This window comes from Paramormyrops kingsleyae, chromosome 14 (assembly GCF_048594095.1).
Source record: "Paramormyrops kingsleyae isolate MSU_618 chromosome 14, PKINGS_0.4, whole genome shotgun sequence".
NCBI lineage: Eukaryota > Metazoa > Chordata > Actinopteri > Osteoglossiformes > Mormyridae > Paramormyrops > Paramormyrops kingsleyae.
In genome coordinates this window covers 8,880,909-8,952,122 of record NC_132810.1, presented here as the reverse complement: position 1 = coordinate 8,952,122, position 71,214 = coordinate 8,880,909, and the positions used below count along the sequence as shown (strand labels likewise).

Sequence of the window (71,214 nt, the reverse complement as noted above, 5' to 3'; positions counted from 1 at the left end):
TTTATTCACACAGGACTTCTAGTAAAGAAGCCAATTATTATTCATAATTGTGCAGTATGATCGCAGGGAAATCGCTGGCCACCTGATACACAGACACAGTTAAACAAACATACAGGACAATCTCAGCTCCTCAAGGTACCCCCCCCCCCCAAGGTGTACCCACCTCACTTAGGAGACGTGAGTCATCAAGCTGCAGACCAATTAATGTTATTGGGTGGTCAGTGAAAGCTGAGACGAAAACTAATTAATATTTTCAGGCCCAGTTTACATCGAGGCGGAGACGGAGCAGAATCCCGGGAGAGTGGAACAAAATCTCAAGCCCAAATTCAATTCATTAGAAAAGCTCCCGTGGGTGGGGTTTAATTACTGTGTTTGTTAACCCTTTCAGTGTTTGGCTGTGCCTTGGCTGGCTGGTCTCCTCAGTGCCAGGGCGATTATGTGACTGGCAGTGGATTAATGACTGTTGTTAAAATCGGCCAGTATTAAGCCGGCGTGTGTCCCGTATTGATTACTCCTATTTGGCCTGTGGAATGAATAGCAGTTCATTGTCCAAAAGAATAGCTTTGGGCGGCTTAGCGGGGCACCTGAGCAGGGAAGTGCATCGATAACTGCGAATGGATACCCTGATACAAAGAGGTACATTCTCCATGTGTTTGGACTGATTGAAAAACCCAAAGACCAAAACACTAAGTTGGAACGGGTATGCAAATGATTATGCACTGCTACCTTCTATATTTTAAACTATTTGTGGCACTGTTTATACCCCCTCTAGTTCTTATAATTATAAGATTTGCCCCAGTCATTTCAGTGTAATTGCAAGCCACAAATGTGAAAGGGATTTGAGGGTGATTGTAAGCACAACAACCACCCCCAGGGGCCCAGGAAGCAGGAAAAGAATCAAAACTCATTTATTACTCAGAAAACTGAACATATCATCCTGTTCCAAAATCTCAGGCAGTCAAAGGAAATTATGTTTAAAGGACCTTCATGTTGGTGTAAAACTGTGATATTATGTCTGTCAAAGCATGTTAGCTTAACCATTTCAAAATGTGTCCTAAAGTCATCCCGGTATTTGCAACTATCCAATAAACTCGTCTTTGTCGATTCGACCACATTAAGCGAGCTGATGGGTCTAGAAGCAGTGTTCTTCTAGCATTCAGCAAGATACCAGTAACTTTTTTGGAGAACAGAAGAAATTCTTGTTGTTTTTACTGTGTTACTGTTCATTTACATATATTCTAATGTTTTTTCTGAGCAAAAATTTACTTACTATCCTGATAAACAGTTTTAAACATCTTTTCACTGCTGATGACTTTTGCTCAAATTTAGACGTCGAGAATAATCAGCGACGGCATATTTAAATGTGTAATATCACTTCTCAAACATGTTTAATATGTCTGAATAACAAACAGGAAAGTAGCGACAGGCTATCGCCACGGTAACATGCTGTGTGACAGGTTTAACGAACCTGACTAGCGCCTTGCAGGTTCTGTTAAAAAAAGCCTCAGTGCCTCTCTGTTTGGTGGCAGCCAGACACAGTGTGGTTAATCTTCATGGCGGATTGTTTTTAGAGACCCAGTCCGAGGGCAGAGCTGTCAGACAGCTACCTGTCAGCGCCGTCTGACAGGCCAACGCACCGGCCGAGGGCCCATGTCCTCATGTCCTCCAATCAGCTCTTGAAATTCGTCCCAGGCGCCGTTTCCCTGGCCCTCAGGAGACCCCAACGATAAGTAGGCTTGGTTTCCCAGCAACCCAGGCTCTTTTTAATGATATCCCACCAGTGTCCTGCAGGCTGGGCCCAGACCAATCAATCAGCACACAGAGGCAATGGAATACTGTTGCACCTACAGATGCAACACATATGCCGTTAATAATGTAAAATTTATGTTGCTGGGCTGACATTAGAAGGTAAAAAAAGATTGAGGGCATGAAGATCAAATTCTGAATCTATACACCTGAGATTGAGTTTGCTTGAGTAAGTGTTCGTTGCTGTTGTACAAGCCTTATGTAGAGAGTTGTATAACAACCCCACGATTGGTCACGTTACCCATGACATTTCACTGGCCGAGTTGCTGGGCCCAGATAAACAGAGTTTTAGAGGTCCAGTCAGGAATGTGTGTGCCAGTGTATTGTCAGAAGACCTTGGCATCAAAAATGGCCATCACTCTCTCCAAGTCATGGAGTCCCACACCAATGTCCATAATCTCTTGACAGCCCATTTATTTCCAAGACTGATCTCTCCTACCAAGACGTCTGCAGGCTCACCCACGTGCATATTTATGAAGGTCGTTTTTGTGGATGAAATTTCAGAACCGCAGCACAGCGCTTCCTGTCGGGTCCGGATTCCTGCAAACGGTATGAATGAGAACGGCATGTACATGGGAGAGCACAAGCGGTCCATACAGATGGCAATATATAGCACAGCCTGATAAAATCTGCCTTCCAGAAAATCTGATGTTTCCAGATGGCTTGAAGGCCAGCTTTTCTCTGGAGAATTTTTTTTCCCTCTTGGTCACCATTTGAATACCAGATCCAGCTTTTGTTTATCCTCCTGGTTTGCACGTGTTTATTTAGTACTTCACATATCCCAAGAATTCTTTTCCCTACAGCATTCAGGAGCAGAGTGTTTGTCATATGAATCACCTGCTCGTCGGCCATCCTATTAGAATCCCTAACTAGGGACATGCAGTGATTTCATTTAATGTAACATGGCAGTAACTTGACAACAAAAGTGGCCTGTACCACGACAGTCACCTGACAGCCAAAGTGGCCTATACCACGACAGTCACCTGATAGTCAAAGTGGCCTATACCACGACAGTCACCTGACAGCCAAAGTGGCCTGTACCACGACAGTCACCTGATAGTCAAAGTGGCCTGTACCACGACAGTCACCTGACAGCCAAAGTGGCCTATACCACGACAGTCACCTGACAGCCAAAGTGGCCTATACCACGACAGTCACCTGACAGCCAAAGTGGCCTGTACCACGACAGTCACCTGACAGCCAAAGTGGCCTATACCACGACAGTCACCTGATAGTCAAAGTGGCCTATACCACGACAGTCACCTGATAGTCAAAGAGTCCTGTACCACGACAATCACCTGACAGCCAAAGTGGCCTGTACCACGACAGTCACCTGACAGTCAAAGTGGCCTGTACCACGACAGTCACCTGACAGCCAAAGTGGCCTGTACCACGACAGTCACCTGACAGCCAAAGTGGCCTGTACCACGACAGTCACCTGACAGCCAAAGTGGCCTGTACCACGACAGTCACCTGACAGTCAAAGTGGCCTGTACCACGACAGTCACCTGACAGCCAAAGTGGCCTGTACCACGACAGTCACCTGACAGCCAAAGTGGCCTGTACCACGACAGTCACCTGATAGTCAAAGTGGCCTGTACCATGACAGTCACCTGACAGCCAAAGTGGCCTATACCACGACAGTCACCTGATAGTCAAAGTGGCCTGTACCACGACAGTCACCTGACAGCCAAAGTGGCCTGTACCACGACAGTCATCTGACAGCCAAAGTGGCCTATACCACGACAGTCACCTGATAGTCAAAGTGGCCTGTACCACGACAGTCACCTGACAGTCAAAGTGGCCTGTACCGCGACAGTCACCTGACAGCCAAAGTGGCCTGTACCACGACAGTCACCTGACAGCCAAAGTGGCCTGTACCATGACAGTCACCTGATAGTCAAAGTGGCCTGTACCACGACAGTCACCTGATAGTCAAAGTGGCCTGTACCACGACAGTCACCTGACAGCCAAAGTGGCCTGTACCACGACAGTCACCTGATAGTCAAAGTGGCCTGTACCATGACAGTCACCTGACAGCCAAAGTGGCCTGTACCACGACAGTCACCTGACAGCCAAAGTGGCCTATACCACGACAGTCACCTGATAGTCAAAGTGGCCTATACCACGACAGTCACCTGATAGTCAAAGTGGCCTGTACCACGACAGTCACCTGATAGTCAAAGTGGCCTGTACCACGACAGTCACGTGATAGTCAAAGTGGCCTATACCACGACAGTCACCTGACAGCCAAAGTGGCCTGTACCACGACAGTCACCTGACAGCCAAAGTGGCCTATACCACGACAGTCACCTGATAGTCAAAGTGGCCTATACCACGACAGTCACCTGATAGTCAAAGTGGCCTATACCACGACAGTCACCTGACAGCCAAAGTGGCCTGTACCACGACAGTCACCTGATAGTCAAAGTGGCCTGTACCATGACAGTCACCTGATAGCCAAAGTGGCCTGTACCGCGACAATTACGTGACACCCCCCCTCCAGTCCCCAGTTGACTGGCATCCCCTCACCATCTCAGGGGGAAAGCTGTTGTAAAATCAGTTGTCCTGTCGTCTACCTGCAGGTCCTCAGTGTGGTGTTCCTGGAAGGTGGGAGACCTCATTAAAGACAGAGCCCCCCTCCCTGCTTCAAGGCAATTCACTTCAGAGGCACATCTCTCCCCACAGGGGGGGAAAGGGGTATCAGAACCTTGCTTTGGGTCTCCATGTGGATCTGAAGAGAAAACACCTATGAAAGGATTAAGAAGAGAACAGCGTGAACACTTCTACAAGCCAGCCACACCTCCCGAAATAAACCAGGACCTGCGCAGATGAGAGTCAGCAAAGCAGGGGTCCTGGATTATTACTAACACATCACTTAAACTGGCAAAAAGGAGCCATCATTCCCTGCAGTGAGACACCTGCAGCGTGGATCAGTTTTACATCTCCAATGTGAAATATGCCATTGTACATCTGTTACATGTATCAGAGTTCATTTTCTAGCCATCTTTAATCTAGGAAATTTGAAGAAAGACACCTCAACAATTTGGAGATTAATCCAACAATTAATAATACAGTTTATTTTTGTTGAAGTTGCATTTAGTTGTGAAACGTATGTAGCTATTCGAAATTTGTCTGTGTTATCCTTATTTATGAATATAACCTGGTATCTCAACCCCATACCAGATAGGTGGTTATGGAAAAACGATAGATAGATACATTGAATGGATGGATGGATGGTTATTGGTAATTTTATGCAAATTCAGTTTTTTCTTCTTTTTTTTTTTTACCAGCTAACATTACCACAGCACAAGCGCCAATATGTAACACTGTGAGGGTGACAAAATATTCTATTATTAAGAGATCACTTCAAAGATATACAGATTGTTTTTTTAAAAAGTATGGAATGGTCAAGTATTATGATGTCACACCTTGTAGGGAATTTAAGCAAAGGTGACCCAGATGTTACAACAATAGTTCAACTCAATTAAACCACACTGCCTCCCTGTTTCTGATTCCCTGTCTGGAAGGTCTGTGCAAAATTTGGCTAAAGGTTCCCATGGGAACTGGCATCTCCTCTGTGGTTTACCTGTGTCGTTTCCTCAGTGCTGTCCGCAAGCCCCCCCACCCCACAACCCAGCTCCCAGGGAATTTCTCTTTTAAAGCCTGTTGGAAATGAGAAAGCATGGCTTCGCAAAAAGGAGAAGAACCTTGAAATTTTAAGGTGGGTGTTTAAAAATGGATTTGAAGATTCCGTGAATCTGGCATGTGGGCCTTTTAGTGTAGGAATGGCGCGTATTGATTTGACAGGTAGTGAAGGACTGGACTGGTAGTTGCCACTGCAGTGGGGCGTGAGACAGTGGTGCACTAATGGTTAGGGAAGCACACTTGTGATCAAAAGGCTGCTGGTTTAACTCCCTGACTAACAAGGTACCACGACTGCTCCCCAGGGGCTAAATAATAGCTGCCCACAGCTGTGTCATGATTTCACATATGGGTTAAATGCAGAGGACACATTTCATTGTTGTGCGGTGTGGTGTGTCAAGGATGACAATTAGTCACTATTGAATTTATTTGTTTAGAAGAGTCTGTGAAGCAGATAATGCATCACAAGCATACAGCTGTCAAGCAGCCCGCTACTTATTAATGCAGGTAGGCTGAACTTCCAGTGAATGGGCAGGAGCTGGAACAAGCTAGCATCTGAGCATCTGAGCTAACTGTATGTCACAAAATATCATAAAAACCAAAAAGTAGAATTGTTAAAATAAAAAAAAACATGATGTGGACCAGGTTTCCATGTGACAAATGCAGAAATACAAGAGCATCCAGTTTTGACATGAATTTGTAACCAAGGGACAGTAGATAAAGACAGAGTGGATGGTTGAATTTCTGAAAAGATTAGCCTGGAGGTGCTTGTTGAAGGTTGAGAGGAACTCTGATGACTGAATGTGAATGGGTAGCTCATTTCACCACCAAGGAACCACACTCAAAAAACAACTGTAGTCATACTTATTTTCACATGGTGACTAAAGACAGAATGAATGTAGGTCCTGATGAGCAACTCAGTGGAGGTGGGTACTGTTCTGTTAACGGTTCTGAAAGCCAGCGTGAGAACTTGAATTTGATGAAAGCGCCTATAGAGAATCAATGAAGAGAGACAAGGAGAGCTGCAACAGGAGAGCATTTTAGCCAATTAGATACCAGACATGTAGCCTCATTTTGAATCTTCTGCAATGGATTAAAAGAACAAGCTGTTGCCCCTCTTAGTGAAGAGCTGCAGTAGTCTAGTAGCCAGATGAAAAATGTCAGGATCGTTCTGTACATCATTTTCCTGTTTGCCCAGTAGGTGTCGCTGGCCATGCTGTTTGGTCTGTTCTCAGTGTGTCCCCCTGCTTCCTAGGCTGCTATGAACCAAACAAGTCCTCTGTTGTGTGTTAGAGGCTGGCTAGAGGCTAGGATTTTGTTCTATGTTTTTGTGCCCTTAGATTCTGTTTTCCCTGAGTTTATTATGTCCTTGTGTTCATGTATTTCAGTTTCGGTCTTTGTTTATACCTTTGCTCCTGGCTTTACTTCACCTGTGTCCCGTTTAGTTATTATGTTTTGTTTTGCCTGAGTTCCCAGTATCTTCTAATGTTTGTATCTGTAGTGTTGTTAATTACCCTCTCCTGTGTTTTGTTACTCCAGTCTTCAATGTTTTGTTAATTGATTATGTCTCGCACTTATCCCTTGTCTATCCCACATTGTTTTGTTTTTAAGTACCTGCACTTATTCTGCTGCTCAGTCGGCCATTGTGTTCGCTCCTGTTCTGCTGTGTGTGCTGCATTGTATTTGTATTTGTTCCTGCATGGTCCTTGTCTTTGTTTTATGATCCTGTCATGTCAAGACCTGTTGGATTCAGTTTTTCCTTGTGTTTAAATGTAACCCCTTTAGTTCTTATTTTGTCTTTTGCTTTTGTTTTGACCTCTTGTGTTCCCTTTTGTTTTTATTAGTCAGTCCATTTTCATTAAAGCCCCTTGTTGCCGTCAAGCTGCACCATGAATCGTCCCTCTCATCAGGATGTGGCATAGCAGAAAAGTGCCTGGACTATGAACTAAGCTGAATATTCTAACAAATAAACCCTGGTCTTCCTGATGTTATATGCATAGAAGACTAGGAGCTGCTGTATGGTCAGTAAAGCATAGCTAGTTCTATTATTGCCCCTCAGTTCCTGGCAGACCTTGATGGAGACATTGTTCATGATCCAAGCTGTACAGTGATGTTGCAGTGACTGATAGGGCCGGCAGGGAAGTCAGAGAGCATATGGCTGAGATGCAGCTCTTGTGGCTCTCAGGACATCCACAACAGCCAGGAGGGCTGCCTCGGTGGAGTGTTCAGCTGTGAAAACAGGCTGGAGAGGGTCCAAGAGGTTGTTAATTTTGAGAATGTCAGGAACTTGATTGAGGATGCTTAAGCGCAGTTGGTAATTTATGTTCTGATTATGTTAGGCTCTGTTTGTGGGGAGCAGCTTGCAGACTTCGGGGTAAATGTGGTGATGCTAGTCTGTGCTGGAAGTGGGGGGGGGGGTACATGTGAGTGGTGGGTGCAGAGAACTGGCTGCCAGTTGACTTGGACGAAAGTCATCAGCAGGGTGGTGGGTGGAGTAGGAGGTGGACGAGTCGGTGGAGCACTTTATGTGTATCTGGGCTGGTGGTGATCTTGTCATGGCAGCAGCTGGTTTCAGCAGCAGTGATAGTGGAAAGAACATAAAAGTTGCCCACAGAAAGCACTGGAGACCAGGGATGAGAAGGTTCTGTAAAGGTGGGACAGAGAGTGTCAGGACGCCAGGTTGAAATGTACCAGGTATATATACCCCAAGCCATATGCATACATGCTTTATAAAATGATGCCTGATTTCAGTTATTTTCAAACTATTTGAATATTTGGGTATAATGCCCTAGTATGTCAAACATTTATGTGTAATATACATTATCAAGGGCCAAGCCAGGGAGCCGGACCTTCCCTGCCCTGCAGATTGTTGTCCTTTAGTAGTACTGAGCTGCCACATGTTGTTTGTAACCTTACTGTCGCTCTTGTTTTTGGGCTGTGCTTAATTATCAGCTATGACCGCTAAAATTATAGATCAAACCCAGATAAACTCCAATTATTCCTCTAACACAGTATTTCTGAGCTGGGTCCTCAGGGACCCGCAGACAGAACACGTTTTTGAGCAAAATCTTGGCAGGGAGCTGGATAGGTGCAAAAACACGGACCGTCGGTGGGTTCCCAAGCATGTAGAGTTTCTCTCACTTTTCTCCTCCTGCGATTGATCGTGAAACGCCGTTCCAGTTCACCCCAGATCCACGATCAGTGGGCGGCCACATTGACCCTTGGAAGAGGGATATGAGCCACACCCCCGCAGCCCACCTCATCTTCCAGTGACATATCCCTCCCTTTGAGGAACATTCAGATACTTATTCCACCTTCACAAAAACCCAGATTGGATAATTATAGGAGCACAGAGCTGGAGCGTCTTTGTGCTGAGATTCGCATTGACTTATTGACTAGATTCTTCTCCGTCACCCTGGGGCACCAACACCATCAAGCTGAAAACCCACGCTGCATCGTCACCTGCTATGCACTGGAGAAGTAACGGCGTGCTGTGACCACCGGGGGGCTGTTTAGGATTACATGCCGAAGCCCATGACTTTAAAAATGAATATGGGGTAGTTGTCTCTGATCATGGTGCATTTAAAATGCAATCCTGTGTACCGAGTGGATTTCACTGCGGGCATTAAACTTTAAATGTGTGTCATTAGGCCGCCGGCGAAGCCTTCTATTATTTACGAGCGAAACACGGGTTCTAGTTTTCCGCTGGGGAAGTGCCGGCCACACCACGTCGGGGGGGGGGAGTCATTCTGATTTCATTTCCTGAGTAAATACCAATCCCCTCCCTTTTTTCCATGCAAATATAGAGAAGGTAGGAGGGTTATCATGTATTAATTTACCATTTACTGGTGAGTGACCACTCCCACTCAGTTACCCCCCCCCCCCCCCCACCCCAGTTGTCCATATAGAGGAATCCAACAGCTCTTCTTTTGTTTTGTTTTCCTCTTATGGAAATAGAGACTGCCTTTGGCTATCTGCAATGTTGCATGCAGGATAAGGACATTGGGCTCACCTTCTAGAACCTTCCGGAAAAAGGCACCGGAATCTACACAGAGATCGCATCCAACATATTAGGAACTCAAACGCCAGCAAGCCCTCTGAGCAGCTCAGCTGGAGTCTCACAGCACACCTGTCGGGAGGTGCGTGCTCTCTTTCCCAGCGCATTTCCTCGCGGAGTGCACCATGACAAATTGGCGTTACACGTGTTTGTCAGGAGGGGGTCTGGCAGGGGGGTGGTTTTGCGTCACCTTGGGCACCTGTTAGGCACCTGTGCCAGCTTCTCGCTGACTGCTGGGCTCCAACTGACACCTGGATGGTCTCCAAGTTACAGGCTTTGTCATCATCCTGTCATCATGACGTCTTCGCCCGACACGGACCTGACCCCATGCCGATGTGTTCCCACACGGTCGTCACGTGGGTGCCATCAAAGACCACTAAACCAACAAGCCCGTCCCCCACCAGCTGTGGCTCCCGACACTGCAACAGCTGTCGACTCTACGGATGAATCCTGGATGAACACTGCGTCAGCATATCGGAGCGACCTGGAGCCCTCTGAGACACATTATCATACAGATTGGGCTGAAGGTGAGCATCACACCTGGGGAAAAAGAGAGATAAGGTGGGGGATCGGTGAGCCTCAGCGATCTGTCAGGGCTGATGTGATTGGTGGTGCCTTCAGTGAGGCAACGCGTCAAGGACGAGCACTGCTCTTCCTGTTCGGAAAACGTATAACGTATCCCCCGCAGGCCCAACCCCGAGCTCCTGCAGGCTTCTCAGCGCGCCAGTCGGACAGCCTTCCACGCTAAGAAATACAGTGCGAACGATTCCTGTCATGCAGATGTTTTGTTTGTTTGTTTGTTTTGCTTTTTGTTTTAATGTCGGCAAGCAGTGGCGGAAAAACTGTACACTGGGCCCTGGGACAAATGCCACCCCCCCCCCCCCCCCTTCAAAATTCACACCTAGGGCCTGCCTACGCCAGTTGCAGAAATATCATACCCATCATGCACTGCAGTAGATAGCAAATTCCACAAACATGCTTTTTTTTTATTAAACACACACCTTGACAACATAGTTTACAAAACATTGCAAACTATTACATTTCAAAATACATAAAAATGCGAGATATAAAAGTAGCATGTCACCAGTCCTTATGACATTTACAACAACACAAAGGTTTATTTTCTGCATATATGTGAGATTTGCAATCAGTGAGGGGCCCTCGATATCGTTGGGGGAAGCAGGCCCTGGCAGCTGCCACGCCCACCAGTCCGACTCGTTGGCAAGATAAAAAAGTCTACTTTACTTGTAGTCCACTAGAGGGCACTCTGCCAAATTTGTAAGCATTCAAGTAAATTTATACTCAAATGACAGGACAGACATAATCAGAGTGTGTGGCGCACATGCATCAGCCATCATAACTGAAAGGTCAGCCTTAACTCAGGATAGGCAGTCGAAACTGCCTTCATGTAAAACTGGCAGGCGAAATGACCTGGAAAATTGCTTTCGGCCTTTTTCCATAGTTTGTCATTTCTAGAGCTCGGAGCCTCTCATGACGGAGCGGCTGAGAGACACTGCTGGTACTCTTCAGATCAGATCGATCAGATTATCTGAGCGGCCCGGAATATTACAGTATGGATCGGCGCGATGCCACGATTACATTCATACTTTGACTCTCCTGCAGGCATCGACGATGTGGAGCTGGTGTGCTGAGGGAACAGGAATGGGAGAATTTCCTCCGACGGAAAGCCGGCACGTAGCAGAAGTACATCCTCGCGAGCTTTTGGGACGATGATGAAGTCTGCTGTTACTGGCCCAGATCCCCTCACAGCACCCAAGCAGAACATTCTCCTGACAGTAATCTCCTGCACCTATTGGGCCTCAGGCTCCAGCAAATGGAGAGAGTGCTTTCAAGGACATTGCTTGGGGACGCATCATTACAGAGTTTAGCAGCTGCCACTCGGACTCAAATCAAACGTCCTGGGGGCGTGCCACGTTGAGGGAATGTACCCCCCTCCCCCGATAGAAACGTCCTCTGCAGATGCTTATTGACACATGGGCCTCACTGTCGTTTGGTGGTACTCTGTAGCACAGAAAATCGACTCATCGTTCCACCTGAAACAGTTGAATTGTGTGCCTGCCCTGCCCTGCTGTGAATTATGGGAGCTCTCAAAATTGCACTTTTTTTTCTGAAGATGTTAGGTTTGTTATGCTTAAGTTTGTTGCACCAGCAGGTTAGCCATCCCTTTCCTATAGAACATCTTTCACCCCAGCACCCTTTTCTAGAAAAAAAAAATCTTTTTAGAACTTTCCAAAACAAGGACAGAGGAGTTTTATGTCATCATGCTAGTGGTTTACACAAGCACAATGAAATTATCTAGCAGCCTCTGTAATAACATACATACAGACACACATACATCCATGCATACCAATTGAATGAGTATTAAATAAATAATATAGGTACTGTGAACATAAGGAGTAAATATCTGTGGGTGCCGGGGATGAGAGATTTATGTTTTTCAGTGATCCTATCACAATAAAGTATCGATGCAGTCCTGTCCCTTTAAGAAACTCCACCTATGGTTCACGAATGCTGCTGTCTAGCAAGTGGAAACTGATGGCGATGATTTGGGTCCCTGTCATCAAAATGAAGATACTGCAGATTCGCGGTTCTCTGCAAAGAGGTAGGTGGAGCCAGCAGCTGCATTAGTGCCAGAACCCGCTCCAGGGAGCTTTATCCTAGTGATGGTCAAATAAAGCTTCATGAACCAACTGCTGTATTTTCTGACTGCACTAGATGGAGCTCTCTGTTTAAAAAAAAAAAAAAGTGCTCAAAGCATCCCCCAAAGCAAGCCAACAGCACCATCTAGTGGGGTCAAAGAATACAGCAAACGGTTCATGAAGATTCATTTGACCATCACTACTTCATGCTACTGCACCATCCAGTGTCAATCAGCTAATTGATCCGTCTGTCCCTATTTAGACATATTCTTCAACCCACACCCTGTTTCTGCCATGAATGTGTAGCCTGTCCCCTTTTCTGTTCACAGACACAAGCGGTGCTTTTATGTAATTCCTCCAGATCTATGGAGGGAGAGTAGGAAATGTCATTATTTATAAACTGGGGGCGGGGGGCAGGATTGAGGTGAATCTGCCAGCGCAGTGGCTGGCTTCCTGTCAGGCAGGTGCAGTGCAGGCAGTGAGGAGCTTTCAGGCGCAGCTTTGGCAATCCCACATAAATTCACGGTAAACAGTGCAGCATTCATGAAGATATCTCTCAGAAGGGGCAAGTATTACCCTGTTACAGTACAAAACAAAAAATCTTTTGGATAATGCATGCAGGAGATGACACTGTAAGTTATGGTATATAAAATTATGTTCAGTTCAGGATTATAGGTGCAGGACAGGAAAACAGAATGCAGCACATCATTTCTTGGGACAAGGAGGTTAAGTTCCCATTAATCGCCATGGCGATCACATCTATGCTAGTGCCCCCAGTAAAAGACTCAGACGGGCACTGCAGGTGTTATTAGCGTTGGCCTCCATAATTAACTCAGACTGATTTCACTTTATCTGGGAATTGAATCTCTACGTTCTAACCCTCGACCCTGGTGAGGAAATGCTTCAGTAAATCAGACAGCGCCCGCTGGCCGCGAGTCCTTTAGACACGGCGGTATCACCGGCGTAAGTAGCCGCGACAATCTTCTTGGCACGCAGCCGTAGATGTCAGCGTGCTGTGGGGCTGCTGTCTTCCACATGGCCTGAATCATCCACCCCTGAATCACGAAGCATGCTTGTCACTTGTGTGGGGGGGGTGAACCGCTTCTGCTTCTTAAACGGTCCCCCTTCCTTTCCGTCAGAATCAGAACCAGCGTCTCTGTCCGCGAGAATCACAACTTTTTATTTTGCCAGAGGATGAAGGGGCAGGGGACAGCTGTGGGTTTGCGGTCCTCCGTTGCCAACAGCAGCAGACGGTTCAAGTGCAGCAAAAGTGTCACTAGCAGATCGCAGCCCGAGCATTTCCCTGAATGTAACTCCTACCTGGGGTATTTAGAGACATCTTGTCCAGCTCAGCAATTATTGTTGACAGTCTGACATCAGCCAATGCGGCTGCTACTGAAAAGTCATGTGACCCAAAGACCCAAAAACGGTTTGCTAACAAAGCCAAATAACCCATTTTTGCATGGCTGCCTCCAGATGCTCCCCAGTGGCCCCGCACCCTTCTTTCCATGACCGTGCAAGTAATGAGAAAGTCGACCTGAGTACATGATGCATTAAGGTGGCGATTGCATTAAGTGCGATTAGAAGTTAGGTTTCTTGCGCGTCTCTCTTTTCATTACACGCCGGCCGAATCAATCTTCTTGCCCGTCCTTCTCCTGGGGGAAAAAAACATCCACCTCCAGACGAAAGGCTGGCAGACTCGCGAAGGACAGAGGCCCGTTAACGCACCACTCCACCCGTGGGGTGATTTCTGTCCCTCGGGATGGATGGCAACTTGAGGCAGAGTTTCAGATGGAGATACAGGCTCATCGGATGTGCGCGATGAATCATTGAGAGTGAAATCCATGGATTTGCTCACGTCTGAGTCACAGAGTGTGCCTATCTCGAATACCTTTGAGCTCGTCTGCAGGAGAGGTAAATGATGCGTGGAAATGGGCTAGGTGTAAAAAATGAATAAAAACATGGATGAACACTCGTCCTGAATTGAAGACTGTCACCAAACTCCCATCGACGCCCAGTTAAGCTGGTGTGACCCTGATCTTATTTATCGAGGGCAGTAGGATCCAGATATGAGATGTTTATTCCATGAGCCTCTCTGGTCTCCAGGTTTTCCTCCAGGATCTTTGAGAATGCTTTGAAAAAGTTTTGTTGAATCAAGCTATCTATATTTATGTTAATATGGCAAACATATAAATATGTAATAGCACAAATGAATTCTTCACGATTGTTTCTCACCTGGACATTATAGGGGTCACTCTGTCTCCAACCCAGCGTATACCTTGGCATGCAACCCTCCCCACTTCCACCCCCCCCCCCCCAAATATGCCTCCCCATCCCACCCACCAACAGCTGAGTTGTAGGGTGTCTGCAACGATCAGTATTTGTAATCAATTGCTCGACCTGGGAGGGGAGCGAATCTCACCCCTCCTCTGAGCCCACGTGTGGGATATTACGGGGAGAAGACACAAGTGAGCTAATTGGTGCCACTGGGGTCTGGGCTTTGAGTGACAGGTCCGCCCCCTCACTCGACTGTACTCCCCAGGTAATGAAATGTAGAAATTGAACTGCTTTATATTCATTGTGCTTGACCCTCTGTGTCGGCGATAAAATGAGGGAACGAATTTAGAGGCCCGTCCAGCAGGGGGTGCCAGCACACGGACAGAAAATGGAGTCACAAGACGATAATCACTTCCGCGTCTGCGAAAACGAAAAATTACAATTATTACCGGAAAGGCACGCACAAACTGTATGATATCCTCCGCAAGAAATGGCTGAATGTGTGCTTGAGGGGGTGTGTCTATGTGTGGCATGGTGGGTACCTGCCAGACACCCTGGCAATGTGTCACTGCGGGGCCACTCCCACCCCTCAGGTCAGCCAATCACAGAGCGTCGTGCTACATATCCCGCCCATGCATCCCCCATCTATATAGATTCACATGCAGGCAAGTGACAGCGCGCTCCACCCCAGGTCAGTTCTTTTATCCACCTCATCCGATTCCGCTTTGCTCCATCTTGCCTGTTCTTGAATCGCTTACACGCCGATGGGGCCGTTAATGAGTCACTGTGGGCAGCCCGGGTGCAGCCCAAACTGTCCGCCTCCAAAACAAACCCGTTCCGGACTCCGCGGTGGGGATTTAGCGATGATTCTAAAACTGCTGTTGATGCTCGGCTTGTCACTCAGGGACTTTTGCTGTGGGCAGAGTGAGTGTTTCCAGTCTTCCCGTTACCTGTGTAAACTACAGCTAGGAAATTGATACATTTAACCACCGATTTTGTTAGCATTTACAATTCAGGATGTACTTTGTCCATGAGCCTGGAGGAAACAGGCTTCTTATGACGCCAAACAGCGGCCGCTGCTGCTATAGCCCATAACCCACCACCTCGCCCCCCCACCATCTCGCCCCCCACCCTCTGCTATCTTCATGCCAAAGGTTTAGATACAGTAATCTGGCAAAATAATCCCAGAAGGGAGTTGGAAAGTAGCACTAACATTGATTACCAGGGTTGGTATTCTAGCAAAAAAAGCGTAAATATCAAGCCTATCCGAAGGCTATATGTGGAATAATGGTCTTAATAATGTATCTACTCTCTTAGAATGAGGTCTATCCATTAAGAGGCAACGTGTTCCCAGATCACAGCAGAATGGAGGCCTTCTTTAAAAAGGCATGAAGCATCCAGGGAACATATTCCAGATGCAAAACAAACAGCCTTATAGTTATTAATCAACATGTGACCGTTTTTACTGACGCAGGAAATGGGTGATCATCTCTACTCAATGGCCACAAGCAGCATAAATATCCAGGGCTGTTATGCTTAGGATGGTGAAATGGATAGAAATTTCAGCTTTTTAAAAAAAAGTTGCTGCTCTACATACCCAGAGGTGAGGGTGTAAGGAATGAATTGCATTCAGCTGCACTGGAATTGTTAAAAATGTAATCGAATTTAGATTTCAAATGTCCGTGAAGAACCTAAGAGGCTGTGTGTTGGCGCACCCGCTTCTTCAAAACGCAGAGCATTCTTTACAAGCTGTGTACATTTGTCAGTGAAAGTGCAGCACGAGATTCCATGCTCAGCTAAATCGAAGCCCATGGCTAAAAGAGAAACGTGAAGCGTTTTATTTTGGATTATTCCGGAACTCCGTTCGACCTTAACTCACATGAGAGTGATTCTATGTCGCCCACTTTCCTTACATGTTACAGTGAATCTCCGGTCTGCCCCCGGATTTGATCACCATGCCATACAGCAGCAGCATCCGCTCCCATAGAGAATCAAAAGCAGGTCTCACCAGCGCCCCCTGCCAGCAAACTGAGGAATGGCTCTAGTCTCCAGCCTGGTGTCTTCTCATTTGTTCCCTTTGAGTGTGTCTCCCAGTTCCCTGGATACAGCGCTCGTCGAAATACATGTGGGTCATCTGGGAAAAAAACGGTAAATCTTGTGAATATCATGTTGGGAGCATATAGTCTGCCCTGCACAGCGGGAGAGATGAGGCTCTGCCCCCAGCCGTGAACATCCCTCCTACTGTTATGCAAGTCGCTCATTGTGATATAATTGGCTTTATGCATAGAGGGTCAGTCAGACAGACATGAGTGTACTGCAGCAAGTCTGTTTTTCCAGCCTGAAAACACCTCATGCATTTTAAATACTGTATATCCTAAGCCTGGCTTCTCTAGTTATAACAAATATCATCACCTCGAATGATGAATGCTGTGGGTGGCGGTGGGGGTCTTACTGTTTAGTGTGGTTTATTATAACCCCTAAGAATGAAGCTTGTATCTAGGGAACAATGTAAATGCCAAACACCTAACGATACATTCTCTCCTATCAATTCTCTGCTTTAAGTGTTTCAGCAGAGCTGCTCTTAAAGAAAGTCAATGTAATGACAGACCGGTTATCAAACGACCCCATATCAGTGGACTCACTCTGAAGAAGCTGATAATGATGGTCATGTAGGTGACCGGTCGAACTCGAGCTGATTGTGTTCATTGAGCAGCCTGATAAGTATGAGGGACATTAAAAAACAAGAAACACGAAGAAAGTAGACTTAATAAATCCCTTTGTGAAAATGCTGGTTTTGTTTACCCCGTCCTGATTTCCCTAAGACACATATAACAGTGAAAGCAAACTTGGTTATCACAGAAGGGGTCCAACATCTACAGCACCTGGGGAGCTGGGGGCCAAGGGCCCCTCTCAAGGGCACCCAGACATACAACTCTTCTGCTGGGGCTTGAACCAACAACCTTCCAATTACATGTATGGGGGTTTAAGCCCACTGAGCCACACGCCATCTCTGAAAGCAATCACCAAGACAAGATTTATTCATTCTGAGTGGCTTTATGTTCAGGTGATACGGAGCCTAATCAATTAAGTGATTTCAATGAACCATTTTATATCTGACATTTACATTTCCGTAAAACAAACATATTGTTAGGAGATGACAACGAAAATGTTCCTCTTGCATGGTGACATAATGTACATATGGGAGTCCAGCAGTCCTCTGGAGAGGCATAAAATTCGGATGATTTCACATTGACAAGCTATAAAAAAGATATGAAAGGCCTTCAGCTGTAAGCGTCGCTGCGGGTGACGACTTCTGCTTCAGAAATGGATTAAGTAAGGAGACCCCGTGATCCGTATGATGCTCAGTTGCACGGACAGGTCCGGACGACGTGTGCGGAATGCCGGAGTCCCGAGGGGCGGCGGGAAGCTGGGGCCGCCGCGTTCTGGGATGCGTGGGAGCACCTGGGAATCCGAACCCAGTCCTCAGTGAGCATCTCAGGCCGTGCCCCAACACCGTATCATTTACCCGCTCTTTTACGACACGGGGTCCACCGTGGCAGGCCAATTGGGTTTGTGAACTAAACCTAGTCACAAGATTTGGTGTGTGACTGTGCCCTACCACAGGCTGTTGCCCCATGCTGGGTTGTTCCCCACCTTGCACCCATAGCCTCCTGGATAGGCTCTAGACCCCCCCCCCCCCACACACACAGCCCTGAATAGGACAAGTGGTTGCAGAAAATGGACAGAACAGGTGGATCTTCATGTTGATGTAAAATTCTGTCTGAACACAGCCTCTCCTATAGTCGCTGCAGCATTACCAGCAACCATTCAATACACCCCATGTACTTTTAACTTACACACTAACACACCTGAAATGGCTCATCAACACCTCATTGAGTTCCTCAACTAAGTTAATTAATTAAGTGGGCTGGTGGTGAAATTTAACAAGCACTTGGAATGGCTGAGGTGCCCCTGAGGAGAAGTTTGTGCACCGAAACTGTCTTTGAAATGTGTTGTATTACTCTCAATTTGCACGTTGTAATGTTAAATTGTACTTCTGTCCTGAGCAAATATGCAGTACTCTTACTATCTAGATAAATATCCTCAAACATTTCCTTTGCAAGGTACTGTATGTACAGTGTAAAAAATGCTCCATAAATCCATACTGAAGAAAGTGAGATTTCACCACCTAATCGAGTAACAAGGTAGGCATGTTATTGAGAAACATCAGCTCTGTGAAAGTGGAAGGAGGACGTCCTGTCTGGTAGGAAGTGACATCACATCCTCAGAAACACCTAAGAGCTCTCCGGAAAGGAGGACATCACTGAAGTCTCCCTGTTCTTTATGGGATGTTACCCAGAGAGTGTAACCTAAGCTGACGCCGGTGAGCAGAGCCATGTGACACAGGGATGGCTCTCTCTGGGTAACCGGGAGGTGATTACGGAGCAGGACACGAGTCATAGTGAAATGGTGCAGAGGGACAGAGACAGAAGGTCACGGTTTTGGTGGCAGCATGGGGAGACATGCTGGAAAGTAGTAATTAGCCAACCTCACCTGAGCTCCGGAGCAGCTAACGGCACCGTTTCCGGCTCAAAGCTTTCAGGGGGCTGATGCAATTAATTTAGAATGCAATCTGCCAGCTGACCTGCACAACCCTGGTGTTCACACACCAGTCTAGCCAGTAAAATCGACCCGGCTAGTTACCTTCACTGGTCCCATTAGGGACGGGGAAGAGTTAGGTTAACTAGACCGTCGGATGGGTTTGTGATCGTAAATATTATACAGGGTGATGTAAGAATAGATCCTTTTTACTGGCAGTTATAATGAACAGCTAAGATCCTAATGTGTTGTGGGACAATCCCTCCTGCTGATTTGTGGCAGATTTACAGATTCTTAACTTGAGCTCTTTAGCCAGGCTTTCACGGGCTGCTGCATGAATGCTGGGCGCTCTCCTCCGATCCCTGCTGGAATTCATTAGGGTGGAAGTCCGGACTGTCGGAATGATGGTTTATCCAGGAATGGGTTGCTAAGATCTCCTTTCCTCGTGAAAGCCCCTGGCCAGAAAAAGCATGATCAAAGATTAAATTCTTTATTTGCACAAGTACATTGGAATTCATCCCCTCGCCATCTTGCTCTTCATTGTTTGGGGGGGGTCATGGCGCAGGGTCAGCCAATATGCAACAGCCCTGGAGCTGGGATTAGGGGCCTTGCTGAAGGGCCCACAGACAAGTGGACATTCTACTGGGGCTTGAACCAGCCACAAAGACTTAGCCCACTGGGCCACTCACAGCCTGGGTTAGGTGACCTGCTTGGAATACATATATATAGCCCTAATTCCCTTCTGTTCCTCTGTGTTTGGGGGAGACAGTGGCGTGGGGGGGGGAGGGTTATTATTGAAGTATACAAAAGATCGCAAGCCAACCATATGCAAGCATGGGAGAATAAATGATCGAAGGACAGGATGGACTTCTGGTCCCGTTTCCGTTGAAGCCAAATGCATTTCATAAGCGTGGGCTAATTAAAAGCCGGAAGAGACGGACAGATTGCTCCTCCAACACCGGAGGAGGTGAGAATCGCCACGTCGCGCTTTACAGCTTCATTACTCCGGGCTCCCGCAGCCATCATCTGATCTTAATTAACTCTGTGAAATTATCAGATCTCAATAATGTACTTAGTCAAAGACTCACTTGGAACAACAATCCGCCCCCTTCTGGTTCCCCAAGGCCGTCAGCTTTATATCAGTGCATTCAAAGCAGACTAACGTCCACATTGTTTTGACGAAACAATACATCCGGTTTATTTTCATGCGCCTCACCATTTCTGTACCAAAATTAAATTTCTTTCCAGTCTGATTTTAATTAGCTCCACCCGGAATTGCAGACTGCACTCATTTAGTGAGCGAGGGTCCTGTTAGCTCATCGGCATTTCATCCATGATGGCTTGGGGCATTAATGATGGTGACCTCTAGGTGACGCCCACTGTAAATCCCGGCGGGCCATCCTTGTGATTTCCTTAATTTTGCAGGCCGACCCTTTTAGCCTGTGCTACTTTTGTTGGCCTCTTTTCAGCCTTTTCCAAAGGCACCTCATCATTCTGAGAGAGCTTCTGGAGGGTGAACGCCTGCAACTGAAACCAGGGTCATTTTAAAGCCCAAGAGCTCTTCACCAAAACACACAGGATGGCATGGAGACCCAGACGTATTCAAACTCTGTTCAGCTTGCACATGCTGTTGCAGGTGCAATCAAGTGTGTGTCTGTTTTAGCAGTTAGCATTAGCGACCAACATTTGTGACAAACACCGAAGTGTCACCATCGCTCCACGGGCTGCATCCCAGATCTGCATGGTCCCAATTCAAACTAAATTAATTAGCTGGCATTTTTCTCCAGCAGGAAGTCTCACAGGTAAGCAGATTATGCTAAAGCGCTACGAAAAAACAACAGAAAAACAAAGTCATTCGCCAAGGCTATAACAACTTAATTTACACCAAAAACAATGCAGCAAAGAATAAAGGGACATTTTTAATGCCGGTCGCTTTTGCTGCCAATTAATTAAACATACAGAAGCTTAGCGTAATTGGCATGGTAATGCCTTTAACGGTTCAGTGGAAACATCAGGTGCACGTCTTGGAGTAGCGTGTGTTTCCACTGCCGTTGTGAAACCCAATACCCACAGGGTTCAAAGCTAATGAGCGCCATCGGATGCCCCGGCTGCCGGGCAAGCGGCGCCGTGGGGAGCCGCGGGTATGGGCAATCTCTCCGAGCTGGGGGGGGGGGGGGGGGCTTTAATGGTTACTGCTTCCTTTCTGCAGGCCCTGCGTTATCCCTGCCTGCATTTTGCCTTCAGCAGCCTGAAGCCCCTAGTAAATACTTACCGTGCGGTTTGTGTAAATATGTGCCGGGGTCACGCAGTTTGCCAGGAGGGTACCCAGGGGGCGGGGCGGGGGCTGTAAACGAGGTGTGCGAGGGCAGCTGAGTGACACTGACTGTCAGCGAGTGCCACAGCGTCTGGCGGGACCCGCGACACCCAGCCTGTTCACACTTTCAGCTGAAGCTCTTACAGACTCCCTGCTTGTCCCCAGCCCCCTTACCGCCATGTTTATATCACTATGTGAGAGGAAGCCAAGCTACACCTCCTTGGGCCCTGGCGGTAATCCCTGCGAACCACGAGGCCTGCAGGAAGCCGCCTGCGCTGTGGGAGGTCCTCCAAGCTTAGGAGGAGTGAGCGCAGAGTGGATGAGGTAGCTGTCCTGATGATTGTAGGTTGGGGGAGAGGATGGTCTCCATAGTCACGTGTCTGGGGGCTGTCGGAGTGGTCATGGTGAGGTACTACAGTAGAAGGTTGCATGCGGATATTAAGGGTTTGTCTGAGCAGCTGAGATCGTGAGAGCCCAGCAGACTTTGTTAGGGTATGTGCTGAGCCAACAGCCTCCCGAAAACTGCTAGCATGGGCTGACAAGAATTAAATCATTTATCGCCCCCACCCCCGGCGTTGGCGTGAGAACAGCAAAATAATCGAATGCTGGGTTTTGATCTCTTGGCACCAAGGAAGAGAGAAAAAAAGACAAAAGTGGCAAATGAAGATTCCCCAGAGCAAGGGGACTGCCCACTGGACCTTGTCGCACATCACTCTGACAGGGGTGTCGCCTCCAGCTGCCACGCTCACGCTAGGCTCCGCCCCCCGCTGCCTGTGCAAAGCTGTCTCCGAGTACCACGGCCCCAAGAGCCGTCTCCACACTCCTACGGCTCTCCACCAGGATTGGGAATCGACCTCTGGAGGTTCTGCACACAGTGGGAAGTAAAAACAGTTGTACCACCCCGACTAAGGTCACTAGAAGCAGGGTATGGGGTCAGGAAGCGGTTGCATGAATCAGGAAAGCTGGGTGATAAGCCACAAGGCTGACACTCTGGTCTCCCTGAACAGCCATCTCAGTCATCTCTGCAGGGCTGGAGCCAGCAATCCCGGGGGGGTCATTGTAGGATACGATTCCCACCCACGAGGCCTGCATCCCGTGACCCCCCCTGAGCGACATACTCGCCCATCGCTGGGGCTGCAATTCTGAAGTCAGAAGAGGAGCAGCGTATTACACAGGCCTATACGCAGAACAGCGTGAGATCCACTGCTGGTGGACGCCTGCTGCGCTGCTGCAGTACTGCCGGAACCATCCGCGGCAGCCCGGGGGGGTGCTATCGACTCTGCAATCGCTCCTCGCTGTCTGGGAGCGATGGGCGTGTAATCGGTGCATCTTTACGACGCATGTGAGTGCATTTGTTTGTGTGTTCCTGTGAGGGAGGGGTCAGCGCGGTGCCAGGGTGCTTTGTCCAATCAGGAATGCCTGTGCTGATGAGGAAAAGAGAATACAGTCGTTCCCCCGTATCCGCCGTGGATCAGTTCCAGGACCCCTCCAGATACCAAACCACAGATGATCAAATCCCTTATACAAAATGGCGTAATATTTCTATATAATCTACACACATCCTCCCATATACTTTAAATCATTGATAGATTACTTATAATACCTAATATAATGTAAATGGTTGTTATATGGTATTGTTTAGAGAATAATCACAAAAAAATGTTCAGTACAGACACAACCATCATAGTGAATATAGAAAATATCATTATTAATAGAGACGATATAAATTCATTCATTCATTAATTTATATATTTTTTACCGTATCTGGTGCGCACCACATACTGTAATATATTTTTTTTATCACCTATGTCCCTTTAGAGGCTGTAAGTACTTTTTGGAACTTTCTGGAATTATTATTTTTTAATAGTTCTAATGTACAATTGGTTGATTCCATGGAGCCCACAGACATGGAGGGCTGACTGTATACAGAGAAGAATAAAAAAAGGATAAAAGTCTCCTGAGGGATTTTCAAGTTTCTTTTTTCTTTAGTCTGTGCATTTCTGTGCAGGATGTTGAACAACCAGCCTCTTCTGTGTAAGCACTGCGAATGTGGATGTCAAGTCCCAGGTAGATCACACTGTTGACATCACACATTCTTGCATTCTTTTTGGTGCACAATCCTTTAACAAAATTATTGACAAATTGCATCAGAGACTGAAGAACTTTTTCATTTTGTCATGTTATGCCACCTCCAATGCTGCAGGGGGAGCCAGCTTTGCATGGTTACTGTTGTGTCGGCTGCCCTCTGTAACCTGCAACCCAACAGGAAATGTTGAAAGGTAATGAGCTTCACTGTCTATATAAACAGTCTAACTGCAGAGCTTGTGTCTCAGACTTGCTGTTCTCAAGCTTCAAATCCCACATCTTTTCTGTTTTGTAGCTGTTGGATGCTATTGGTTTTCTTAGCTTGTTCTTGTGTTAGTCTTCGATCCTTTATTTCAAACACAGGGAGACCCCTAGTGGGTTCTCCCACTCGCATTGAACAGAATCTTAGAATGAAGTCTATATGTGTTTGCATCAAATGAATAATGTGGCTGGCATGACAATAGGGTCTGATTGTCTTATGCTAAATATAATCTTTAAAAAATACAGTTTCTTTCTGTTTACTTATACGTATTTTCAGTCATTCTGTATTTACAATGAAATATTGTGATGAATCTGAGACAAACTCATTAATTGTTGTTAAATTGTTGCGAATTGCATGCTGCAATACTTCTGACTGTTTTCACTTGTTGGGGTTTAGAGGGGAGCTTTTAAACTGGGGAGATGTGGGACTGGGGAGAGAAAGAATGAGGTGTAGCTTGGCAGCCTCACAGGGTCAGTGAAGATATTTAGGACACTGAAGACTGGATAAAAGCTGAATCACAGCATTAACACAAGTGATTTACAACAAAGGATTGGAAACCCAACCTCCACCATGGCAGGTGAGAATTGGCCCATTGGACAGGCAAAGGAACTAATCATAATAATAACAATAATAATAACTAATTTCATATTTTTCCATATCAATACTTATTCACCTTATTGGGAGACATCAACTCAATCTATTCCCAAACATTTGAGCATCACCTCTTGCCATTTCCAGAGCCACTTTCCATAATGAAACAAAAGGTGTCGTATGTAACACCAACTGTATAGCAATCGATCTCTCCAACCGCGGAAGAAGCTCACGACGCCCAAGGGTCTCATCTTGCTTTTATAAAAAGCTGTTTTTAATGAGCCGACAGGATTCTAAACCTCTGACACCTCAGGACGAATCGGACGTTGGAAAGTGTCGGATGATATTGCATAAAGGAGGCGAGCTCCGATTCCCAGCCTCGAGTCGCCAGGCTTCACTTTGACAAGGCGAGTTCCGACGTCTCGGTATTAAATGTACCGTCGCTAGTTTGTTCCCTCGCTTAGTCCTCCACTGGTAGCTAAAGTCTTGGCAGCCATCTCGAACCTTGAGGCTCAAACGATGGGAAAGAGCTGCTATTCTAGGTAGAAAATTGTGCTTTTCGACTTCCTGCAGCACACCGTCGCCAGGATAACGAACTTCACTGAAGGTTAAACTTTAAAATCCGGCAGTAATATGGCTGTACTGCCCCTGAGCTTAAATTCAGTTACTCATCGTTCTATTACTTACGTCTAGGATAACACTGTTGAATTTCAAGCTACGTACAATGTGGACAAAATAGAAATGACCACATCTTCCCCAAAACGGCACCACATGCTGTGACTTTGTCCGTCGCTCATCTTTCATCCCGACCAGTTTATATTTTTAACGGTGCTCATTATCCCGACAAGCCCAGCTGGCCGTCGCTTGCGTGACTTCAGCTACTGAGCTGCAGAGAGGCACACGTTGACATTGTAACTCCAGGGAAAAACGCAAGGTGAGAGAGAACCCGGGTCAGGAAACCGCACCCTGCTGCTGGGCAGTGGACCTACAAAGACGGTGCGGCTGTGAAGCAATGATCAGTCAGCACATGAGCAACAGGACCCTGTGGTTGTGGTGCTGGGATCCGACAGATGAGCCGGCTGGCTTTTGAGAGCTTTTTAAATGTAAAACTTGGTTAGACATTTCTAGGGCCTGCAGAGAGAAGGATTACTGTACCAGTGGGTTTTTACACTGTTTATACATCTGAAACAGTTGTGTTGCTTAGCCTGCATGCACATAAATGATGTACATAGATAGCCAATGATTGTCCATTGCGATCCATTCACCCGTTTCACACGGCCAAGGGGAACAAGCTTCCCCACTGCCTTCTGCTCCACCCACCAGAACCTCTGCGTTGTGATCAAGTTGGAGGTCGGAATTTCCAAGTCGAAAAAACCCAAGTTCCAAGCTAGACCACGAATCCTGATACCAAATGTTAGCAATCAACCTGGCTGACCATCGTAATATAAAAATAAAGCTTACGAATTGTAAACTGAGAATAGTATGCAATAGTGTAAGCGTGATAAGCCTGAAAAGTTGATTAATTAAAAATCACACCTACTGCCCAGTTTGTGCAGAGATATTTAATTTCTGTAAGCTATAGGCAAGAGCTAGCTATGAATGGCTAAAGCTATCCATATAAGCAAACAGCAATATTTCGATTAATTTTTGACATCAATCTACATACACGATCGGTTTAATTTAACTTATAGTGTTTTTATTGCAAGGAAAGACAGGAAAAATCACTCTAAGTCCTTCACCTGATTATTTATCATTCACGGTGATTGCCCTTACGGAGGCTGCCATATTGTCTGACGCCACCGCGCCCGCTTCAGGGTGAGGATGGGCTACGTAAAATGGGCCCGAGATTCCTAGCTCAGAATTCACCAGCCGTTCAGCTGTACTTTTTGAAGCCGGAGGTCAGATATTGTTGTCTGGAATGCAGCAAACGAGGCAGGACATCCAACCGCTTCTAATCTCGCATTGTTTTTCAAGAAATGAGCCGCCGCCCCCCAGTTGCTCAGATGGGCAGCGGACTTGATGAGAACAGGAGCATAGTACTAATTACCAGCCGGATATTAACCTACCGGGGACCTGAGTGGCAGTCGCACACCTCACGCTGAACCGGGCCGGGCGCCCCGTGATTCTCCCTGACTCCCATTTCCCAGGCTGCCTCCATGTAGCCTTTCTTCTCTGTTAATTAGCCCTTGCGCTCGCTTGCCAATTAGCCACTGCACTTGCCTAACCTTTTAAACAAAGCAAAGGCGTCATCTAGCACACTTTCCAGCCAGCACCGGCTCCAGACACAGATCTCTGTGGCGGTGACCGTTTTCGCAAACAGAACATGTAATTGTCATCGTGTCCTGCCCATCAGAACAATGTAAAAACATTCCGACATAATGACATTGCGCTGCACATTTAAATAGATTTCAGTGTTAAGAGTACTGACCCCCAACACCCCCTCCGGCAAGCATAACCTACAGCAACCCAACCTTCTCATTTCTGCTTTTGTGGTTGTCCAACACCTAATTTTAAGAGCCTCTCCCTATTTTCTATGACTGACCTCAGAGAAATGACAGTCCTCCCAAAGTACAGGACAGCCTTTTCACAATTTGCAGTGGCCTTTAAATTAAATTCTGATTAGACAGGAAGTTTGAATGCACTGACATTTAATTAGCAAATGCTCGACTGCCGCCAAGCCTGTCAGAATGGATGTCGTATAGAACCTATTTGTTTGTAATGCTTCATTGCCATGTATGGTGATTAATGTTTGTAATGCTTCATTGCCATGTATGGTGATTAATGTTTGTAATGCTTCATTGCCATGTATGGTGCTCTGTGTCGCCTCCTTGTGGCTGCTGAGAATAAGGGACCCAGTGAAGTCCAGCCGTACACCAATAAATGCAATTTGCATTTTGTCTCGGACTGGAAAAATGTCAAATATATATATATATATATATATATATATATATATATATATATATATATATATATATATATGAATAAACTGGAATTGGTTTAAAATACAAAAAGCCAGAGGCAAAGTGAGATTACTGAAGCATAAAAATTTGCAAACAATCTTCATAGGGAATAAGTCTGCCCCCTTGTGGGCATAGAATGTATTTTGATAGTTTTTCCAAGTTTTTATACAAAAATAATGTGTTGTTTATGTGAAGAATTAAGAGAAGGATGGCCTTGGCAATGTCAGACTCAGTTTGCTGGACTGCCTGTCAGATTAATACAATGTCTTCCTGTTATTTAGTGAGAGCAGCTTGTTATACAGTTAATACCCACTAGGGGGTATATTAACATCTTTAGGAAAGGGAAAAAAATGAGCTCTTTCGTAAAGGAAATAAAAATTCCGGGAATCAGTCTCCTGGGGGAAATGCCTGCATGTTCTAACAGCGGAAGCACATTGCAGTCAACAGGGGCCCTGACTGTGAGCATAATATCTGAGCTCCTGTGTACAGATGAGAGGCGACCATCGTCTGATATCATCCCCTCGCTCCTTTGAAGGCCTGGAAAGCCACCTTCGTGAAGATCCTCCACACCGCCTCCTTCCAGGGGCACTATGCATTTTACGAAGTCTGCCCAACACGGCATCAAATACACGACGGCGTCAAGTGTAAATTGAGCTTACAGGCGTAGCCTCTGGCTGGGAAGTGAGGTACCCCTGATTCAAAGGAAAATAACATCAATAAATAAAATTCAAGACACAGTAACAGTGGCAGTAGCGCTAGGCTACCATGTTAGCATGATAATCCCCAAGCAGCCTGCCCCAATAAGGGGCAAAATCCAAGGAGAAATCCAAACCAGGATTTTGCTCCAACCAACCAGTTGAGTATAAAGAGTCACAGTCATATAGTACTCAATTGGTTGGTTGAAACAAACTCTTTGGCTGGATTTTTACTTTCTGGACCTGAAGTGTCCGCCTCTGCCCCTTAAGCATTACGCACCTGCTTCCCCCACTGTTTACAGGCCACAGATAAGATGAACTCCGCTTGCACCCGTTCGCCATACTCTTTAACGCCTAAAAAGCAAAGCATCATCAAATGCTCCTTGTAATTGTCATGCCTGTTCACGTTTTTTTTGTTATCAGTTAGAAACAGAAAAGCCACAAAAAATCCTTGGTTTCTTTTACAATAGTGCTTCTTTATTACTTGGTAGATAACAGTAGCAATGCTCAGTGATAAACAACACAGATTAAAATGGACCGAGATCGAGAAACAGGAAATCTAATGCGATAACTCAACGGGTATGTACAAGAGAAATATTTACACGTTGCATTCCTATTGCATCGCACAACTGCCATGTTTGTAACCCCATATTATTGGTGTGCACCCATATGTATATGCAAATGATAAATAGTAGACAAAAACAGAATGAAGTTAGGAAGTTCTTCTTTATGAAATGTAGTACACTAATGTCGAGGATGCTCTGTACTGTGCTGTTCACTGTCTCGTAGTGTTTTCCAAATAAATATCGAAAGTAAGCAGTCCTATGCATGCACTGGTATGTGTACACAGCCAATGGGCAGCCGCGGTCCTGCAAACAGATTTGCAGGGACCAGGAGAGACGAGACAACAGAAATACGACACTGAAGCTGCTGCCAGTGGTTCTGCGGCCTGGAACTGTGCAGCCTTGACCACACTGTGCAGGTGACATTCGCAAAGGGGCAGAGGAAGTGCTTCAAATAGGGGACCAATGAAATGAGGCAGTGGGTGTGGCTAACGATGGTGACACATGAGCCTCCTGCTGTGAGTGGCTGCACCCTTGAGCAAAATGAGCTCTGCCCCCTTATGTAATTGGCTGTCCCAGAGTGGGAGGAGCTTAGGACGCCAAGAGTCTTATGAAAGGTTGTCTCTATCCAACCCCGATTGCTGCTGCATGGGCTCAGCTCCCACCTGGCGTGATTGTCTCAAGAGGAGCTCCACAGTGGCACGGCTGGGTGCAAGGGGACGCTCCACCGGGAGGCGCCCTTGCTTAGGAGGACGAGTCCTCCTCGACGGTGTGCAGCGCCTGCCTCTTCAGCAGGGTCTTCAGGATCTCCACCTCGCGCTGCGCCTCCTTCAGCTTGCGCCTTAGCTCCTCGTTGCTTTTCTGTAGCGCTTGGTTCTCCTGGACAGAGACAGGGACAGACATGAGCGGGGAGCTGGAGGAGTCTGTTGCTGCTTCCATGTCCTGAAAATATCCAGGTCAATAATCTAGCTAACTGTAAAAAGCTGTGAGAGTCACTTTGAGTAACATATCCTGCTGAGTGCTTATGGCAAAAACAATTAAATAATTAAAGGCACGGTGTCAGGCTGTCCTAATCACTAGTGTTCAGCATACCAGGGTGTGGGGGTTTGAACCTCTGAACAAGTGGGCAGCCGTTTCCTTAGCACATGTTCAAGACTCAACGCACTGCCATCCTTTAAGGATTGTCAATAAGCGACCTCAGAGGAATTTATCTTTTTTTTTTTTTAACCATTTAACAACCGTAAGTGATATCGTGGTCGATGACAACCAAACAGAAAGACTGTTAATGTAATACTGAGAAAATACTGACACGTTCAAATGTCCATCATTATCACCAGGTAATACATGCCATGTGATTGTAAACATCCTATTTAATTGAATGTCCCACTTCAGTGGATGATGAAACTCCCAGAGACAGATTATCCAGAAAGAATCTACCAGAACGGAAGAGGGTATGGTTTGTTAAAAATAACAAACATGGCAGACACCAACTCAACCAGATGCATGTGCATGCAGTAACAGCAAAGTTTACCGTGTTACTCTGTTTCAGTGTATAGATTTAATGATCTATACATGGCTTGCGGCAGGTGGAGAAATCACTAACATAACTGTGATCACCTTGAAAAAGATATTGGTTCTTATTATTAACAGTTTCCTGAGAACTAGAAGGACAAATCAATGACTCAGAACAGCTGGTGACAACCGCAGGTGCGTTAGAGGTCACATGTGTGACCGCCTGGGGGTGCGCGCTGGTGGGAGGGAGGACGCGCTCACTGCGTCACTGTCAGCCACCATCCTGTCCTGTCTCCTTTCTCCTGTTTGCGGCCATCTTTGTTTTCTCCGCCACTGCGCCGTCAAACTGAGCATAAACGAGCAGATCCAGGGACGGAAGCAGAGGCGACGAGGACAGGGGTGAGCGACGGCCTGCTTGCCTTCTCCAGCTGCTCTTGGGTCTGCTTGCTCTGCTCCTCGGGCTCCTGGCTCTTCTGCACGGTGGAGGCCCGGTTCTCCCACTTGGCGTAGGCACGCTTACGCACCGGCACCGGGCTGGGACAGGGAGTGAGGGCGGGGTGTGCAGGGGACAGGAGCGAGACCTCGGGCCGTACGGGGTCGCTGGACGGGGCCAGTGTCACCAGAGGCCCCTCGGTTTGGGTCCCTTTGTGTACACCAGAGAAGGGTAGCGGCTGGGGGGGAGCGGACGGCCCGGACCAGCAGTTCTTAGCGTGATCGCCGGGGTCAGCAGGCTCCTCGCCGGGGTACGTGAACTGTGCACTCTCCTCAGAACCTGCAGCAAAATGACAGGGTGTGGAAAGAGATTATGAGACATGCCACCAAATGACATCGTTTTCTAATCTCACACATCATCCACGTCTTGCCCTGCTTCGGTGAGAAAAAGCACAAAAACCACGGTGCAGGAGGGGCGGGTGAAACAAATCTTCTTTTTATCATTTCCAGTATCTGCAATATTTAAAAACAGTAATAAGTTATTTGTCTTAGTTTGATTTGTGCTGTTTGTCTGATTCCAGAAATCGCGCAGTGTTACTGTAACTGAGCCAGTTCTTCGACACCAGAAGTAACCTTTGACCTTTCAGTCCCGCCCACACAGGGGAATTACCCAACAGCCCCCTCTCTCCGATCCGTTCCAGTAAATCAGACTTGCCCAAAACAGTTACAGAGGCACTACAATACTCAGTACCAGAAGACAGGCCACCTAAGGTTACAGAAGATAATTACACGAAAGCCAGATTTGTTAATAAGATAATTGACATTTGGATGCAACCAGAACTCCAGATGTCTCTATATTCCTTTATTTTTCTAATTTGTTCTTTTTAAACAGGAGGAATTAAATGTTAACTTGGACATCAAGAAACTCACATATCCTGAACTTAGATCGATTGTTGAATAATTACCAATGTCTAAGATCTGATCAATACTAATGAAAAATAACAACAAAGACTTTTTTTGTGGTCTTGTGGCCAAGACCACTCAATAAATAGAGGGGGAAAGAATTGGTTTCATTTATCATTTATTCATGACCAAACAAGCCGCAGATCAAAACACATGAAATACATATGCCGTATTCATTAAGCAAATAAATTTAACATATGAAGCTGGTGATGATGAATGGTGTAACCGCACTGTGGCCTAGTTGGGAAAATGAATGGAAAATAGATTGTATGCCGCAACACAGCTGAGAAAAGGCTCCATCTGCTGGTTAAACTATGTAATTGTGTTTAAGCTGAGAAAAAAATAGTAGCGTTCTAACTTCATCAGCCAGCAGGGGGAGTTGTTGAATCGCTAAAGCGATAAGTCATCACAAAGGCAGGAAGTTTGGTAAAAATGGGCTGGTGTTGTATAACCTCAAACAGGCCTAATCACTGATGTGATGTGTTTTTGTTGCATGCAGTATTAATTGTGCTTTTAACGTGTGAATGCACCGTTGCTTCTGATTGGTTGGTGGTTACTGAACAGTATATGTGTTGAGACAGATTGCCATCTGTGCTGTGATGTCTGTGTCTCCCCATCATGTATAATTTTACGTTCCAGTGGTATCACTGGCTGTTTTCCAACCTCAGCCTGCTGTGATTATGCTCACGATAGCACAGCCCACGTCTGAATGCGTGTGTGTGCTTGTGCATGATCACATATGCGTGCGTGGTGTGGATATACGGTCAGCAGGTGGCAGCGTGGGGCCACGTGGCCTCACCCTGCTCATTGCCCTTGGGTCCCTGGGGGCCCACGGCGGTTGGGGTGGAGCTAGCTGAGGAACTGCTCCCCTTGGCGTTCTTCTTGCACTCGAATGCCACCTGGTCCTTGCACAGTCTGTGACAGTTCATGCCGCAGTCTGTTCCAGAGACAGAGGGGAGGGTGCAATACAGCAGAATGACAGTCAGTCAACCAATCCAGTACATGCACTACATCTGACACCCAATCAACACAAACACCTCCCTGACTCCCTAAAGCATGATGACGAAGGGGGGACATATATTTATTCATTGCACTAAAGCTCGCTGTCCCTCTTATAAGTTACTTCCATCGTCCGCAGATGAACATTACACTGCGGAAACCTGCAAGGCATGATGGTCTGTGGCACCGGCCCTTGGAGGCGGTGGCCCAGTGACACAGCGACACACGGAGCGGAATCTGAGCCACGTCGCTCGCAGGGGGAGCGGTTGAAAGAGCAAGTGTCTCCGCTTTGTTTGGGGTCTTTCCCAAACACTTCCCCCCCATTACACTTCACCTGCCGCTGGCCTTGTTGCGTGTTCCCCTCCCTGGGGCGACACTGAAAACGGTCTGGAAAGAGCTTTCTATAACTCGCGTAATTACAGGCCACGTTCTGAGCACGCTCGCCGAAACTCTGCTTGGCGGTGCTGTCAGGAAATGCACGCTTCCTGTGACTGCAGTCATGCCTTGACTGAGAGCGTGCAGCTTTTTCCCAAGAGGGGCCGCACCAACTGCACGGAGCTCTGTCACGCTTCCAAAGAGCCTCAGCCGCTTCCAGGCGATTCGGGGAGTAACGAGAGGAATCACCTTTACACCTGTAGCCTTGCTTGATGACTCCCCACAGCTGGAGAATGAAGAGAGAAGCAGCAGCAGATCAGCGATAAGGCTTGCAAGGGATGGTGGGAAATGCTGAAAATATGCAGGGCACTGGCATGGCGTGGCGTGGGGGAGGGGAGGGGAGGCCATGGCCACACATAGTCACGGGTGACTCACGAATCCAGAGCAGTTGTCGCAGAAGGTGGGCTTCATGTAGGTGGTCTCCTGGAAGTTATGGACGAAGCCCACACCCAGCTTGGAGCAGATGACGCTGGCTCGCATGAAGTAGGCTGTGATTTCCTCCCTGCTGATGAGACCCTCCCTGGGCAGGAGAAACAAGGCAAGGGGGGGGGGGTCACTAATAAACACATCATGACTGTCACGAGCTGGGAACAGGTCACATAACCAACTGGCTGCCGGTACCCCACACCCACGTGATTTGAAACACGAGGAGATGGGAGGAGCCGTATCCTGACTCGACACCTGTGTCGCCTTCCGACCAATCAGCTCGCGTCGGTCATGGCGGCGCGGCGTCAGCCTGACAATACTCACTTCTCTTTGTCCATGACGCAGAAGGAGAAGGGAAAACTGGCCGCTATCTTCTCAAATTCTTCCTGGGAGATGTAGCCATTCTCGTCGTGGTCGTAGTTTTTAAACACCGACTGCCAGGAAAAGCAAACAGCAAAGACGGAATTATTCCGTGGGATGAGAATATGCTACGTCAGTATGCCGTGATTGAGCAGTGAGGTACGGTGAATTCTGCCACCTAATGGTGTGACTGGAGGTACTACTCCGAAGGAACCCTAATCTAGTATAGAGAGTTTAAAAACACATCGTCAGCCATGCTGACTGAAGCTAATCAAAGTGCTGAAATGTGCCCTTGATCAACCTCAGTATCATGGCTCTAGTTATGTTCTCATGTGACGCTGTCGTGGTCGTTAATCTTAGAGAGAAAAGACACAGCAGATATATGGACTCACATCCACCATCCTCTGCACATGCTTGCTGATGGTCCTGGGGTCCGGTTTGGGGGCTACACCTGAGGCCCAGTCCACCACGACGGGAGGTCGGGACGGGGTGGCTGGCTGATGGGCGACAAATTAACCCGGCATCAGTGCAATGTCACCGTACTGGAGCACCAGTGTAGCTGGATCCCTCCTGGGACTCAAACCAACAACCTTCAAGAGTCTGCCCTTCTGCCCCCCTGCTGCCCTAAGGCTTCCCTGGGTCACTCACCGGCGCCTTGCAGTTTTTGGGCTCCCGTGCGTAGGACAGCTCATAGATGTCATCCTCAGTGTAATACAGGTCCAGAGACAGCTGGAACGAGATCAACGTCAACAGCAGTCAGGTGACTAGTAATGTGATAAAGAGCTGACATTGGCAGGTATCCATTTTGCACAGAATTATATCAGCAGACTGAACAAGGAGACCTGATAAGTAGACCAGGTCTATAACAGAGATATAACCTGACCATAAAAGGACGGTATAACAGTCACGTAAGCTGACCGTCAGTAGATGAACCAGGTCTTTGTTAGCATCCAAGCGCGGTGGGTTCTGCTGCAGTTGAATCAGCTCATTGATGTGGTTGTAGAGGGCCTGCAGCTTCTGTACGTTAACCTTGCTGTCCTCCACATAGTCAGACATGGCTTCGTTGACAGAGATGAGGTCTTTGAGATGGACACCCAGGATGGGGATTTTAAACCCTGTGCATTTGCCGTAGGCCTGTCGGTAATTGTCATAGTTCCGACAGGAGGACAGTAGCTCTGTCATTTCATTCAGTACCTGCAGGGAAAGCCAGATACAGGCGGACTGAGTACGGTGGAAGGGTCAGGGAGTGGGTTACAAAATGCGGTTTTCCCAGAATTCACTGCTAATGGTGTCTCAGAATTCTGTGCAATGCATTTCTCTTCTCTAGGAACTAATGTGACAATACCTAAAAAATAATAATAATGAGTTTAATGAGTATGTCAAGGGAGGTATACAGTTTACTGCCAGTAAATTTCTGAATAACACTGACAATGCAGCTCAGTTAATGTACCTGTAATCCTATATCACTGAAAAATGGCCAGTGGTCTAAGTCTATCACACCCCTGACTTCAGAGGCGATTAAAAGCAGACTGTGGCTCCCATCGTTAACAGGGTGGCTTATGGGAAGAGTAAGCAGCTGTTACCTTGGTGACCTCGCCGGACACATGGGAGCTGGTCTCCTTTAGCCGCGAGATAGAGCTGTGACAGAGACCTCCCACCACGGCCATTAGTGTGTTGAAGTTGTGCATCATAAGGAGCTTCTGTTGGGAAAGACGAAAAGTATGTCAGCATGTCTGCAAGGCAAACCTGCGTAGCCGTGTTTCTAGTGCTTTCTACATGGCTTTCCGGAAGCTTCCGACCCTGTCCTCCCACCTGATGGGCTAACAGAGCCTATTTGTACCCGTTCACTCATCGGCGACACAAACATTAGCCTACAGCAACGGAGCCGGCCGCACCTGAGCCACGTGGATGAACTTGGTGAAGACATCGGCCCGGAGCTGGGCTGTGGGCCGGCTCAGAACCATGAGCTGGACCCACTGGGAGATGCCGTTGCACAGAGCGATTGATCGCTCCATCATGGGGTTGTCCTTCATGCAGCCGCTGCGGATGTAGTTCTGGTAGTCTGCGAACTGAGAAGGGGAGGGGGCGGGGTAACAGGATAAGCTGGGTTTCCATACCCGTGGTGGGTGGAGCTAATCATGCCCCGCCCAAAGTGGCTGAGTAGGCAAACAACAGAGCGCTATAATCATCACCCACACATTCCATAGCCTTGTTTCACGCTTTGCACACGGGTGTTTGCACGCGCACGTGTAGGTGTGCAAGGATACATCTCTTCTATATAATGACATCACTATGCTGACGGGGGTCCTTTAGGGAAAGGTGAGTCTGAGTACTTCTTTTCACATATCTTAACGAAGCCAGCTGGACTGGACCAGTGTACCAGTTCTACACAAAACAGGGGCTAAGAGAAACCCCATGAAAATGAAAGTGAGAGAAGAGGTGAAGAATTTCACTTGTGACCCGCTGTGGTGTAAGGTCCGTAGCCTGAGTAAATGAGTAAGCCAGGGTCACATCCAAAACCTCAGTCTTAAATGTCTTTGCTTGGTGTTTTTAGTTATATAATCGCTTTATATCTAATGTAAAGCAGCTTCAAAGCCAACTGAACATACTGAAATCCTGCAGAAGGATTTGAACTCCAGGTAGGTCAGGTGTTCGGCCAGCTCCTCGGGTTCCAGGTGGTCGAAGAGCAGCGACACCTTCCTCTTCTTGCTGCAGTTGGCCTTGATCTTTTGGCTGGCCTTCCAGGACCAGTCTCTCTCGGCTCTGAAGACACAAAGGATTCTGGGAGGTTAACACTGGTTAACGACGTAATAAGTCAACTAGGGAGGCAGCAGGCACTAAATTCAACAAAAGACAGAACATGAGAAAAAAAAAATCCCTGTGGTATGAATAAAGTACTTATTCTATTCTATTCTATTCTATTCTATTCTATTCTAATTCACAGGATGTCAGGGAAATTAAATGACCAAGTTCACCATACCTCAAATATTTTTAACATTGTAAGTAGAGGATCGCTATTTCTATGTATATTGTTGATATTTTGGAACAAACCTAAACCTTAACCACAGACCTACATATAAACTCTTGCCAGTGACACTGGCTCTCTGACAGATGCTAAAAAATCATCCCAGGTAACATGTGACTTTTTTTTCTCTTTTGTGCAGCTGCAGCACGAGAACCTTGACGTGTTACTAGGGCTGTTTCCACGACTTTCCTTCCATGGAGGAGACTGGTCTCTGTTCCACAGTGACTCATTAAAAGCGGAGGCATTGAAGCAGGGAGTGTAAAACAGCCTCACCCCCAACCCCCCCCCCGCCGGCGGAATGGAAAGGGTCCGGAATGCTGCAAGCGCTGACGGAGCGAAAGAACACCTCAAGGTCGTCTCCGTGTGGTGGGCTGCGAGATGCAGCTCCTAAAGCTAACCACACAGTGACAGCGCAAACTCCTTTCTTTCCCATCATCCCTTGCAACTACACACGATGACTCACGCCAAGTGGGCTCCATGAGTCAACCCGAACAGGCGACGGCAACGGACGGCTGCTGTTTGTCGGATCCCTCAAAGAGAGCTCGATGGCATCATTGCAGACTGTTATACTCACATCCACTTTGTCTCCAGCAGGGGGCACAGTCTCTCCTGCCCGCGTTCCCTCATCAGTGCCTGGAAGTGCTCTAAGGAGTCCGCGAGGCTGGTATGTAACCTGAACATTGTCCAAAACTCTCTTATCCAGTACCTGAGCGAAAACAAACATGCAGGTAAGGTTTCTGGTCGTGCGCAAGGGCGTGTCCAGATTGACCAAGCAGAGCCTACAGTCCAAACCAAACATGCAGACAGCACTGGCACGGTGACACGCGTCCCTGGAAGGGTCGGGCTCTCTCACCTGATGAAGTAGCAGACTTTCTGGCAGTCTGTAGGGCTCTTATTTTCCAGGGCGTTCTTGAAAGTGAGAGGAGCAGTTAAGGAGCAACGCATGTATACTGTAAACAGGGAGGTGAGGGGGACTTCACCGAGCGGTAACCGGATTTTGGGGTACATCGGGCTGTGTGCTTATCTGGGGGCGGGAGCGTGGGCGTGCCCGGCCAGGGTGAGCGCCGCCGTGGGGCAATGTGAGGGGAACGGGACCTTTTGAAGGGGATGTACCCGACAGGTACGATGCATAGCCGAGCTCCGCCTGGCACATCGGGGATTTCCGCTGACAGAAAAAGACACGGTGACCACAGGTGACTTCTCTGAGCGTGTGGGTTTGCAAACAAACACAAAATAAAACAGCGGGGATATTGAGCAGCTTTGTGGACAGGGATGCCAGGGGAGGGGTGGGGGGGGTTGAACCAAATGCCGACGGCAGAAGCTACCAGGTCGCCTTCTTTGCACAAGCCCGGAAACATCCAACACGTTATGTAAAACCATGTCTATAATGGCGTCGCACTTCAGGCCTCCCTGCCGCCAAGATCAGGGGATGAAGGGGCAGAGAGCATTATGGGGGGGGGGGGGGGGGGGGCTGCAGTGTGACCCACTCTGGCCCACTCGGCACAGAAAGACGCAGTGTTTTATGTACCATTTGGGGGGGGGGTGTTGAGAATGTACACTACTACTCGAAAGGGATCTCATGTTCCCCCCTGTCCACAGACACAGGCGCGAGCCCTCAGCTTTCCAATCGGGGGCGACGTATCTGGCTTAGAGGAGCCGGCGTGGGAGAGCCAGACGAGCGACGACCCCTGAAGCATCACCCCTGTTCCCAAGGCAGCAACCTCTCAAAGCATCACCCCTGGTTACCGCATATTCTGGAGAATGCATTAATCCTGCTGCTTGCATCATTAAGAGAATTGGATAATCTCACTGACAAGTTTACAGTCTTATAAAAACTGAAACTGAATGATTAATATCTAAACTTTTTACTTTCCATTATAAGAACACTCACAATTTCTATGGTGAATAAACTGATCATCATATCATAGCTAATCATATATTATCAAACCAAGGGAAAGTGTTCTGTTGGCCTACTGCTCAGCATGTCCATGTTGAGTCAACAGATGCCCAGCCAAGCCCCCCGGGGGCCAGAGCAGCTCACGGAGGGCCGGCACTCATCAGGGGCACAGGAAGGATATAGCAGGACGAGCTTCTCCAGGAGCTCGCTGGAGGACATGAGGAGCCGGTGCATGGTGAGGATGATATGCAGCAGGTGGCTGCTTCGACACAGGCTTCCCTCTGCATCTGCGGGGGGGGGACAGACACCTCACATTATGGCATAGACCTGGTTGCACTATCCCGTACAAACCCAACACACAGCAGTCCTGGGGGGGGGTCCGCATTCCTTGCCAGCTTCCCTTTCCACTCAGCCTTTCCTCGATTTTCATGGGCAAGTTTTACCCACCTGGTCCACAGCTTGTTGGATATTAGCCCCCCCGCAGGGCCCGATGGGAAGCCAGCGGCCTCACTAAGAGCACTCGTCGGATGCCCTTGATCGCCATGGAAACACATCCCTTTTCAGCATGACCTGTATACGCCAGCAAGCTGTGCCAGTTCTTTACGCCTCTAGGCAGGACGTCACATGTACCCAAAACATTTGCTTTTAAGAAGCAGAATCGTGACCTCAGCTTGTTAGCAAGCAGGTCTAACCCCAGAGAAACCAGTGTGACCTTAAGATGCCACATGTATCCAGAGTCAGAGCCTATCCCTGTCAGATTCTATTTCAATTCAATTCAATTTTATATAGCGCCTTTCAGAACAGTGTCACCCCAAGGCGTTTTACATGGGTGTGTTCTAATTCATTACAACGTCACTAAGACAGAATAATACAAAAACAGGGAACAGGGAGGATAAAGAAATGAAAGAAAGAAAGCCAGATGACAATGACGGAGAGGAACCAAAGACTCCCAAGTCGGCAGAAAAAAAAACCTCTGGGGGTCAACTGGCTGCCCACCCCCGCCCAGCCTTGCTAACATTATAAGAAAAAGAAAGTGTGTCCGCTTGCTAAATGCAAGGTGTAAACTGAGGTCAGGGTCAAAGCCAGGGTGCTGATTGAAGTCTGTGCCCATGTTGCTGCATTTCATCGGTCACATCCACAATGTCACCCATCCATGGGACTGAACCAGGACTACAGCTCAGATGGTGCCCACCCCGGCCATGATCCGCTGCCTCTCTCTGCCACATGTACCCAGACCCGCTGCCTCTCTCTGCCACATGTACCCAGACCCGCTGCCTGTCACTGCCACATGTACCCAGACCCGCTGCCTGTCACTGCCACATGTACCCAGACCCGCTGCCTCTCTCTGCCACATGTACCCAGACCCGCTGCCTGTCACTGCCACATGTACCCAGACCCGCTGCCTCTCTCTGCCACATGTACCCAGACCCGCTGCCTCTCTCTGTCACATGTACCCAGACCCGCTGCCTCTCTCTGCCACATGTACCCAGACCCGCTGCCTCTCTCTGTCACATGTACCCAGACCCGCTGCCTCTCTCTGCCGCATGTACACAGACCCGCTGCCTCTCTCTGCCAAATATACCCAGACCCACTGCCTTTCACTGCCACATGTACCCAGACCCGCTGCCTGTCACTGCCACATGTACCCAGACCCACAACAGTTGTTTTGGGTGGACAAATGAAGCCGCTGTCCTCTCAGCTTTCTATGCCCCTGACTGGCAGTCTCATCTCAGTAAAGGACTGAGTGAGTTTTGGAAATTTGCTCCTCAATTGCAGCTGTATACTCAGGCTAATACAACCAGGAGTAACAGCACCTCACATCTGTATGTAAAGCTCCAGCAAGCTGCAAACAGGAGCGGTGGAGAGGAACAATGGAACGTGTGACTTCGATTCTTCAGTGGAACAACATCAAAGTGACGGTGGTGGGGGGGGGGGACATGAAACAGCCATTTTACTGTAAATGGCAAATTTCCACATTGCCACAGCGACAAGGTACTGCGGTTTAGCCATAAGTGTGCATGTGCTGCTCACAGTGAGGTGCTGCTCTGCTGACTTTTACAATTTTGATATTTTAAGAGACATTTATAAACAATTTACAGAACCACAGACAGACAGTGATATAGTGCCTTCCTAAAAAATACAGTTCCCCTATAAAGTTTATTGATTGATTTTTCGTTTCCTTATTTTTTTCTCAACTTAATAAGACATTAGTTATTTCACGTTTCACCTCCAGGCAAATCGATTAGAGTCCAGGCCACAGTTTCCTTTAACACCCAGTGACTCATCATCCAGAATTAATTTTGACTTTTTTCATAGCACCAAGGACTGGTATGTAACCAGTAAGGATTCGAAATCGTAAAAGCAGCTCCGTCTTTCTTTGAACGCCAATGCATTCACCTGATGATAAATAAAAACAACCAGATTTTATTTTTGGGGTGGAATTCCCCAGTAAAGACTTGTGGCCAGCACAACATCTGAATGGGGACACGCAACAGCAGGCTGAAATTCATAATGGAAACAGCAAAGGTGAACATCTACACAATATCATTTATTCAAAACAAGCTTGTTGGAAACTACGAGCTTATGATATTTACAGCATTTTCGGTCACATTCAGAGGCGCTGAAGTGCTGGACTGGTGCCAGGAAGCTATTTTTTTTCTTTAAGAGCAAAGGGAGGAGTCAGTTCATTATTTCCACGACAGCAGTGTTTTTCTACAGATCCTCGCAGGTGATTTGAGGAGTACATTTAAAAGAAATGTAGACTGTCCTCCGTAGCCGTTTGTGAGAAGGCGGGTCAGCACTGGCGGATGTAAGACAGGGTGACGGACGTCACCGGTCGGCATCGTCATCAGTCAGCTGGCTCGGGGGTGAAGATGCACTCCACCCGTGAAGCAGCAGCCCTCGCCAGTGCGTGGGAGTCGAGCATCTGGGAGCAGGGAACTGAGCACCGTTGCGTAATGGGTGGCCAGTGGCTGCTCCCCATTCAAGTCCGACCGCCGGTCATCAAGCTTCTGGAGTATTCCGCGGAGCCGACTGGAGGGACTCCATATCGGTGTGATTCTGGCTCCCTGAGACCTAGACTGTTGCTCACAGTGAAAACAGCCAATTTTTTTCCCTGCATGCCCATCTGCAGTTGAGCGCATCAAAACAGTAATTATAGGGGTGGGGTGAGGGGGAAGTGACTGCCTCTGTACACACAAACAACCAAGCAGGCACAGGATGGGAGGCAGCGGCCCACGTGCCATGGGGCCCCATCCCCCAAACTCAGAGCCTCCTAATCCCCGCTGCTCATTGGACGGGTGATTGCTGAAACCGGATGTGACACAAGTGCAGGTATGATGCCTCACACTGTTTACTCTGTTGGCACGAATGGCTACGAGACACGCAGTGTGACAGTATCTGAGGGCCCAGGAGAGTCTAGCACCTTTAAGCGCGCAGACGTGGATCCGTGTGGCCTTACGCTCCACGACCGGCACGTCTGCGCAGTCTGAGGCAGTCGGTGTTGGCTCGTCTCACCGTGAACCACGTCCACGCGCTCCTGTCCAACAGCCTTCAGGGGACTAAATTTAGCTGATTCCTTACGGCCTTGATGTCGCGCTTGTTGCTCTAACTGCAGGTAACCTTGTTCTCTACAAAACCCGAAACCACAGAAGCTTACAGCAAAATAACATGGAGGGGGGGGGCTGGGTTGACAGAAAAACAGAAAGAAGACGTTCATGACCGGAAAGTGCATTGCTGCTGCGTTTTGACAGACTTCATTTTTCGCATGAGCCCACCACGCCCCCCGCCCCCCCCCCCCACCGGCATCACACGCCCCCATCACCCGCTTGAAAGGACTCAGCAGTGTGCTGGTTGGGATTTTTTTTTTTTTATGTCCCTGCCTGTTTAGATGTGTCTGGAAATAGCACGGCTGCCTAGTGATCTGCACTCAGTCATTCAATGTGCAAACGGCCCATTGCCACTCTACCCTTGTAACATTTCCGGAAACGTAACAACAGCTCTGTGAATGGGTTACAGTTGGCCCCTTCGTAACCAAACAGTGGCAGCTTACTTCCTGTAGGGGGTATGTTTTGGGCCTCGGATACCACAATGTATCATTCTTCTTGGGGAAGAAGGTTATGCAGTTAAGTCCCTTTTGTCTTACGTTAAAAAATGGGGCACTTTCACTCTTAAGGCCCTGTCTTGGTGCTTAACTGTCTTCTTTTAACTCTTCCTTAACTGTACTCCGTCTTCACAGTTCAAAATGTGATATCTCTGAGTAGCTGTGGTTTCCATGGTGATGGCACAGCCATGCAGGATGGCACAGAAAGTTCAGGCCACACACCCGGGGGACGGCAGTGATGTCAAACTGCATCGATCGGTGTGTGTGTGTCCCCCCACCTTCGCCGGAGGGCTGCCCAGCTTCAAAGGCCGGTCATCCTCTGCCGAGGTCCGTTTGGGGTCCTGACCTTTCGGCCGTACCGCAGATCGACTGGGCGGCGTGGTGATCCTTCAAATAGCCCCCTGTGCCCTGGCTCGCATTTAAAAGGTTCCCCCCAGGGGGCCGGTCTCTGATGTCAGGAGGACCCCCCTCCCACAAGCTTTGGCCGGGCCCCAGGTCAAATGGTGCTTTTTTTCATTTGACGTTCGGATCCCTTATAGCGGAGAGCATCCCAGATAACAGTTGCAGCTTTATAAAGCACCTTCCCAGAGTTTGCACAGGAAGAAAAAAAAAAACTTTTGGCCCTGGCGCTGGACTGAACACGAATCTCAAACAAAACCAAAAGCCATTATCTTCCAGTCCCTATCCCTCACAAACAAGAGCAATTACAAGAGGCTCTTGTGAATTCGCTGCGACCAGTCCCAGTCTTTTGTGTTTCCTCTTTATCAGTCATTTCTCTCCGTTTTTGTCTCCTGGCAACAGCGGTTTGAATGTCCTCCCCTTCAAAGGCATAATCGCCCTAACTTTAGGATCACCCCCGACAACAGATCTGCGAGTGCGTGATGTTCCCCGAAAAGACTCATCCATCTTTTATCAGGCCCTGACAGCTTGTTATGAAAGAAGCCATCTCCTTACAGAACGCCGCAAAGCCTTGTCAGTTTACTGTCAGAATCACAAAACACTCTTTGACAAACTAAAACAAAATGTATGGATATATATCTTGCTTAGGAAGTGCCTGTATCCATGGAAACCAACTTACTTCAAACTTAGTTGGTCAAACCTGCTTGGTTTTTACTAAAACACTACAAGTTATACAGATTTAGCCCACAGCAGGTCCAGCTACCAGGTTGTTGAAATTGGCACCTTCCTATCTGAACTCAATAGCAGCTGAAGCGTCTGGACAGGAGCAGACAAAGAGACAAAGCGCAAGCATATTCACCGTGCGCATGTAGCCCGGTGGCCATTTTTGAACTGAAATTCAGACCATCTCTGCAGCAAGCTGCCCCCCCCCCCCCATCCCCCCCCTCGCAATCACTTCAAGGTCTCCAAGATATGCCGGCTCTTTTCAGGATCGACGCTGAAATGTTTCGCATTTTCCTGCTCCTTCCTGGGAACGCCCAGAGCGCTGCACATCTCGGCTTCCGAAAGCAAGCTACCAGGAGGGCAAGTGACTGAACGAGAAACAGGTGCTTCCTGGAACGTACGGGGCTCAGCTTCACCACTTAAAAGAGCCAGCAGGTGCCGTGCGGGGGAGCGAAGCCAGCGGCTCCTCTCTGCAGTGATTCTGCTCGGCCGAATGCCGGATTCCACACTCTACTCACTTGTGCTTTTCATTTATCGCCTCAAAGCTCCCAGCACAGCTACGGCAGGAAAAGGCGTCAGATGCTCCCTTCAAACGGCGCTGAATCAATGGCGCAGGGCACTAACCGTCACCGCCCAAGAGATACCGATCGCATAAGACCACAGACAGGTTCATTCTAGCCAACCCGCTAGGAGGAAATCGGAGATCTAGGCGTGAACCTTTGAACACATCGAGCTGTTTGACTGCACGCTTGTATCCAAAGCATGATTACATTGTTTATCCAAAGCATGGTGCCATTTAAGTTGATTCATAGAGCCACATATTTTACAGATAGACTTCAGGTTAAGCACCTTGCTCAAGGAGCTTCAGCAGAGTTACTGAGTCGCTAACACCTAAGTTACGTGACGACCAAAACCAGCAACAAGACGCAGAATATTCACTGGCTGCCCCCCAGAGTCTATAAGGCGAAACTGAAATGCTGAAATGTATAATACTGTGCGAAAGTGAGAGGGCCCTGTGGTGGAGGACTCACCGAATGACTGGATGCAGGCCTGGAGCAGCTCCTCCCAGCTGGCCCCCTTGGTGAACTGTCCCAGGGACATCATCACCTTCACCTGGGTGATCTGGGCCAGGTTCGGCCTGTCGTGGAACTTAGGCCACTGGCGGGGTGAACCTCTGGACGCCGAGGCACATGCTGGAGAGAGGCGGCTGGAGCTGGGTAACCGGGGAGGGAGAGAGAGACAGAATGAGATGGGGAGCATGAGCTGGCTCACAAGGGTCAGTGTGTAGGGTGGGGGGGGGGTAGGGGGGGGGGGGGGGTGCTGAGGTAGAGGCAAGGGGTGATGAAAAGGGCTTGGGGATGCGGGGAGCTATCAACGTGACTGAATGGTAGGGGTGATGCCTCTCAGACGAGGAGAAACTACTTTGAAAGTTTAACCCAAAGTGTAGATTTGAGTGTATGGAGGTTTATAATATACACAGGTAAAAGGAAAAGACTAAATGATCAATAAGCAAAGCAGGTTTTACTTCAGGTTCACACACAACCTCAAATATACAAATACAGATAACAGGTGGCATAATTTCACCAATAAATATGCCATTTAAACAATAATTACATCATCAGAAAAATACGCAGAGATCCATAATACTTGAGACTGATGATGACGATCAGAATTAAGATAATACACCTAAGTGATGTGATATAAGCAGTCTAATTAGAGAACAGCTAACGAGGCACAAGATTAATCGTTAATGGCAGAAAACCTCATTAACTATACTGCTAAACTTTAATCGCGGTTTTGTTTTTGGCCATTTTACTGGATCGCACCGATAAATCATTTGTTAATATTCTATATGCTGTATTTCATTACGGAGACAATAAGAAGGTTAGGATTCAATTACTGGAAGCAGTGTAAAATGTCATACGTTCAGCATCAGCATTTCCCTAGCACATTAAATTAAAAATCGAACGCGTCTCTTTTGCTTCTATTTACTTTTACCTACAAAGTAACATATAAATGTTGGTCTATGTTACTAACAGTATAATTTGCCCACAGACAAGAACTTGCGTACGCAAAAGACAACGCATTTAAAGCAGAAATAAATATAAGCGAAACTGTCAGTATAACTTCATGAGCCACTGGAACTAGGAGCATTTTTGCGCAGCGCTGTTTATTTTAATATGGGCTACTGTAAGGAGCTGCCTGCTGGGAACGAAGTGCTTTAAGTGCTTTAAAATGTCGGAACCAGGCACTGATCAACTTCAATGAGGGACTGTACAGATCACATTTGAGAAACGTGGAAAAAGAAATACCCTGCAAAGCCAAATACATTGATGAAACGACCCGATCATAACTGAAAAATCTATGATTTCTTCTACATTGATTTAAAGGGGTGAATGCAGGTATTGTGAGATCGCAATTCGAAATGCCGTTTTAGTTTCATTCTAGTCAAAAAAGCAACATTTACTCACTTATTTTCCTTGCCGCTTAATCCCCCGGTCCCGTTCCCATTGCCGCACTGGCTGTTCTCCTTCGGCTGGTAGCCCATCGAGAGATATTGGGCAACAAGTGGCCCGACGAGGCTGTCCATGCCGGCGGCGCTCACTCTGTGCGTGTCACCGCGGAGCCGGCCGCCGCTCACCATCGCTCTCACTCTCTCGGCAGGGGGACGACGCCAATTAAGGCGCATCAGCCCCAACCCGAGGAAGTAGGCGGGTTCGAGCTGTCATGGCATGGCTCTCACGAAACGGCTGTTTTTTTTTTGTTTTTTTTTGGAGGGCTGCACCTTCTATTAATTGGACGATGAATAATTATTTATTATTTTGGCTTGGTTCCTTTCTGAACGTGCCTGTACTCCTCCAACCCAGTCTTGTTGCACTATAGTAAACCTACCAGCAACAAAAACCCAAAATGATAGTGTTTGACTACAATTTGGGGACATTTACAGAAAATGTATTCAGTATCCCTCTGAATATCCAGTATACAGTACATATAGTGATTCTGGCCTGAACCAGAACTTCGGCGTGATAAATTCACCGTATTCACACTGCCGAGCCACACTGCATTAATGTGGAGTCTGTTTCACAGCCAGCACCTTGACCACAGACTGCAGTGATCGCACTGCTTTCCCAGGGCATGTTTCCCAGGCTCTGCGTAATCAGAACTGCTATGGTGGCACTGCGCTCGGTTCAGACTGCTGAAAAGGAAGGGAGGGGTCTTCCTCTCCAGGGCTGGCACTCTGCCGTCTGCTCCACAGGGATGTTCCATGCCCTACACAGTTCAAGGCTGGAGATAGGCGGCCAATATGAGCGAGATGGGATATAGGTATCGGCTTGGCCGGCCTTTGTCTAATCCCACCAGCGTGAGGATCTGTGCTGTTTACTCCAGACACAATTTGCACGGACCCCATACTGGAGTGGAACCGCGGAGCAGATAAGGCTCTTTGTTTTTGGGTTTCCTGCCAATCGCAGTAGAGACAGCGGGCAAAGGCGCAGTTTAGATTAGGAGTGGTTTTAAGCTGGAAGGTCTTGGGTCAGCCAATGTGAAGCGTACATCTTTACTTAAAACATGAGGTCTGCTTCTGCGAAAAAACGGGCCACTTTACCGTGGTGTAACATAATTTCAGCTACTGTTATTGCTGAAAAGTTCAAGATACTTGGTGAAATCCGTAAGCATCATTCTGTGCACATATATGATCATCAGAGATTTCTTCCACAAGTGCTGATCCAGTACACGATTGCACGCTGCCTGGAACCTTTTCCGGGTTACACATGAGACCCCCTACCATACAACATACACCAATAGGAACCCAAATTAGCAAAATGCTACGTATCACCTATTGTGCCGTGTTTATGTTTATATAATCTTGTCCAAAGTGTCCTACAGACGTAACAGTAAGTGTCACAAAGAATATGGAAAAACACCATCGCTTAGTAAAGGTTTGCTGGTCGCTGCTGCATATAACTATGGCTATTTAAAAACATAAAAGCTGTAAAAATATGAAATTAGCATAGTACAAATAGAGTAATGCTGATGCCAAAAATAATGCTTGTCGCTGAGGGTCACTGAGGTGGAGATAGATGCATTTGGGAGGCTTTACACCTCCTTCTGAGCAGGGGGCAAAACCTAGAGCATGAATCACGCATCCTGAGCCTGGGCACCGCATTCTTAATGGTGCGATGGTACTCTGCCTTCGGTGACTTGGTGAAAAGGCCATAAGCTGCTAGAGCAACAGCTCCACGCACTCTTCCTAAGCTAAAGTATCTCTCGTGACCAATTAGCGTCATCAGTGACAGGTAGTACTTTTATGCCTTTGCGCTGCAGTAAATGTTGGGTGTTACTCTCCTGAGTTGCCTTCCATTCTCCTCAACTATCAAGCTTCCTGCCCATTTATCGCCTCTGTTCAGGGTGTCTGGTTTATTTTATGGCCGGGAACCGACAGAGCCCCCTTCTTTAGGATCTGATTATGAACTGATCAGGGGTGGTTAGTTCAGGTTCAGAAAGTAAAAATCCAGACCAAGATTTTACTTCAACCAACCAGTTGAGCATAAAGAGTCACAGTCAAAGAGGACTCAACTTGTTGGTCGAAACAAAATCTTGGTCTGGATTTTTACTTTCTGGACATGGCTATGGAATGGATACGTGGCGCAGAATATGATTAATGTCAGAACTTTTCAGAAACATGTCCTTTAGGTTTTAAGGAAGTTATAATGATCGCTGTGTTTTTTGGGGAGTTTTTTTTTAAATGACGCTATGCATGGATTACGTAAACTATGAGACGTTAAGAGCATGTACGTATCAGATAATAATGAAAGTCTTTGATGGGAAAGGTATTTTTGTAATGGAAGTGCGTCTCGAGTCATAATTGCGGGGGTGGGGGGCGGGGGGGGGGGGGGGGGCGTCACAAGAGAGGGGCGCCAGGGAGGAGCAGCAGTGAGCGACACATGCAGTTGCAGTGCTGACAGCCCGCTCCCTCTGCCATTGTGTGGCCGTGCACTGCAGGACAAAAACAGACCCAGATAAAAGCAGTGTGGCCCAAAATATCTCGAGTCGCACCCACTTTTTCCCCTCCAGTCCATCCCCACACCCACCCTGCCCTGATAGTTTGGGGCCCTTCTTGTGGAACGCCGATTATTCCTCCCTCCATCCCAACAACCCATCCGTGTCGTCATGTGACCTTCTCAGCCACACATGGAACAGGCTCGTCTTCTCAATATTTGTTCGTCCTTTAGCACAAGGAGGAGTTAATTGGCCTAATTTGACCGCAGTCCGTTTGGTTTTATAAGTGCTGAGTGACTCATTATGCCAGGGCAGAGGGTCCAGTCTCCCTCTCCTCCATTAGGCACCAAAGGATGTAACACAGGCTGGAGCCATTGGCCACGTACAATAGAAACTAAGCATAACAAGTTTAACTTTGTTAATTAAGTCCGGAAATGATGATGCGAACCACAGACTTAGGTGCCCGAATTATCATCGTAAAAATAACTATCCTGTTTGCCTGCCTAAGTGTCGCAGCCCTTACATCATTCTCACATCGGACTTTACCACATTAGCGTGACTGCACCCTCGTCCCTGCAGCCGCTCGCCGTTCGGTTCTAGGCGTCACTAGATCAACCGAGAGACTCTCCTGTGACTGATTCTTAGCTGTTTCATGCAACTTCTGGAGAAGCGTGAAGTCAGTGGCATTACCTCGGGTTCCAGACCACCAGAAAGCGTACCTCTACATGATGAGCCGGATGTCGTTTGTTGCCTTGATATCAGGGTTCCGTTGTTGGGAGCTGTGAGTTCTCTTGACAAGTCGATCTCTAATAACGAGTAGGACTGCTTTATGGATCGAGGGCCTAGCCCTTCAAGCAGCAGCATGCAAAAAAAGTGGGAGTTTTTTTTGGAATTAAATCTACTGGGACGAGCGGCTGCCTGCCCAAGCTCTGCATTCCTATCCCAGGCGATTGTGATGATTGGGGGATGGTACTTGTGATTCCTCCACACAAAATCCAACCTCCAAATTTGGGGGCAATCGAAGACAGAAAGTTACAGAACTCTTCAAACAGGGAAGGCATCTGGTTAAAAATTGGCTTTTGGTGCAACTGAAAGGCACCGTGTTTAAAAGGGCCCATCCCTAAGCCCACAAGTTTGGCTATTCCTAAGGCATTGTGGGTTATCTGTCCGTTAGGCTGAGAATCTGTTTGTCCCAGCTGAACATGACGGCGTTTTCACTCCGTTAACAAATATCCCAGGAAAAGAGTGAAAATATGCAGCGACGGCATTTGTCCAAATCTGAAGCCAAGCTGTCCCAAAGGAACAGGGACGGGATCAGCTGTCCATGTTTTGATTATCCAGCAGATAAAAAGGAAGTTCTGCATTAAACATATCTAAATACTGCATTCATGTGCAGGGCCGGCCCGCCCTATAGGCGATATAGGCGATCGCCAAGGGCGCCATTTCATTGGGGGGCACAAAAGACGTAGTCAAACAGTAAGTTATTTGCACTAGTTTTAATATTTCACTACTTTTCTTGTGAAACAGGCATGTGCTAGCTAGTTAGCAGCCAGATACCCTGTCTACTGAAATATTGAAATGCATTTTCATAGAAATAAATTGACAAAATTAGTTTTCTGTTGCTGGGGAGTTTCGGTTATGGGATGGGGGAGGGGACTCTGCAGAATCTTGCACAGGGTACCAGAACAGCCATGTGTCAACATCACACAAACCACTATTTTAACACCAGGATGACACGTTGTAGACAGCACTCTAATGAGGTAGGTTATACATTTGTCAGTTTAAGTCATTTTGTGGCCCTGGCTGCAGGCTGTACTGATTAAAGTTACACTTCTTCTGACACATGAACACTACTGTCCTTAGTATCCAAAGACAGAGTTCATCACGGTCATTTTATTATCATGCCTGCAGTGGATCCAGGCTTATCAGGTAACTATAAGTATTCTGGGAAATACAAAAAATCCACTTATACCACGAATGTCTCACAGAGACCATATTGTGCGTGTTTAAAACGTTGTAGATACTGGAATCCTTTTGGTCAATTTTCAAAGAATCGGTCGTTTCTTATGCCTGAATAAATCAGATTATTGCTCTGGCATCCTTAGACTAGAAGCTTTATGATTTATCCTAAACTTTGTGGTTTCAAGAAAGGAAAAATTGTAAACAGAATAAATACAGGCCAGACGGTTCTCTGAGTTAAGTAAACATATGTCATGAACTGACAATCAGAGTCTGTATGTGGGGGCCCGGTCTGTTGATGATAAGTTACACTGTGGGATGGCGAGTCAGCACTTCTCAGTGTTTATCAGCACTAAGAGCATGAGGCTATGTCTCCCACACCTCCTGAGTGGGCTGAGCAGCGTTCAGCGCTTTGCCCTTCTTCTAATGCTTCTTCCAGAGCAGAATGTACCCTTCAGCTGCAAAGCTTTCTGAGCGCAGAGGAGCCAGTGCGTTAAGTTTGCCTGTTTAACACCAGTCCCTCACAACGCCGCCAGATGTTTCCTCACCATCCAGACTGTCTCCTGCTCCCCCTGCTGCCCAAATCTATATCACCGCCCTGTTAGGTCCCTGAGATGCCATGTCGCAGACTCAGACCCCTAGTGGTTAAATATATGCATTACATCAGAGTTATCCGTCGACTTCTTATCCAGTACAGCAGGCTTATTCAAATCACAGAACTCAAGGTCTGAGAACTGCTCATTTCCCAGCCTTCCTTTACCTGTGAGCCAGGTGTGAAGCCTCTGTGGCCAATCAGGATCAGTAATTTTTAACCTAACTGCCTGGGAGAACTGAGAACTAGGCCTGGATTTGGAATCGAAGTTCGGATTTGAAGTGCTCTGCAGTACAGGTTCATTGGGGACCTGGAAACTGGTATCAGTACAGGACACACAGGAGGGGGCCACACTGGATGGGATTTTATTCAATTTGAGAATTTTATATAATACCTTCCACAACATAGTGTACCCAAGGAACATGACAAGGGTTTCTGCCAGTCCATTCCTGCATCTTTTATATAAAACACTGCATTAAACTGTGAAGACGGAAGAATGCGACAGGACAACAGAGGAGAACAGGAAATCCAAAGTAAGGAGAAAAACAACCTCTGGGGGGCCAATGTTGACTGGTGCATATTGACATTATAGAAAACAAGAGAATGAGTCTGTTTTAATAAAAGCAAGGAGTCAACTTCGGTCATAATCAGAGTCCATCAACGAGTCAGTTCTGTGTAAGCTGGCAGATCAAAGGCTGCAATCTGTCCACTACAGTGTACATACACACATACCTCACACTATGGGAAGCCAGAATACCCTGAACATTTAGGAAGAACATAGAAACTGCTCACACACTGAGCAAAGGTGGGATTCAAACCCACAACCCTGCAGCTCTGAAGCAACATGCCGCCCACTGAGCCACCTGACTGAGACAGTGATTGGAGTACAGAATGTAAATCACAGTGAAAGTAAATCCACACTCTCTATCCAGTAAGCGAGATACAGTGAGCACGGGACAGAGAGGAGCTGCCAGTTTACCAGGGGTGGTTCTAGGTGGGGGCAGTGCCCCCATGACAACATGCATAGCACCCTCTGTGCCCCCCCACCCTAAATACTTAAGCTACTTTGGTAGGAAATAAATGTATTATTATTATTATTATTTACATTTATATGTGGTGTAAAATTGTATGGACTGAGAACAGGTGAAACACCAATATAAGCACATTTTGTTGCTGGTGCGCTGGGTGATCGAATCACATCAGTTGATGAAAAGTGAGGTTAATGATAGACAAAATACTGTATAAACAAGTTTTTGGAAGCAAGACAGTCTAAACAGGAAATCAGAGTGAGTTACATATTTGTAATAACTGTAAAATGTAAGTGCAAAGCATTGGATAAATAATTTATCAGTTTTTTAAATTGTGTTTTGCTTCTTAATGCTGGCGATCTAGTGTAAGTATTCCTTGGAGGACATTAAGGTGAAATGCATCTGGACCCCCTAACAGAACAACTGTCTGCTCCCCTAATTGAAATGGTCTAATATTGCCACTGCAGTTTACCAACAATTAAGCTGCACTTTTTTGTGGAATTTTGTTAGTGAGGAATATATTTGTTAGATGTCAAAATGGACAGGTGTGTTTTTTAGAAAGACTGTCTTGCCCTTGTGAAGATTCTGTGCCTAGCTTAGGCATTCTGCTATACCGGTCAATTAGCTCAGAGACTTGGAATTCATTGGTTGGAGACGTACCAATCAGGGCAAAGAGGAAGCCCTGGTGCTTGTATTTTGATATGTGTCTTTGAATGCTATGCTTTCTCACAGCATTGCTATTTTTGTCGCTTTTGATCATGCACGATTGATGAAGACTATTTATAAGACAACTTTCTCCGGCTGTAAACAAACTAGCAAATGTTTGGAGGAGTCTTTACTTCAGGGGCACTTATAAAGTTGACAAATAGGAACACAAATGATTGAAAAATTGTAACTCATAATCTGTGACTCTCAAACTGTAAATGTAAGCATGCCCTCTTGTGGTCATAACATACAGTATGTTGCATTTTTTTTTTTTAAATTACTGCATTTCTCCTAACAGGGTGTACATCTATAGCATAATGAATACAACTCATACTATATTTGTGTGATGCCTTCATCACATACAAGACACCCCATAATTTAAGAGCGACCGTCCTACCTTCTGAGTCCCGCCGAGCGCTTTGGTTAGCCGCCAGGTCCTCTGCTCTCGGCGACCGCCCCCCCTCCCAAAGCCCTGTGCACTGAGTAACAGTAAAACTGAGAAGTGAAGTACAGCTGCAGCCTCTGAGCTTCCCACCCTTTGTGACCCACCCACCCACCCAGTGCGGTTTGTCTATCAGAGCACAGCACCATACAGCTGTAGGATCTATAGGGTTTTTTTTGGGGCAAATCAGCTGCTTTCCATTCTGTGTGGTTAAGGCAACATACAGAGATATTATAACGATTGGACTGCAGGAAGGAACAAAATGTGAACACACTACGGTCTCCCCCTCCCCCAACCCCAAACCTGTTTTGGGGGGGGATCTGAATGCTGAATACTTGCATGCCACTAGGGGGCTCCCCACTTGCTAAGTCACCCCCCTCCCCCCTTAATCTCTGACCCCAAAACTCGCAGGCACCTCTCTCATGTTTCCTTTACAGGTCATGTCTCTCATTTTAAATAGAAAAGTGCGGACTTTATCGAGTTTAATGAAATGGAGTTTGTTAAATTTATGAATTAGTCAATGCACTGGTCCCTAGTGCAGACCATCCCCTTTTGTTTCAGCACGCTCTGCTCATTATGTACATTAGTGTGCAACTCCGTACAGAAAAACAGCTATGCAGGAAGCACAAGTCTTCTGTGAGGCTGTGTGGTTTCCTTCATGCTGCTTGTGACTATTTGTGGTACAAGACACACACCTATCCCGGGTATGTACACGTGGTTACTTAGTGATGCAAGGCCAATAAAACGTCCTTTTGGCTGTTGTTAGAATTTTCTAGACCTGGGACGAGACAGGATGGAAAACGTAGATCTTGGAAATTACCTGAAGACTGTTGAATGTTTGTGGTTCGTTCTGGGTGTACAGATGCAATATTTAATTCTGTAACGTGTGTCAAAAATACATTTCAAACAATTAAAAAAAAAAAAAAAAAAAAAAAAACTCAACGTGTATTCATTGCGTCACTTTAGATCAGGGTTGACATTTTAGTGTTTCTCCTACACTGGATGCGTCGAACACGGCCGTCAGCTTGCTGAGCCGAGCGGCGCACGTGTTTGGCGGGCACCTTCCGGTTCATTAAAGAACGCTGCGGATATTAAAACGCGTCCTCTGATTTAACTCAAACCGGCCAAAAGTAGACGAGGTGCATAATGGGCACAATGGAAGATTGCCAATTCTTGGAAAGCTTTAAAAATAAGCGATTAAAAATCACCCTAAAGTCCGCTACATACGTTGGCACAATACAGCGCGTCAACTTAAACAAAACGCTGATCCTGGAGGACGGTGAGCGGGCCGACATGGTTATATATAGCAAGTTTTCCTGCTCATTCGGGTGTTAATGGCATGCCGTATTTCCAGTATTTATTGTACATATTCCATGCATGATCAGTTAACAGTGTGTTCTTTTTCCAGTTGTCGATTTCCAAAGTGGCAGAAAATTCCCTGGGACGAAGCTTTTCTTTGGTCGCGAAATTTTAAACGGTGATCAATTGAAATATCCGTATTACGTTATAGTCTCTTTGGGTAAAACGTGCTGTAATGGTTACCGAATACTGCTGTTGATTTACTATTTAGCCAATTCTTCTTCATATTAAATGCTCAGGTATGATGCTGTATTCTATATACAGTATATATATATTTTTTTTTTTGTATTTTCCAGTTGAACTCCCACCTGCTCCGGAGTGTGATAATGGGTATGCATATATTTCACGGCGTAATTTACGGCAGTACAGAAGAAGCAGAATTTTAAGCTGGTATGATTCACTGTTTTGGTGTGACCTTCCCCCTAACCCCCCCGTAGCGGGGCAAGTGACAGGGACAAGGGCAAGCTAACGGTGTCCGAGTTTCAGCCTTACAGGAAACTTATGAAGCTGGGTAGGTCTCCGCCGATCTCTTTTATTAAATGTTAAATTAATGTTAAAGTACACACAAAGGGGAAAAAGAGAAAACCTTCCTGGTGGAAAGTGTTTGGTCAGTTTGCACAAGTATTTCCTACGCATTGACAGTGGCATCGATAATACGCACAACAATACCAGCTTCCACCTTTTCACAAGTTTAGCAGAAATGTCATTTAATTTCGGTGCAGAATGCATGCATCCTGAAATGCATGTTTATATATTTATTTAATTTAAAAGTACAAATTTGCTGTGTGCAGGCGAGGACGAGGCTGACAGTGAGTATGTGGACTTTGTGGTGGTGGACGAGTTCTACGAGAAGTTCAGCCCTGCTGTGAGTATCTCTAGGAACCGAAACCTCGCGGTCACTTCCCATCCCATCGGGATCAGACCCAAAAGTGGAAGCAGCACCAAGCCGACACTGATCACGCCTCAGACAGGGGATGCGCCGTGAAATTGAATCATCAGCTTCTTTCTTTAATTTCTTGCACTATTGGCCAGTAGAAAAGTTTGGAGTGGTTTGTCTTTGGTGTCATGTGTTGTGATTGTTTCCCCCCCCCCCATCAGGTGATGAACATCCGCAAACGGCAGGTGATCGGGATCGCGGCCGATGCCTTGGGGGCTTTCCCCCATGCCAGGCTCTGCTGGCTTCAGGTGAGCTGCCCCCCCCTTATGAGGGCCATGTGAAGGTACGGGGGGGGGGGGGGGGGGGGCGGCAGACCTCTCACCTCACCTGTGTCCCATCTGTCACTCAGATCTCCACCAAGGACAAGGTCTACCTCTTTGACATCTTGCAGCTTGGAGCGCGAGCCTTCAAGAATGGCTTGTCCATGATTCTTGAGAATAAGCACATTTTAAAAGTCAGTAACTTAATGTTTATGATGTTGCAGTATCTGTAGGACTATAAATGAGTATTTTTAAATGCTGTTGTGGCTTGCTTTATTTTTTGCAGGTAACGCATGGCTGTCGGGGTATATCAGCCTGTCTCTTGGCTCAGTACAACGTCAATCTCACCAATATCTTCGACACTCAGGTGCCGACACACAATGTTTCCGGAAAAATCCGAATCAGCAATATATCGCAAACGAAAATTAAATAAAAGAGAGAAAATTTGTGTTAGTTTTGGCCGACGGTTGTATCTCTTGCACTTTGTTCTGTATCCGCTACTTCCCTACCTCACTCTCAGTTTGTTGCCCTGTGCCCTTATCACTGCTAGCTCGCCGACGTCTTGCACTTCCACATGGAGACCGGCGGCTTGCTCCCGGAGCGGGTCAGCACCCTGCAGGAGGTTGTGGGCCTCCACCTGAAGGTGGCGCCCTCACGCCTGTCACCCCTGAAGATCAAGGACCAGCTGGCCGAGGTGACCATGGCGGATGGCACACGCCGGGAGGGAGGGGGAGGGAGAGTGAAGCGCTGGCTGCAGCTCTCTGTGTGTTTGTGTGCGTGCAGGAGGATGGGGAGGTATGGTACGTGCGGCCCTGCCCCACCGCCCTGCTCAAAGTCATGGCCCTGTCAGTAATCCACCTGCAGCCCCTGCGGCTGGTGCTGCTCGACGCCCTCCTCTCCGACTACACCGACCTGGTAGATGCATACCTGGAGCACAGCAGGCAGGATTCCATCCAGGTTCAGGACTTCGGCTCGGTAGGCGAGACCCCGGGCTGGTCGCTATGGTAACCCCATCCCCGAAGGATTCAGCACGGCTCCGTTTAGCCCGCGGGCGCCGTGGTGATTTATTAACATTGTATTAATGTTTTATCAACTTTGTATTGGTGTCACACTGAGATTTGAGTGCATTGGTGTAGCAGGACCTCAGTGTTTAACAGAAATGCATAGATATTGTTAATATGGGGGGGGGGGGGGGGAATTTCCACAAACTTCATTTTCATTGTTTATTTGGGAGATACTGTGGCTCAGCGTCATTCTATAATAGTTCAGCAAACAGAACAGCACGCAAGAAAGGAACCATAAAAACCTGCTTGTCGAGCTGTAGGTTCAATCGACAGGTGTAATGGTGCAACTTAATATTGTGGTAGTTAAGGACTTAGAAGGGAACTAGATCGATAATCGGGAAATGTGGTAGTACCTAAATTCTAGATAACAAAATGCCTGCGTCACACACAGTGTAGCAAAATATGTTTGTAATGAGTAAGTAATTCAGCCGGGACCTTGGGAGGGTGTTTCTGGCTGTAACTCTGTACCCGGTTCTGTGGTACAGTGTACTGGACTGGAGCTCCCCCCAGAGCTGCGGAAGTTGGAGCAGACCAAGCTGGAGCGACGGAAAAAGGCGCTGGACAGGTTCCCTGTCACCCACGACGGCTTGCTGGTGCGCTACGGCTCTGGGCCCCTCGGGGACCAAGTAGCCCTTCCTGTGGGGTCTGAGCACCACGACCCGGCTGAGAAGACCTCCAAAGACCGGGATTCTGGCTTAAAGTCTGATCCGGTTCCGACCTTGGGGAAGGAGAACAGCACCCCCAGGCTCTTGGAGACTGCGGCAAAGTCAGTCGGGGGGGCATCACAGATGGAGGGGGTTGGCTGCCCCGTACCCTATCCTGCCATCGGAAGAGGACTAGCTCTCCTCACGCCCACGGATGACTCTGCGGAGCTTTCCGGTGCCTCCGAACCCAGGATGGGGGGCGGATCTGCAGAGGTGACCCCAGTCCCACCGCCTGCTGCCATAGAGACCCCCGTAGCCTGGATGGGGGGCATTGGGGGGGGCATTTCCAGGGGACTTCACATAGGAGCTGCTCCTTACAGTGCCATGTGTTTTGGACGGGGGCACTTCTTCCAGAAAATTCCCCCCTATAGTCCCTAACAAAATCAGCTAAATGAATCTGTGTAGCAATTTCATTAGCTAACGCCTCTAAAATCCTGGGGGTGCTTCAGCATCTTGGTCGTTTGTTCCTTTTCGTTATGAGAAATGAGCCCCTCTTCAGTTTCAGCGACGCATCTCTCGTTCCTGTTTATGGAGACTGTCGTTTTGAGGCATACCCGAAACCGACCATTAGATGGCATTGTTGAGTTATGAGACTTTTTCTTGGCTAGTTAGCGCTAGGTGACGCGTTTGATTTAGTTTTTTTTTCTTTCGTTTGACATTCTGACAGCTGGATTGAGCATTTGACAGAGCTTCCTGCTCAAAAAGTCAGCTCTGGAGGATTGATTACAATTCAGGGGTTTAAAAATAAACACCCGTCACAGTCTTGCTTTAATTATGTATTTGTGTGAGTGTCTGTGTGTTTTATTTGGTTCCAGAAGAAAGCTTCTAGTGATTGTGAATAAAAATGTATTTCAAGTTTAACTAGCGTTGATTTAAAAAAAAAAAAAATAATAAAATGTGTGCCCCCCCCCGTTCTGCTGAACAAGCACTCGCAGATCCGCGGCTACCGTGTGGCGCGTGGGAGTAATTAGGTAGCCTGAGCTGGCGGTAAGTGTGCGATTTAACTTGGTAATGAGGGCGTCGTCCCGAAACGCGCCGACTTTAGGCTGCCTCCTCCCTGGAGCGAGACGCTGCACCCTTGCTGCCGGATCTGGCGCCCACCCGCTCGGAGCGGTCATTATGCACGCGCCGCGTTGTACGTCACGTGCAAATACATTCGCATAAATTATTCACTGGAGCTATGGGATGGGATCTCGCTGTTTTAAGTCATTTCTTTCTGGGTGGCTGGGTGGAAGTGTCGACTCTAAAGGGCGCATATGGATTTGCCCCATGTCCGCGGGAAACTGCACGTACTAAATGGTTTTCAAGCCGCAGTAGGTTTTGGTATAAGTCCTCACAAGTAGCCTGTTAGGGGGTGAAGTCAGAAGGGCTGAAAGAATAAGATAGATGGACCCTTTAACCGCTAAATTTAGAGTAAGTAAACACTATAAAGAGGAGGGAGGGCCGTCCTGTCGAAAGACGACTGGAAAACCCATTATGACCATTTCCCAAGCGTGTAGGCTTCTGATTGGGTTAACAGTGCCCCAGGTGTGATTAATGGCACAGTCGGTCCATAGGGGTCCGCGGACCGGCAAGATCTCACACCGTCATACCACCGGGACGGGTCTGCGCGGCGTCAGTTTGCCGCTCAGCCGGAGAGAACGAGCCGGAGCTGTGGACAAAAGGGCAGAACGGGCCGTTCGGTATCGAAACGGAACCTGAGATGACAAAACACGGGAGGCTGGCAAGAGAAGGGATGTGGCACAACAGCCGTTAGCGCCGTGGTTGTCTCTGCACTGGCGCGTTGGCCTATCCGTTAGCGCTAACTGAAAGCATGAAACCAATAAAATGAGGATTTAATTAACTAGAACGAAGCGGAAGACAAAGCGGATTGTCTTAGCAACCAGGTCCTGCTTGGATGCTGGATGCAGGCGGCGTCCCCACAGGATGCTGACAGAGCATCTGAGAGGGAGCTCAGGCAGGGTTTGAGGAGGCTTGGGTTTGGGGGCTGCAGGCCGCATTCGGCTGGGGTGGGGGGCACGCTCTTCAGTCACCTTTCATTACACTCAGCCATCCGCCATGGGCTGCTTTGTGGTCCTCCCCCCCAAAATACTCCAGCATAGAGTGGGAGGGGGCGCTGTGGCTCGCTGGGCCGTGAACGGGGCGGGGTGAGTCTTCGAGACCCTGCATTTCCTGTCCGTCACAATAACGCATCGCGAGCTCTGCTTCCTGTTTCTCAGGCCAGCGAGGAAGGAACCGAAGATTGGTCACACGGTAGTCAGGCTTCCTCCAAGCCCGCGTGGGTGTCCTCTCCACAGTGCTGATTGTTGTACCTTTTCATACCCCCCCCTCCCCCAGGTTATTTTTAATGTGTGGTCGGAAACATATCCCCAGGTCATAAACAGGTTCTAAGCTACAGCCGCTGTTTATCTATAGCCGGTGTCCGCGTTGTTTCCTGGACGCTCAGCGTCCGTGTCCCCGCAGTGATTCCCAGTGAATTCCCAGGCCTACGTGCACGACGGGGCACGATTTGGGTGAAGGGGGAAGGTGGAAAAGCAACAGAGGTGAAGTTCGTGCTGTGCCAGGACCTGGGACGGGCAGCGATAAGCCTCGGCTGGGAAAGGGCCCAGGATGCACTTCTGTGGTCTAGCAGTCTTGGCCTGTTGGAAGCGGCCGAGCACAGACCCACTTGGGCTTTGACCAAACCGGGGGCAAGGGGATGCTGCATGCTGAGATCTTACCTCAGCCCATCCATCTATGTTCCAAAATTACCAAAATAGGGCCCGGGTGCACCGGAGGAACTACGGCTGGACGTAGCGTGTCCCTGTTGGGTTTCCAGCGACCAGCTATGGTCACCAGACACGTGGGCAGGCTGCATTATTCATCAACCCCACTTGTTAACCTTTGTGATCGAAACCCGAAACAAATGTTATTATATGGTCTGAGCTTATTTACTTTCTACAACAATGCCGGGGCTCCTCCGGACCCCACAGACTCGAGTTACCAGTGACAATGGAGTAAGATGGGTGGTGCTTAAAATGGGTCACCGTTCCTAGGCAACCTTGGAGCCTGCCTTCCCCACTGGTGTCGGGTTACAAATTGGTCCATAATTAATAGGATGTTATGAATTGTTAATTAAAGTGACGAGATAATTTACATGTGTGGTCACCTCCCGCTCGTCGCACCGGAGTCTCCCAGGACCGACCCGGATATTCAAATGTGAGTCAGGCAGGCCTCCTCTCCGATTATCCGTAATCAAAGTGATTGAGTGGGGAGACGGGTGGGTGTGGGCAGGCCGCATCACAGTTCCCCTGATTGCACCATTCTTGCCCGCACCCACTTCATCATTTTGTTATAATCGCCGGCCTCAGTGATGGCGAACGAAGTCATGTGACCGTCATTGTCTTTTCTGGCTAAAATTCTTCCTTGTTTCCTTCTTTCTTCTGGCACACAGGGTATGTGTGAGAAGGCAGGACAGCTCAACTGTGTCTCTCTTGGAAAGAGACATTTCCAGCGTATCCCATAAGAGGATCAGTACCCAGAGGCGTCCTGGGCCACTTCTGGGGATCCTTAAATGAGCGGACAGGTTGAAGGAAATGTCTTCCATGTCCCGCTCGCGTTGTTTACATGACAGATGAACCTGCAGCCTCATTATTTATTTATCCATCTAGTTTTCACAGGATAAATGCACTACTGTAAACAGGATTCAAAATGCCACGCTCTGACCACTAGGGGTCAGCAGTCATCACACAGATTCGTATTGAGAATAATTGGGTCCAGCTGTCTTCTGTGTGATGGGGGAAGATAGGTGTGTCAACACCAGCCACTGCGAAGTCTGGGTGTGATACCACCGGGAGGGTGGGTGTAGGTCGGCGGTTTGCCGGGGGTGGGCGGGGTGGTCTTTGAAATGCTGGCACCCCACGTCAATGCAACATGGTGTTCACAGAATTCTTTGTATCTAAAGAGGATTAATGTATCATTATTACAGTTGGTCTATGTTTTCAAGATCATCACAGAAGACTAGGCCTCCTCGCAAAGAAACCTAAAGATGTTGGCACGGGTCTGACATGAGCGCGAGGAACAAAGCTGCAGAGAGTGGATTTCTGTCTGCGTCGCTGTGCATCTGCCCTAACGAATAACTAATGAAGTCATATTAATATTAATTATTTACGAATTAAATTGGCTCCTTCAAGGAGAGCATCTGTTCTCACAAGGCTCATTGGTTTAAGAACTGGATGTGCATCTTCAACGTTCTGCACTGAAGTCCCAGGATCCGTCTGTCCTGCCTTTAAGCAAAGTACTCAAAAAAAGCTTTGGTGAAATAGCCAGCTGTACAGCCAAAGTGTGAGAGCTTTCGTACCGTGACTTCTGCACAGGTCTGCCAAATAATGTGCGTTTCTTTTGTCAGGAACGTTAAATACTGTTTTCGTCAGGTAAGCAGGGTTACGACGGCGCTTGATAAATGCAGATGATTCATGGGGTGGTAAATTTAGAGGAATTTCAGGCCAAAACAAGAGGCATATGTTGGGTATGTTCCTAGTTAGCGTGTTCGGGGTTTTCTGGACGTGAGTTACGGAGCTGAGGAGTTACAATAAGGAGTAACATTATGACATTACAGGCCATAGAAACGAATGGGTTGTTATCAATGGTCAGAGACAGAGCTTTCTAGAAGTTCACCGTTCACTCAGGAACCTGGCTCACCCCAGTGGATGTGTGAGGAACATCGCTGCTGATCGCCATGGCAGCCTTCCACCCTGGAAGGGGTGGTGGCACAGTGGGGGTGGGGGGGTATAATGACCCGGTTGTCCCATGCGGTCCATCTGCTTTCATAACCTATTAATTACACCGCTGGTATCACAGGGCCCCTGCCCATCCTTCCTTCCTCCCTCCCCAGGTTAACAAGATTACCGAAGGCAGCGCAGCGCCCATCATATTCAGGGGGGAATGAATATTTAACGGTGGAGCGTGCCGCAGGGCCAGATGGCTCCCATTCAGGTGGAGTGCAGAGACAGCGCGGGATGCAGCCCTGGGGGTCATGGTCGGCAGGCGGCCCTTGGGGTCATGGTCGGCAGGCGGCCCTGGGGGTCATGGTCGGCAGGCGGCCCTGGGGGTCATGGTCGGCAGGCGGCCCTGGGGGTCATGGTCGGCACGCGGCCCTGGGGGTCATGGTCGGCAGGCGGGCCTTGGGGTCATGGTCGGCAGGCGGCCCTGGGGGTCATGGTCGGCAGGCGGCCCTTGGGGTCATGGTCGGCAGGCGGCCCTGGGGGTCATGGTCGGCAGGCGGCCCTTCGGGTCATGGTCGGCAGGCGGCCCTGGGGGTCATGGTCGGCAGGCGGCCCTGGGGGTCATGGTCGGCAGGCGGCCCTGGGGGTCATGGTCGGCACGCGGCCCTGGGGGTCATGGTCGGCAGGCGGGCCTTGGGGTCATGGTCGGCAGGCGGCCCTGGGGGTCATGGTCGGCAGGCGGCCCTTGGGGTCATTGTCGGCAGGCGGCCCTTGGGGTCATGGTCGGCAGGCGGCCCTGGGGGTCATGGTCGGCAGGCGGCCCTGGGGGTCATGGTCGGCACGCGGTGGCCCGTCGGCAGCCGCTGCTTTGGGTTAATCATTTACGGCAAGCATAAATACCTGAGAGTCGTGGAAGGGGCGTGGCCTTCATCAGTCAGTCAATTAAATAACAGAAAAATGGGTCAGGTGTTGGGGGGCATGTTCAGGGCCTAAAGAGCACACAGTTGTGTTTCCCAACAAAGTCCTCAAGGACCCTCAGAAAGTTCACATTTTTGCTCCTACTGGGAGCTAGGAGGGAGCAAAAATGTGGCCTTTCTGCGGGTCCCCAAGGACTGAGTTGGGATACACTGGCATAGAGTGTGCCCTGGGGTGGCCCGTGTGTGCCTACAGCTGACGTCTGCGGGCTGTGCGGTGCTCGCCGTGCAGCAGAACTCGAGGAACTTCTCCCGAAAACCACAACCCAGGTAGAAGCCCCTTGCTCTCCCTCATGAGGAGTCAACACAGGACTCATTGGGTCGTGGGACTTTTTGGTTGCATGTTGGTCCGATGAAGTAATGGTTCCGTAGAACATCTCCGCACTTCTACGGAACCGTGGCGGAAACGAGTGAGGAAATGGTTAAACTAACAAAACAAAGCAACAATGGCAGCCGTTTAAGGGAAGAACCGGGAGCACGGGGATAATTGGTGGAAAGGGCTGTTTGTAAATTGCACTCGATTTCACTGGGCGAGCAGGAAGATGAATGCAGTGATGGGGGACCTGCCAGCCATCGGCAGCTTACTGGGGACCGAGCAGGGGGGGGCAGGTCTGTGGGGAAATGGCCGCTTTGTAAAGGTGCATCAAGATCCGTCACTCAGAGGTGCTGAGAAAACCGGATCCCTGGCAGAACCGCTGCTGAGACTTGGGCTTGCAAGAAATGCAGATTTTCGAGTGCAGTAATGTGACATGCACTGGTGCGTGAGCAGTACTAAAAAAAAGACACGCACACCTGATATCGCATTTGACCCTGAGAAGGTGAGACAAAGGATGGTCACTTGCTAGGCCCCGCCCTGGATTTCCCAGCCTGGGAATCCATGCCCCCCACCCCTATCCCTCTCCCCTGGTCAGGAGGTGAGTCGTTCAGCAGAGTCCTCGCCACCACCGCGATGGAGGATGTACCTGAATAAACATCCTCTGTTTGGGGTTCGTGATGAGACCTTGTTGCTCGGGTGTGTCACCCTGCGATCTGCCAGCAGGACGGGGTGTAATAGGCGAATGGGGGGGAGGGGGCACAAAAAACACAGAGCTCTTCTCTGGGGGATATGGAGATTGGCTGCCAAGAGCCCTTGGGGTTGCCAGAGAGAGCAAGGTAGCGGAAGGCAGATAGGGCCTGCCAGCCACCCGCCCCCAACTGCCGTCAAACACCGACTGCCATCCCTGGCACCAGCCCTGAAAGAACTGATGTATGTCGTGACTCCCCTGGGACGGCAGACGTTGGAGAGGGCAGAGTGCATTGCCCACGCGCTGGGCATTGCACCAGGCAAAATGCCGGGCAGGACCCGAGTCCGCAGCCGTCCCCTTGGCATCGCCGAGGGCCGCCCTTCAGCTGCAGTCCTTTGTCTCCCAGATGCTTTGCCAGCAGCCGCGTTGACATGGAGATTTACTGGTCTCTAGGAGCAGTGAGGGAGAACCGTTTTGGTCTCGAAAAGCTACTTTCTTTGCCAGAATATGTGTTTCTGGTAACCGGTGTCAATCACTTTTAGCCAATATAGTTTCATTTTGGTTGATTCTTTTGACAGCCGCTCGGTACGACGCTGCAACTGTAGACAGTGTGCTTCAGTCACTAGAAACTCACAGTGATGCAGAAGCTCACAGTGATTCAGAAACTCACAGTGATTCAGAGGACTTAAGGAGGATGTCAGTACCAGCACTGTCCTAGTGGGTCACACTTGCTTCATCTTTAGGATGTTAGTCACCTAAAAACATGTGCAAGAAGATTTACGGGAAACTTCCCAAAGAAAACGCCGGACCTGAGTATCTTCGACGTAAAACAGAACATGACGTCATCATTTCCTGTGGTAAATCCCAAATGCTTATATCTTGGGGACAAAGGAGAAAAAGCAAGTTATTTGCTGGAATAATCCTTTCTGGAAGGTACCCTGAACTTCCCAGCAGAGTAGTGATTTTGCTCAACTTCATTGTGGCCTGTCTGCAAGGTTGCTAATGAATCATTCAGTTTAATTCTCTGTGTGAGGTGAATTGTCACATATTTTTTGGTCTGCAAACACACATATACACATGCAGTGTTTTGTGCTGAGGATTCCAGAAAAACTTAATCACAGGGATTGATGTTTGCAGGTGCAGAGTGACAGGTGGCAAAAGGCCTGAAATGTAATGACCACATGGCATTTGCTTCACTGCAATTTGCATATTAAAAAGCCCTCTGACAGGTGCTCACCGGTGTGCCAGGCATCTGGGTGCCAGTCAATGAGGAATGAGGGAAGCGGGCACCAAGGGTGGAGACTGATACGAGCACAGACCAACAGAATTGTAAATTGTTTTGGCTGTTGTTGCCTGTGTTTGGGCCTTGCCGCGTTTTGGTAAATAGACAGCTTTAAACCAGAAGGGCGTGCGGTATATTCTCTGTTGAGACGTGTTTATACTGCTACGCTTGGGAATCTCTGTTTATTGAATGATCGGACCAGTAAAGTGCCGTGGAGGAGGAAGAAAGCTTTGATCGTCTGATTTCCCAGAATAAAGTGGAGAATGTTAACTGTTGGGGAAAAAAAAGATTTGCTAACAATCTCTAGGAAAAAGGCCAGCAAAGCTTTTACACATATTTTGATGTACTGGCCTGTATAAAATAGCGAGAGATCCAGGCTGGCTGTTTCTCAAAAGCAGTTCCTTCTGGTTCTGATTCCATTTATGTTGTTGTTGATAGGTGGTGGATCATCATATTACACATGGCATTATGGGAGTACAGTATAGACGTCCCCGCGTTGGCCCAGGTGCTGGCGATGCAGACATATGTTAGTGAAAAGGTGAAGGGTAACGAGAGCTAATGAAACGAATCTCCCAACAAGAGTAAGACCTTGAGTGGCCATCATCGAGGCTTTGCTGCTTCAGCAGAATAGAAGGAAGGCATGCAGTGAGCAGGCTGAAGACTGTGATTGTTGGCAGATCATTAGAGAACGAAACCACGGTTCGTATGTTGCTGTGGCGAGACGCACACGACGTTGACTGTCTGCCTGCCTGCCCTGCTGCTGGAAAGGAGATGGGGTGGCGCGGGACATAATGGAAACTGTGGCATCACACCAGAACCCTCCACTGTGACTCTGCAGCCACATGGTACCCTTCCAAGAACAAATGGCCTCAGGAAGGGGGCAGACGGGCATTATGGGGGGGAGGGGGGCTGATTGCTTTCACAATAGTGATGAGCAGAGCTTAGGGGCTGCATCGGGGTTCTTTCCCTCCTGCAGAAGTTGGGTTGCAGTAGCCTCCAAGTTACGGCCCCGTCGATGGAACACAAGGGGGCGCTCCACCTGCTCCATCCCATCCAATGTTCAAAACACCCTGCATTTCCCACAACAGCCACAGAACGTAAAATGCAGAATGAAAGAGCAGGAAAAATAGCCTCATTCCCTTCATTTCCAGAGCGGATGGCGCAATACTGCGCGGCAGCGAACCCCACAGCAGGGCAGATCGTGTATCGTGGAACCTAGGGGTAACCCCTACGTACAGAACCGAGTGACCCCAGCTTAGTGATGGAACAGGAACCAGAACCAGGTGTTGGGTGTCCGTGTCTCTCAGCAAGCCATGCCTGACTACCAGGAACAAAGGGTAAGTGGATATGAGCCGGGGGACCCCTGACAGTTCCTGGTAAATCTCACGGGGTGCATTCATGTTATGTAAGGCTGCAGGGTTTGACGTGTCATTTTAAGGGGTAAATACAGTAAAGGTGTTGATCCTGAGAAATATATGCACCCTGTTGTAGAATACAGAAGTCATTTGTATTTTATATGGATTTCACAGTATTTTTTTTTCAAAAGGTAAAATAGACATTACCCTTTTCTATATCTGGCCATTTTAATGAGTAAAAGTGTCCTGTGTTTAGCGAACAGTCCTGTTGGCCGCATCGTTTGGCTGTAGTCTGCTGACGGTTTAAAAGCCTATAATTAACCCGATCTTTTACAAGTAAAGAGAACTGTCAAATGGCAGGTGAAATAAGCATGGTAGGTGTGAAATATCGGGCACGATTGTCTTGGGCACATCTGTCGTGGATGTGAGCGCAGTGAGGGGGGATGCAGTGTGAGGGATGCGGCCTTGCTCCCGGAAGGTGGGAGGATTGCGAATCCCGGGGGGGGGGGGGGTTGGCGCTTTGGTATCCTTGAGCAAGGTTATTACCCCGAAGCACTTCTGCAAAACCGGCAGGCAGGCGTGGCAATAACAATGATTATAGAAATAATCTGCACACTGCTGCCATTAATCACAGGGTGCTCCTCTCGTGTGAGGAAAGCTGTGCAGCGTGTGGCAGGTACTGCTGACAGAGCGCAGTGACTGTTCTCTCGCATTTACTCCCTGGAAGATGCTCTCGCCCGCACTTTCGGATGCCGCACGGCACGCTGTTTGTTAGGACATGGGTGCGGGCACTAAATAACAAACAGCTCCCCCCCCGCCCCCCGCTACACACAAACACACACCCTGTCACCAGAGCCCATCTCATTAACTGAGCCAGCCGCGCGATGCGGCAGGGGTTGGGTTGGGGGTTGGGGGTTGGGGGTTGGGGGGTGGGGGTTTGGGTCGGCGGCATTGGGAGCACGGACACAGCGGAAAGTGAAGGGGGGGGGGGACCCTAGGGCAATGCTAAGTGGTGCCCAGCAGGGACCTGAGCTCACTGGGATACACGGGGGGTGGGAGAGTATCAACTCGCTCCCCCCCCACCCCGGGGGATTAATATACACTCCCCCAGTGGGAGCTGACGACAAGGCGCAAGACTGGTATCAGGCCACGCTAATGGGGAGGAGCGCTGCGTAGCTGTGTCCCACCCACCCACCCCCGCCATGGCGAGCGCTAATTAGCCACGGAAAGTGCTAGCAGCAGGCCCGCTGCCTGCACCCCCTTGTCAGCCCCTCCGCAGCCTCACCGCCAGGGCACCGACAAAACAATAACAAGGTTTCTGAGCGAGTCATGGAAAAGCTCCCTCCCAGCTTTCTGCAGATGCCTACGATGCTCACTGGTGATGCTCATCGGGGCAGAGAACCTAACCCAGGTACACAGAAAAGCTTCCCGGGGGGCTTAATTAATGCTGTAAGTCGCATAAAGTAAATTAAAAGGTGTAAACTTTTAAAACAGAGACAGAAAGGCATAAAAAACATTTACATCAAATGCCCCAAAACATTTAAAATTAATACTATTAACCATTTAACTATTAAATGAATGTACTCCAATGTATTAGTTTGATAAGGCGGGGGGGGGGGGCCTAAATGAGCCACAGTGTACTTATGTTCATTAGTTATCACATGTATTTGTGTATTTATGAAGGTGCAGTCTGTTCATCTGTTTGCATGCTGTGTTACACTGTAAAGCAATGAAAAATCATGCATTGAAAGATTTAAAGCAATGAAAAATATCTCCTATTATACTGTTTGGTGAATCTTTTACTAAATTTTGGCACATTAAGAAAAATGGTTAAAGTTGATAGAGGCGGAGCTGCACTCAGGCGAGGGGCGATTTGGACATAAGGAGGCGGGGCTAAGATCTATATTTAAACAATGGCTTTATGCATAACCACCATAGAGCAACCAACTAATAGGGCAACAAAATCATCTGGATGGGCTGCAAAGTAAGATGTCTTTTTCAAGATGCTCACTTGGTCAGATGGAGGATTTTATGATCAGCGTCAGTCTCTTGGGGCCAGGGGGCATGATGGAGGGGTCGTGATGAACTGTTTATTCAGCAGCACGTCCTGCTATCAGTCTGCCGGTCGCTGGCACTGTCCACCCTTACAAATTTGTTTGATTAAAAAAAATATGGTGGATTAGGTTCAGGCCAGACCCCGCAGATTGAGTTTGTGTAATTAGAGGCCAGTGTTTGGTGCGTGTGTAAGGAGCTGGAGGAAGATGGGTGAGTTATTGCCCGCTGTTTAGACCAGAAAGCCGCGTCCAGGTCCTGACTGATGGACAGTTGGGTCCTGCCCTGGGCCTTGGCCGCCCTGATGGTCCGAGGGGAGGTGTCATACATTCACTGGCAGCCCTTTTCATCAGAAAGGCCAGGGAGAAGCGTGAACGGGGCGTTGCATTAGTGCTGTACCAGCCTCAGTGTGACTAAACTCCGGCAGACTGACTGTGGCGTCTTAAAGAAGGTCTGACTGCTTCTCCTAATCAAGCTACTGGCAAGTCTTTAAGTTCTGTAAACGATTAGCCACAGTTTACTTAAATTATGCTGAGATTTATTTCACTACCCCAAATTTGTCCAAACTGAACAGCAAACTTCCAAAACTCACTCATTCTGCAGAATACGTGGATGAGATCATTTTGTAAGTAGGTGCTGTTTCTGTGAATTTAGTGAATGGAAGTTGAATGCAATTTCTTCACTGGATTACATGAGGACAGAGTGAGAGGAAGCCCAGCTTTAGATTATTGGTGATCCCCAGTCTAAAATTGACTGGGTTTTGGATATTTACTCAAGTATAAATAAATGAACTTTAAAATGTCTGTAATTTGATGCATGGTATCTTGTCCTTTCCTGCTTCTGTTATCAGATTTACTTACACTTTCAGCTGTGATTCACAGCTAGAAATCTATTCATAAAACTTAAGCCATTTTCAGACTTTGGTCAAGTCGGCTCTGCCAGATGTTTGAAGAGAACCAGTAGTCCATTATAAACCAGGCGGGGCCACGTCCTGCTCCCAGTCAGAACATCCAGTAGTCTTGTGCTTTGGGAATGTTGTTGCCTCATGTTCCAGCCTTAATGGCTTTGGCAGGCGTGCAAAGACTCGCACGTCAAATCACCAAGTGCTAAATCGTCACCCACACTTGGATCAGATGGCACGTGCCCACCACCCCCAACCCCCTTCCTGCCACCTGTGTATAGTCCCTTGAGAGCAACTTCATCTATCGTGCAGATTTGTCCTACGCACGCCCCACCCCCACCCTGAGAACAGTTGAGTTTGAGCTCCCTGTTTCCACCCAAATAACCAGCCCCCCTGTTGGTGAGTCTAGCCGCAAAGTGGTTGGGGCCTGGTGCCAGCGGTGTGTGCCCGTGCGGGGTTGGCGCCGGCCTATCAGCAGGACCCTCGGTGTCCTGCCCACTATCTCCCCCTCCCAGGCAGCTGCCGCTGAATATTCATCTACAAAGCTCAGATTAGTGCCTGTTTGTTCCCCCGCCCACCCCTGCATCAGCGCCATCCCTGGCATTCATACGGGCACCCGGAGTCAGTGGCACGGCTGCCCCGGGCAGCGCGCCGCTGTCTCCCGCATCGCCGCAGGATCCTGGCCCGTGCCAGGCTGGTCCGGGGAGGGGGAGCGCCCGCCACGGTCCGTTTGAAGGGCCAGCTTAATGATGTGAGGAGCAGTTTCTGTTTTCATGCATAATTGATGCGATTTCAGGAGGGACCTCGCAGGCCAATTCGCACACTAGGAGCCCAGTGGATGTATAATTAGGGGCTTTGAACCGTAGTCTGAACCGTCCATTGCGGAATCGTGGTTCAAGGTCGCGGAACGGGAACTGTCGCCTGGTGCCAGGGTTTGTCTTTACATGGGCGGGGGCAGCAGGCAGACGAACACAGGCGATGAAGAAACTTCAATCCAGCTGCAGCCAAATGGAGTCATTCCTCTGGAGGGGGGCAGAGGGAGAGCGGCGTGTCGCTGATTGTTTATGGGCGGCTAGCGATGGTGGGGGCGGCCAGACGGCGTTCCGGA

At 48.2% G+C, this 71,214-nt stretch overlaps 2 protein-coding genes and 1 long non-coding RNA gene across 5 annotated transcripts; 2 read left to right on the top strand and 1 right to left on the bottom strand.

Annotated features, from left to right (window-relative positions):
• The first annotated feature begins 9,431 nt into the window (after positions 1-9,431).
• Positions 9,432-11,384, top strand: LOC111838929 (uncharacterized). Its single transcript, XR_002836994.1, has 3 exons — positions 9,432-9,590; positions 9,776-10,035; positions 11,132-11,384. It is a non-coding gene; the product is annotated as an uncharacterized lncRNA (long non-coding RNA).
• A 17,022-nt stretch (positions 11,385-28,406) lies between these two features.
• On the bottom strand, positions 28,407-53,559 carry LOC111838912 (RAS guanyl-releasing protein 1). 3 transcript variants are annotated; one of them, XM_023802376.1, is made up of 17 exons: positions 53,467-53,559; positions 44,819-45,000; positions 38,745-38,850; positions 37,520-37,582; positions 37,241-37,372; positions 36,251-36,404; positions 35,537-35,710; positions 35,225-35,341; positions 34,560-34,835; positions 34,290-34,370; positions 34,034-34,138; positions 33,606-33,715; positions 33,231-33,375; positions 33,045-33,081; positions 32,221-32,358; positions 30,446-30,798; positions 28,407-29,393 (listed from the first exon to the last, which is right to left on the bottom strand). In XM_023802376.1, the coding sequence occupies exons 2-17, from the start codon at positions 44,889-44,891 to the stop codon at positions 29,259-29,261; spliced, it is 2,199 nt and encodes a 732-aa protein (XP_023658144.1). In that variant the 5' UTR covers positions 44,892-45,000; positions 53,467-53,559; the 3' UTR covers positions 28,407-29,258. The 3 variants fall into 3 exon arrangements, with proteins under 3 accessions (XP_023658144.1, XP_023658145.1, XP_023658142.1); XM_023802377.2 differs by lacking the exon at positions 53,467-53,559 and adding an exon at positions 49,505-49,646; XM_023802374.2 differs by lacking the exon at positions 53,467-53,559 and adding an exon at positions 46,259-46,511.
• A 949-nt stretch (positions 53,560-54,508) lies between these two features.
• On the top strand, positions 54,509-58,607 carry exd1 (exonuclease 3'-5' domain containing 1). The gene is made up of 11 exons (XM_023802191.2): positions 54,509-54,790; positions 54,920-54,988; positions 55,167-55,200; positions 55,308-55,381; positions 55,662-55,735; positions 55,969-56,055; positions 56,157-56,261; positions 56,354-56,434; positions 56,618-56,761; positions 56,851-57,042; positions 57,617-58,607. The coding sequence occupies exons 1-11, from the start codon at positions 54,658-54,660 to the stop codon at positions 58,211-58,213; spliced, it is 1,590 nt and encodes a 529-aa protein (XP_023657959.2). The 5' UTR covers positions 54,509-54,657; the 3' UTR covers positions 58,214-58,607.
• Positions 58,608-71,214: the final 12,607 nt, after the last annotated feature.

Bases quoted from the DNA above. Each gene is read 5' to 3' on its own strand.
- LOC111838912 (XM_023802374.2), bottom strand. From the start codon at position 46,476: ATGCGCCTTAATTGGCGTCGTCCCCCTGCCGAGAGAGTGAGAGCGATG. The intron at 34,836-35,224 runs GTAACAGCTGCT...CTTTCCCTGCAG, and splicing joins TGTCCGGCGAGGTCACCAAG to GTACTGAATGAAATGACAGA. The intron at 34,139-34,289 runs GTGAGTGACCCA...GTCGCCCATCAG, and splicing joins CCAAAAACTGCAAGGCGCCG to CCAGCCACCCCGTCCCGACC.
- exd1 (XM_023802191.2), top strand. From the start codon at position 54,658: ATGGGCACAATGGAAGATTGCCAATTCTTGGAAAGCTTTAAAAATAAG. The intron at 56,056-56,156 runs GTGAGCTGCCCC...TCTGTCACTCAG, and splicing joins CCAGGCTCTGCTGGCTTCAG to ATCTCCACCAAGGACAAGGT. The intron at 56,262-56,353 runs GTCAGTAACTTA...TATTTTTTGCAG, and splicing joins AGAATAAGCACATTTTAAAA to GTAACGCATGGCTGTCGGGG.